The sequence below is a fragment of the Ranitomeya variabilis genome, chromosome 5 (genome assembly GCF_051348905.1).
Source record: "Ranitomeya variabilis isolate aRanVar5 chromosome 5, aRanVar5.hap1, whole genome shotgun sequence".
NCBI lineage: Eukaryota > Metazoa > Chordata > Amphibia > Anura > Dendrobatidae > Ranitomeya > Ranitomeya variabilis.
The window spans coordinates 669,879,675-669,951,763 of NC_135236.1; the positions used below are offsets into that span (position 1 = coordinate 669,879,675).

The 72,089-nt window shown below is 43.3% G+C and overlaps 4 protein-coding genes across 4 annotated transcripts; all 4 read left to right on the forward strand.

The window, feature by feature from the left end:
* The first annotated feature begins 9,721 nt into the window (after positions 1–9,721).
* On the forward strand, positions 9,722–12,518 carry LOC143776905 (E3 ubiquitin/ISG15 ligase TRIM25-like). Its single transcript, XM_077266726.1, has one exon. The coding sequence runs from the start codon at positions 9,813–9,815 to the stop codon at positions 11,526–11,528; it is 1,716 nt and encodes a 571-aa protein (XP_077122841.1). The 5' UTR covers positions 9,722–9,812; the 3' UTR covers positions 11,529–12,518.
* Positions 12,519–16,693: 4,175 nt separating this feature from the next.
* On the forward strand, positions 16,694–19,151 carry LOC143774036 (E3 ubiquitin/ISG15 ligase TRIM25-like). Its single transcript, XM_077261329.1, has one exon. The coding sequence runs from the start codon at positions 16,979–16,981 to the stop codon at positions 18,578–18,580; it is 1,602 nt and encodes a 533-aa protein (XP_077117444.1). The 5' UTR covers positions 16,694–16,978; the 3' UTR covers positions 18,581–19,151.
* A 9,852-nt stretch (positions 19,152–29,003) lies between these two features.
* On the forward strand, positions 29,004–31,108 carry LOC143776907 (E3 ubiquitin/ISG15 ligase TRIM25-like). Its single transcript, XM_077266727.1, has one exon. It carries the CDS (start codon positions 29,170–29,172, stop codon positions 30,775–30,777), a length of 1,608 nt encoding a protein of 535 aa, XP_077122842.1. The 5' UTR covers positions 29,004–29,169; the 3' UTR covers positions 30,778–31,108.
* A 10,391-nt stretch (positions 31,109–41,499) lies between these two features.
* On the forward strand, positions 41,500–43,684 carry LOC143776909 (E3 ubiquitin-protein ligase TRIM7-like). The gene has a single exon (XM_077266736.1). It carries the CDS (start codon positions 41,524–41,526, stop codon positions 43,096–43,098), a length of 1,575 nt encoding a protein of 524 aa, XP_077122851.1. The 5' UTR covers positions 41,500–41,523; the 3' UTR covers positions 43,099–43,684.
* The last annotated feature ends 28,405 nt before the right edge of the window (positions 43,685–72,089 follow it).

The window sequence follows — 72,089 nt, forward strand, 5'->3', positions numbered from 1 at the left end:
GAGCCTATCTAACAAATAAAGTAGCACTCTGTAGCGCTATAGCAATCAAAACATGAAATATATGAAATTTGAATTGCATTTCTGCTCTAGAAAATAGGACAAACTGAAAAGACTTAGCGCATAAATTGGCCAATTCATGTATTCCCAGTAGATAAGGCGATTCTCTTTGCTGGGAATCTAGATAATCCTATCTACCCATATATAAAGTAAGCCTCGGAGAGGATTTACATTAGAGTAGGTTCCCAGCAAAGAGAATCGCCTAAAGGTACCGTCACATTAAGCGACGCTGCAGCGATAGTGACAACGATGCCAATCGCTGCAGCGTCGCTGTTTGATCGCTGGAGAGCTGTCACACAGACCGCTCTCCAGCGACCAACGATGCCGAGGTCCCCGGGTAACCAGGGTAAACATCGGGTTACTAAGCGCAGGGCCGCGCTTAGTAACCCGATGTTTATCCTGGTTACCAGCGTAAAATGTAAAAAAAAAAACAGTACATACTCACCATCTGATGTCCGTCAGGTCCCTTGCCGTATGCTTCCTGCTCTGACTGAGCGCCGCCGTACAGTGAGAGCAGAGCACAGCGGTGACGTCACCGCTGTGCTGTGCTTTCACTTTCACTTTGCGGCGCTCTGTCAGTGTGGGAAGCGGACGCCGGGGGACCTGACGGACATCAGATGGTGAGTATGTACTGCTTGTTTTTTTACATTTTACGCTGGTAACCAGGGTAAGTGCAGCGCCCCAGAGTCCTGGTCGTTGCAGTACTGTGGCTCCGCCACTAAGGGGAGCCACGGTGCGTTCGATGGCACTGAAGGAGTTCCTCCAATCAGGTATCACAGACACCAATATGTTTCACAGCTGGGCCTCCGGGGGGAGCTAAGGGTGCTATTCATTAGGCCACTCCCCACCATAGTGGGTAAACTGGGGGTCAGGCAGGAAGTTAGTAGAGAAAGCTGACTGGATCGAACGAAGCAACACCTAGTGAGAGAGGGTGTTGTGGAGGAAGAGACAGTAGGGTCTCTGCCAGGGGTGGGATCCTGGCAGAGGCTTGGCATTGAAAGAACGTAACGGGACCGTGCCTGCTCAGAATAGCGGCGGTGCCCTAAGAAAGGATTAGAAGCGAGATAGATTGTGCTGAGTGAGAAACGAAATCGAGCAGAAGGAGAATACCAGCAGGGGTTTTGTTGAAAGAGGCAGCACCTTGCTGAGGCGCATTACCGGTGGCCGGAACGCCGAGGGAGTGGAATAATATACAGCTTTAAGCCATACTCCAAACAGCGGCAGGACAGTCAGTCTCAGGCGGGCTGTCTACCACATATCACCTATGAAGTCTTGGGGGGCAATTGCGGGAGAGGGGCGTCTCTAGGGTCCCGGAAGAACTCCAGGCCTACCTGACAAACGGGTGCCGTTCTTACTGTAACATCAGGAAGGGACGGAAGATTAGCAGAAGATCAGTTAATCGAGTTGTGAGGGAACTTAAGAAACAGACACAACAGTTGTGGGGTACTTTCCGTAAGCACAGCAGGGAAGGACTACAACACAAAGCGCTAAGAAGGAAGGCACTGATTTCCACCTGTGAGGAGAACTCTGGAGGTGCCATTGAACCGGCCGGACTTGCGCAGCCTGGTGGACCGGATTCTGGACTGAGGACCGAGAGATCTCCAGTAAAGAGGTAAAGAGACTGCAACCTGGTGTCCTCGTTATTTACCGCGACCTGCACCCCACAACTGCACCGCTATACCACCGTTACTGCACCATCATCATCACTTATTTGCAACGGACGTCCCCCACTGACAGACAGGGCCACGGACCGGGTCTAGCCACCGTGACAACCCCAGGACTGAGATCCCAGAGGCCCGGCTCCGGGTACCCCTCGGCCCTGCGGCGGTGTGGGGGTGCTCCATAAACATCGGGTTACTAAGTGCGGCTCTGCGCTTAGTAACCCGATGTTTACCCTGGTTACCAGTGTAAAATATCGCTGGTATCGTTGCTTTTGCTGTCAAACACGACGATACACGGCGATCGGACGACCAAATAAAGTTCTGAACTTTATTCAGCGACCAGCAACATCACAGCAGGATCCTGATCGCTGCTGCGTGTCAAACTAAACGATATCGCTAGCCAGGACGCTGCAACGTCACGGATCGCTAGCGATATCGTTTAATGTGACGGTACCTTTATATGAGCTAAGTATTCTCAATTTTTCCTATTTTCTAGAGCACTAATGCAATTTAAATTTCTGATATTTCATGTTTTCATGCTATGGCGCTATAGAGTGCAACTTTATTTGTAGGTCTATGTGGAGATGGCTACACTTAGTTTGCACCTGTACACACCTGTTTTCTGTTTGGCAGTGATGGTCAGTCTTTTGTTATTTATCACTGGATCCTATAGCTTTAGCTCCTGCCTGTAATTATAGAGGTTGCAGGTTCAAGTCCCAGGGAAACTCTGGAAAAAAAAAGAAAATAACATTTTTTGTAATTGGTTTGCATTATTTTTAGTATTTTTGTAGGAGCAAAAAAAATGTTTTTTTGTTCACATATAGAAAACATATATATTATATACAGCAGTGTATATCTATGTATCTCTATGTACCTATATAGTCTGCTCAGGGCCGGCTCCAGTTTTATGAGGGCCCCGGGCGAAAGAGTCTCAGTGGGTCCCCCCTTTAACACATACCACGATTCATGATCGCATATAACACAGCCATGTAGTATATAACACAGCCCACATAGTATATAGCACAGCCACGTAGCAGATAACACAGCCATGTAGTATATAACAGCCCACGTAGCATATAACACAGCCACGTAGTATATAGCAGTCTACGTAGCATATAACAGCCCATATAGTATATAGCACAGCCACATATTATATACCACAGCCCACATAGTGTATAGAACAGCGTCAGCCATGTAGTATATAGCACAGCCCACGTAGCATATAACAGCCCATATAATATATAGCACAGCCACATATTATATAACACAGCCCACGTAGTATATAGAACAGCCATGTAGTATATAGCACAGCCCACGTAGCATATAACAGCCCACGTAGTATATAGAACAGCCATGTAGTATATAGCACAGCCCACGTAGCATATAACAGCCCATATAGTATATAGCACAGCCACATATTATATAACACGGCCCATGTAGTTTATAGAACAGCCATGTAGTATATAGCACAGCCCACGTAGCATATAACAGCCCATATAGTATATAGCACAGTCACATAGTATATAACATGGCCCACGTAGTTTATAGAACAGCCATGTAGTATATAGCACAGCCCACGTAGCATATAACAGCCCACGTAGTATATAACACGGCCCACGTAGTATATAGAACAGCCATGTAGTATATAGCACAGCCCACGTAGCATATAGCACAGCCCACGTAGCACATAACAGCCCATGTAGTATATAACACGGCCCACGTAGCATATAGCACAGCCCACGTAGTATATAACATGGCCCAAGTAGTATATAGCACAGCCATGTAGTATATAGAACAGCCGTGTAGTATATAGCACAGACATGTAGTGTACAGCACAGCCCCCCTCCCCCCAAGAATGACCCCATAGTCCAGTACTCACTGTTATAGTTACAAAAAAAACCACTCCTCACCTCTCAACGTTCCCGCACCGCGCTGCTCCCTCCCTGCTCCGGTCTTGGCAGCTGCCGCTGCACTGCCTGGCACATAGCGTGTGCACAATGATGTCATCGCGCACCGACAGTGTCAGAGGCAGAGTGGGGAATGATGGGAGAGGGAGCATCAGGTGATGCTCTCTCCTCCATCATTTGCTTTGAACTTTACCGGCAGATGCCGGTAAAGTTCAAAGCGGCGGCGGGGGAGTTTGCGCTTGCGACAGGCGGACCCCCTGCCTCACAGGGGCCCCATAGCAGCTGTGCAATGTGTTGCTGGCTGAGAGGGCCCCTGGGGGAGCGGGGGCCCTAGGCACTGGCAGCTGCCTGCCCCTAACGCCAGCCCTAAATGGGCCCCCCTGTCTCGCCAGGGCCCCGGCACTTGCCCGGGTACGCCGAGTGCTGACGCCAGCCCTGATTCTGCTTCTAAGTTCACTGCCTGCAATACAGATCAAGATTACTAAATTTTTCTATGCTTATCATTGCAGGCTGTGACTCCTAGATAGAGCTGCTGCCTGTGAACATGGAGTTGTGAGTTTGAGTCCAGGCAGGAGAATAAAGGAATTGTTTATTTAATATATGTTGGTGCAGAGAGATGCAGCCTCGCCTGAGGAGGTGATTACGTCTTCTGAAGGAAGGAATTCTCAGTAGCCCATTGCACTAATCTAAGCCCACTGTTGAAAATACTGGTAGTACCGTATGCCGTATACAGCTCATAGAATCTCACGGCTTTCAGTATCATCTACACTCACCGGCCACTTTATTAGGTACACCATGCTAGTAACGGGTTGGACCCCTTTTGCCTTCAGAACTGCCTCAATTCTTCGTGGCATAGATTCAACAAGGTGCTGGAAGCATTCCTCAGAGATTTTGGTCCATATTGACATGATGGCATCACACAGTTGCCGCAGATTTGTCGGCTGCACATCCCAAAGATGCTCCATACAAGGCAGGATGGATCCATGCTTTCATGTTGTTTACGCAAAATTCTGACCCTACCATCCGAATGTCTCGGCAGAAATCGAGACTCATCAGACCAAGCAACGTTTTTCCAATCTTCTACTGTCCAATTTTGATGAGCTTGTGCAAATTGTAGCCTCAGTTTCCTGTTCTTAGCTGAAAGGAGTGGTACCCGGTGTGGTCTTCTGCTGCTGTAGCCCATCTGCCTCAAAGTTCGACGCACTGTGCGTTCAGAGATGCTCTTAGGCCTACCTTGGTTGTAACGGGTGGCGATTTGAGTCACTGTTGCCTTTCTATCAGCTCGAACCAGTCTGCCCATTCTCCTCTGACCTCTGGCATCAACAAGGCATTTCCGCCCACAGAACTGCCGCTCACTGGATTTTTTTTCTTTTTCGGGCCATTCTCTGTAAACCCTAGAGATGGTTGTGCGTGAAAATCCCAGTAGATCAGCAGTTTCTGAAATACTCAGACCAGCCCTTCTGGCACCAACAACCATGCCACGTTCAAAGGCACTCAAATCACCTTTCTTCCCCATACTGATGCTCGGTTTGAACTGCAGGAGATTGTCTTGACCATGTCTACATGCCTAAATGCACTGAGTTGCCGCCATGTGATTGGCTGATTAGAAATTAAGTGTTAACAAGAAGTTGGACAGGTGTACCTAATAAAGTGGCCAGTGAGTGTATATGCTGATGACACACAGATCTACATCTCTGGACCAGATATCACCACCCTACTAACCAGAATCCCTCAATGTGTCCGCTATTTCATCCTTCTTCTCTGCTATATTTCAAAAACTTAATATGGACAAAACATAATTCATCATCTTTCCCCCATCTCACACAACTCCCCCAATGGACCTATCCATTAAAGTAATCGGCTGCCCACTCTCCCCAGTCCCACAAGCTCACTGCCTTGAGTTAATCCTGGACACTGATCTCTCTTTCAAAGCACATATACAAGCTCTTTCCAATTCCTGCCGACTTCAACTCAAAAACATTTCACTGATCCGTGCATTCCTCAACTAAGAATCTGCAAAAACCCTAGTCCATGCCCTCATCATCTCCCGCCTCGACTACTGCAACCTCCTGCCCTGTGGCCTCCCCTCGAACACTCTCGCACCCCTCCAATCTATTCTAAACTCTGCTGCCCGACTAATCCACATGTCCCCCCGCTATTCTCTGGCCTCTCCCCTCTGTCAATCCCTGCACTGGCTCTCCATTACCCAACGACTCCAGTTCAAAACCCTAACCATGACGTACAAAGCCATCCACAACCTGTCTCCTCCATACATCTGTGACCTCATCTCCCGGTACTTACCTACACGCAACCTCCGATCCTCACAAGATCTCCTTCTCTACTCCCCTCTTATCTCCTCTTCCCACAATCGTATACAAGATTTCTCTCGCGTATCACCCCTACTCTGGAACCCTCTACCACAACATATCAGACTCTCTCCTACCATCGAAACCTTCAAAAAGAAACTGAAGACCCACCTTTTCTGACAAGCCTACAACCTGCAGTAACCACCGCTGAACCAAGCCACTGCACGACCGACTCTACCCTCACATATTGTATCCTCAACCAACCCTTGTAAATTGTGAGCCCTCGCGGGCAGGGTCCTCTCTTCTCCTGTACCAGTCATGACTTGTACTGATTAAGATACCCCTCATGACATAAGTGCCATGGAATAAATGGCGCTATAATGATAAATAATAATAATACCTCTGTTGAAGTGGACCCATTGCCATCTTGTGAAGTAGTGGAAATCATCAAGCTTGTTGCCTCACTTTGAGTAATGTTGTTGAACCAACTTTTGTGTGTAGACCAATCTACCACATCACTATATCCTATCATATTAAAAGAGGCTTACTATCCATTACATCTCTGATTTGAAATCTCATTTATGCGAGCTGATATTCATACGAACAATTGCTGAAACGAAGTCTGTAAAAAATCCAAAAGAGAAGACAGACAAGCATTTACCCACATTATCACCAAAATAATTTCATCTTGAAGAGGTTGTCCATTCTAAAGCGACAAGTCTACAGTCACTCTATGTGACTGCAGACTTGTGAATTATCAGACCACGATGTGGGGATTCGTAGACTCGGCAAAGCATCAGATTGTGACTAGGACCAATGTTATTCTATTACGCCATTCACCTGTCTGATTTTTCCCTCGGACCGAGTCTGTTTGAGGAAAAGAATCGCAGCATGCACGATTTCCGTTCATAAATAAGATGGCACTCAGCCACGCAAGTCACTGAGTCGGTTGAAAAAAAAATCAGACCATCCTCGGTTTTCTCCCGTTTTCACGCACTAACAGAATAGAGTAGATGGAAAAAAATGTTTCTCCATCTTCTACTAATCTGAGAAAATTGGAGCACACTTTTATCATAGTCTCAAAAGAGTTTAACCAGAGTGAGTGCAATTAGCATAATCGGACCAATTTTCTGATTTTCTCAGATGGTCGCGTTACCCTAGCCTAAGATGAGTGAAATAAGAAAAATACAACATACAATGGTGTCATTGCTTTTCCATGCTACTATCCAAAATACAAGTTGGTATATAAAATATGTAGACTAAAACCTCTCCAAGAAATCTACTTGATGTCCAAAACAGATTGTGCATTCCCTTAAAAATCAAAAATATATGGTCAACGGAATTGTAACATAGTAACATAGTTAGTAAGGCCGAAAAAAGACATTTGTCCATCCAGTTCAGCCTATATTCCATCATAATAAATCCCCAGATCTACGTCCTTCTACAGAACCTAATAATTGTATGATACAATATTGTTCTGCTCCAGGAAGACATCCAGGCCTCTCTTGAACCCCTCGACTGAGTTCGCCATCACCACATCCTCAGGCAAGCAATTCCAGATTCTCACTGCCCTAACAGTAAAGAATCCTCTTCTATGTTGGTGGAAAAACCTTCTCTCCTCCAGACGCAAAGAATGCCCCCTTGTGCCCGTCACCTTCCTTGGTATAAACAGATCCTCAGCGAGATATTTGTATTGTCCCCTTATATACTTATACATGGTTATTAGATCGCCCCTCAGTCGTCTTTTTTCTAGACTAAATAATCCTAATTTCGCTAATCTATCTGGGTATTGTAGTTCTCCCATCCCCTTTATTAACTTTGTTGCCCTCCTTTGTACTCTCTCTAGTTCCATTATATCCTTCCTGAGCAGCGGTGCCCAAAACTGGACACAGTACTCCATGTGCGGTCTAACTAGGGATTTGTACAGAGGCAGTATAATGCTCTCATCATGTGTATCCAGACCTCTTTTAATGCACCCCATGATCCTGTTTGCCTTGGCAGCTGCTGCCTGGCACTGGCTGCTCCAGGTAAGTTTATCATTAACTAGGATCCCCAAGTCCTTCTCCCTGTCAGATTTACCCAGTGGTTTCCCGTTCAGTGTGTAATGGTGATATTGATTCCTTCTTCCCATGTGTATAACCTTACATTTATCATTGTTAAACCTCATCTGCCACCTTTCAGCCCAAGTTTCCAACTTATCCAGATCCATCTGTAGCAGAATACTATCTTCTCTTGTATTAACTGCTTTACATAGTTTTGTATCATCTGCAAATATCAATATTTTACTGTGTAAACCTTCTACCAGATCATTAATGAATATGTTGAAGAGAACAGGTCCCAATACCGACCACTGCGGTACCCCACTGGTCACAGCGACCCAGTTAGAGACTATACCATTTATAACCACCCTCTGCTTTCTATCACTAAGCCAGTTACTAACCCATTTACACACATATTCCCCCAGACCAAGCATTCTCATTTTGTGTACCAACCTCTTGTGCGGCACGGTATCAAACGCTTTGGAAAAATCGAGATATACCACGTCCAATGACTCACCGTGGTCCAGCCTATAGCTTACCTCTTCATAAAAACTGATTAGATTGGTTTGACAGGAGCGATTTCTCATAAACCCATGCTGATATGGAGTTAAACAGTTATTCTCATTGAGATAATCCAGAATAACATCCTTCAGAAACCCTTCAAATATTTTACCAACAGTAGAGGTTAGACTTACTGGCCTATAATTTCCAGGTTCACTTTTAGAGCCCTTTTTGAATATTGGCACCACATTTGCTATGCGCCAGTCCTGCGGAACAGACCCCGTCGCTATAGAGTCCCTAAAAATAAGAAATAATGGTTTATCTATTACATTACTTAGTTCTCTTAGTACTCGTGGGTGTATGCCATCCGGACCCGGAGATTTATCTATTTTAATCTTATTTAGCCGGTTTCGCACCTCTTCTTGGGTTAGATTGGTGACCCTTAATATAGGGTTTTCATTGTTTCTTGGGATTTCACCTAGCATTTCATTTTCCACCGTGAATACCGTGGAGAAGAAGGTGTTTAATATGTTAGCCTTTTCCTCGTCATCTACAACCATTCTTTCCTCACTATTTTTTAAAGGGCCTACATTTTCAGTTTTTATTCTTTTACTATTGATATAGTTGAAGAACAGTTTGGGATTAGTTTTACTCTCCTTAGCAATGTGCTTCTCTGTTTCCTTTTTGGCAGCTTTAATTAGTTTTTTAGATAAAGTATTTTTCTCCTTATAGTTTTTTAGAGCTTCAATGGTGCCATCCTGCTTTAGTAGTGCGAATGCTTTCTTTTTACTGTTAATTGCCTGTCTTACTTCTTTGTTTAGCCACATTGGGTTTTTCCTATTTCTAGTCCTTTTATTCCCACAAGGTATAAACCGCTTACAGTGCCTATTTAGGATGTTCTGAAACATTTCCCATTTATTATCTGTATTCTTATTTCTGAGGATATTGTCCCAGTCTACCAGATTAAGGGCATCTCTAAGCTGGTCAAACTTTGCCTTCCTAAAGTTCAGTGTTTTTGTGACTCCCTGACAAGTCCCCCTAGTGAAAGACAGGTGAAACTGTACAATATTGTGGTCGCTATTTCCTAGATGCCCGCCCACCTGCAGATTTGTTATTCTGTCAGGTACTGTGAAATATAAACAAAAAGATTTCCTCATTCTTTACGGACTTGACAACTGTACAATTCATGTTTATGACAGGTAGAATATAACTTATGAATCATTATATAATCTTGATTCATTAAGCTCAACTTTGCCCTGTAGGTGGTAGTGCAAGGCACGCTCTCAGGTTTCTTAGCTCCCAAGACTTTCATCTCCATTGCATTCGATTGCTCCGTCAGCCATGGCGTCTGTTGATTTCAGGAAGGAGCTGGACTGCTCCATTTGTCTGAGCACGTATACAGACCCTGTAATGCTGAGATGTGGACACAACTACTGCCGGGTCTGTATAGATTGTGTACTGGATACACAGGATAAGTCTGGACTTTATTTCTGTCCTCAGTGCAGAGAGCATTTTTATAAACGTCCTACACTGAAAAGAAACATAACTCTAGGTAACATAATTGAGCAACTTCGCACCATTCCAGAAGCACAGAAGGACACTGGAAATTTTTGCACTAACTGTATTCACTCTCCTGTACCTGCTGTTAAATCCTGTCTGCACTGCGAAGTTTTCCTTTGTGAGAACCACCTAAGAGTTCATAGCAAGTCTGAAGAACACGTCTTATCTGATCCCAGCACTTCTCTGGAGAAAAGAAAATGTTCTGTCCATAAGAAGATCCTGGAATATTACTGCACTGAGGACGCTGCTTGTATCTGTGTGTCCTGCAGTCTGGTCGGAGAACATCGGGGACATCGGGTGGAGATGCTGGATGAGGCCTCTGAGAAGAAGAAGATGAAAATGAGAAATGTTCTCCAGAAACTGACAACAAAGAGAAAGGTGTCCGAGGACAAGGTCCAGAATCTGGAGGGGCACTGGAGAAAGGCTCAAGAAAAAGCAGCTGAAGAAGCCGAGAGAGTCACTGCCCTGTGTACAGACATCAGGAGACGGGTGGACGACCTGGAGAAGAAGGTCCTGAGTGAGATCTCCAGGCAGGAAAAGGAAGAGTCACTGTCACTGTCTGCTCTGATCCATCAGCTGGAAATAAAGAAGGACGAGCTGTCCAGGAAGATGAGACACATTGAGGAGCTGTGTAACATGACGGATCCACTGACTGTCTTACAGGAACCAGACACCGGTGACTTGTGTGATCCTGAGGAGGAGGGAGGTGATGAGAACACAGGGGGACATGATAAACAGCTCCATGATGGAGATCTAGCCTGGATTATGGGGACTTTTCATGCAGAACTATCTACTATCATGTCAGACCTACATACTAGCTTGTCAAGACAACCAAAACAAATTAAAGATTTCGATAATGAACAAAATCCACCCGTTTACTCAGAAAGTCTGCCTGTTTTAACATCAAAAAATGGAGACAATCATGGAAAGGTCAGGATTGCTGGAATTAGGGGGATCTACGTGGAGGATCCTGCAGACATATTACTTGATGTAAATACAGCTGCTAATAATATCCATATATCAGATGACCTGAAAATGGCAACCTGGACACAAACAGATGAAGAACGTAAAGAAACCGCAGAGAGATTTCAGGACTATAACCAGGTGATGAGCAGCAGAGGATTCTCCTCGGGGCGACATTACTGGGATGTGGAGGGCAGTGAGGTGGCGGAGTGGATGGTGGGGATGTGTTATCCCAGTATAGACAGGAGAGAAGATCAGTCTCTCGTTGGATATAATAAAAAATCTTGGTGTCTGCAAAAAGAAAATAATTATTCAGTGATACATGACAGTAAGGAAATCAGAATATCAGATGAAATCTCTAATAAGAGAGTCAGGATATGTCTGGATTATGAGGCCGGGCAGTTGTCCTTTTATGAGCTGTGTGACCCCATCAGACACTTACACACCTTCACTGCCACCTTCTCCGAGCCCCTTCATGCTGTATTGTGTGTGGGTAATGGCTCACTAAACATATTGGGCGAGCAGCAACCTTGATAAACCATCATAACGTAGTAAATCTGGTCAAAGACCGGCAACTAAAACTAGAATCTGGCTGGTGGAGCTACAGGTCAACGTTCCTCCATGGTAGCAGTTCATCATCTAACACAGGAATATAGTGATTATATTGTACAGTTTTAGACTGGAGACAATAATGGATTCTGCTAATTTGTAATTTTTTGTATTTGCATGTTTAAGCATCTTTGATAATACACCTTTTTAAGAAAAAGCTGCGCCAAAATGTTGCGACTTTTCAAAGCAATTTACGCCATATTTCTATGAAAAATTGCTTTGATGAATCAACCCTCATGGACTTTACAGTGTCTGACCAGCAGAATCATTTTATAGCTAACAGGTCTATGTAGAGGTGTAGCTTAAATTCTTGTGAGCATTTACTGCTTTTATGTGTCACGTTTGGTCGATGTACATTCAATTTTGATATATGAGAAAAATAATTTGTTTTTCAAATTTCTAAGTAAAATTTGTAATACATAATAAATAACTGATTGGACAATTTGTACAGTGATATATGTTTGACATTTTGGGGAGGAAAATATATGTATATACTGATGGAGTGGGTAGTGTCTATATCTTTGTTCAAGTTGTATTTTATCTAAAAATGACTACAATCTGTTTTATTTATCTTTATATAGTGCCACCATATTCTGCAGCACTTTAGAAATGTGAGTGTGTTTGTGTATTTATAAATTGGATTAATACTCATTAAAAGATAAAAAGAACAAAAAAAGTTGCAAAAAATTGGCATATCTAGGCTAGCTTTACACATTTGTGTGTCATGGTCCCTGATGTACGGACCACCCGTAACTCTTCTGACCTGAACTCAGTAGCTAATGGTCCGCTCATCGTGGGGCATAATTGCAAAGCATCAGACGGATGTCAGATTGGTTTTATACTGTAATTCTTCTTGAAAGTTGTCATGTCTGATATTGGAAACATCCAGTTCTTGCATTAACTGCAGGGCTCCGAATAGTGAATCGTTGTACCAACAACACAGACAAACTAGTCAATTCACATGATAATGTGCTTTAATTGTTCCATAGGGGTTGTTAAAGCGGTTGTCCAGTCCAAACTGATAAGTCTGCAGTCATTCTGTGTGACGGCAAACTTATGAATCCAACAAGTGCACGCATTGTGCGCTGCGGAGATTCGCCGGTTTCAGACCCGGGAACGGAGGGTATGTATGAGTTATACATACCCGGCCAAAAACAAGGCCTCACTCTCCATACACTAGATGGGGAGCGACCTCGGCTAATTACATAGTGTATGAAGAGCGAGTACGCACCCATCGACTGGGAGTATGTATAACTCATACATACCCTCCGTTTCTGGGTTTAAAACCAGCAATTCATAAGTCTGCAATCACACCAAGTGACTGCAGACTTATCGGTTTGGACCGAACAACCCCTTTATCATCAGAAAAGATCAAGAGTTCAACCTCAATGACATATGTGCCCCTCACCAAAAAAAATTATTCTACAATTATAAAATTATCAATACCACTACACAACGACCAAAAATTGCCTCCATACCGGCATTGAACCAAATGTAGTAAACAAAAGACTAGGTCCCCTATTCATGAAATACCTTCATATGTCGCAAAATGGTCTGTCTTCACAGAGGCCATTAACTCTGTTATGACATTGACATACATTTAAGTCATATGTCGTGTCCCTACCTTTGATGGAGACTCGCGTGCCGATCCCACATCTTTCTGGTGGATGATGGCTTCCATTGTCGCGCCTGTGTCATGATCATGGGGCACCGATGGGTTTCCATGAAAGGTGGAGGCCTCCGGAAGACCTCTTTGTTTGTTATGACGATCCTCTTGAGCTGGCATTCATTGGAGATTATGATTTTCACTCTACATAGCAGAGCTAATGCCCTGCTATGTATAGCACAAGCGGTCAGACAATTGCAACTTCCAGTCCCCTAAGGGAACTATTATATACAGTAAAAAGTAAAAAAAAATGTATTTAAAAATATAAAAAATTGTAAAAAAGAAACACAAGTGTTAAATTCACCCCCCTTTTGCCTCATTAAAAATAAAATAATGAAATAAAAAAGGTACATATTTAACATCACTGCATTCGTAAAAGTCCGATCTATCAAAAGTAAATTAACTCGATTGATAAACGGTGTAATAAAAAATAAAATAAAAATGCAAGAACTACCTTTTTTTGGCTTCTGTAGCATTGCAATAAAACGCAATAAGAGGTGGTCAAAACATCATATCTATCTCAAAATGGTATCAGTAAAAACATCAGCTGAGAGCGCAAAATATAAGCACTCACCCAACCCCACATCCCGGAAAATGAAAAATCTCCAATATCTTATTTCACCAATTAAATAAACAAACTATACATGTTTGGTATGGACCCATACTGACTTGGAGAATCATAATACCAGGTCAGTTTTACCATTTACTGAACATGGTAAATAAAATAACCCTCCCAAATATTGTGAAATTGCACTTTTGTTTAGCATTTTCAACGCACTTTTTTCCTGCTTTCTAGTGAATCGCATGATAAAATGAATGGTGTCATTGAAACGTTCAACTCATACCACAATAAATAAGCCCTCATATGGCTATGGGGATGGAAAAATAAAATAAAGTTATGGCTCTTGGAAGAAGGGGATTGAAAAAAGAAATTAAAAAAAATAAAAAAATGAAAATCGCCATGTCATGACAAGGACAATCGCTCTGCTTGTGACTGCAGAAGGAACATGTGCAATGCCAGGAGGAATGTTGTAGTGGTAACCATATCCAAAATATGGCTGGAACCTAAAAATCTGGCAAGTTAATATACAAACGATTATGACAACCTGTAATTAACATATTGTGTGAAACTACCCCCGGAGCATGACTTTACGAGGAGGCACGGGGTTATGAAGAGATGTAACTTCCTGCCTGATGTCTTTCTCTACCTCACCAGAAGAATTGGAGGAAACATGTCTGCAGTGTCAGGGAGTATAATACTTGGGGTTATCACCTCACATCCCAAGTATTGTGACCACATTTACCTCAGACATCATGTACTAGTGTAGTGTCAGCTCTTACATCAAATCAATCAATATATTACCTCAGGAATTCATGTCATCGCTATGTCTCCCAATGTATCTGCTACATCTTACCTCACACATGGCTGATGCTGTTTCCATGAAACCTCAAACAAAACCAAAGAAAAAAAAATGTGCATGTACCCTAATGAAAATAAATAAGTTAAAAAGCAAGTGCATTAAATCATTAGGGCACTTAGTAAACACTGTTTTTGGTCAAAAAAAGCATAAAGCTGTCCCACCACGGCAAGGTGTACCCAATTGGGACAGGAACTACACTCTCTAATGTTAAAACCTACCTAGTGTGAATAGTGGCAGAGAGTCCCAGGGTCCAAACCGGACACCCAGCGTTGGAGGAGCTATATATGAACTGCCAGCTCAGTGAAAAGGGGGCCACTTCCTATTTGTACTGAATACAAAAATACTGAAGAAACATTTTTGTTTTTTCCATGGCCAGTGTGAACATGCCCTTACATCATATGCGTGTTTTCAAGTCATACTCCAGCTCAGTTTTCTCTTTGTTTTTTTCCATGAATCCTCGTAGCTGACATGGTTCATATTTCAGATTACTGAGGTATTTTACAGCTTCTTCATGAGTCCTGGTGTGCTGATAACTGGATGACAGGGAACAAGGGCTCTGTGCGGATGGACGGACGCCTGCCATTACTGAGGAATGACAAGGGCTTTTTTTTACAGGTTTCTGCCATTACTGAGGGAGGACAAGGGCTGTGTACAGGCTTCTGCCATTACTTACTGAGGAAAAGGGCCGTGTACAGGCTTCTGCCATTACTTACTGAGGAAAAGGGATGGTACAGGTTTCTGCTATGACTGAGGGGGAACAAGGGCCGTCTACAGGTTTCTGCCATTACTGAGGGAGGACAAAGGCCGTGTACAAGTTTCTGCCCTTACTGAGGGAGGACAAGGGCCATCTACAGGTTTCTGCTATGACTGAGGGTGGACAAGGGCCATATACAGGTTACTACCAACCCTTACTGAGGAATGATAAGGGCCATACTCAAATTACTACCTGCCTTACTGAGGGAGGACAAGAGCTGCATACAGATTACAACCTGCCATTTCTGAAGGAAGGCTAGGGCTGTGTACAGGTTACTGGCTACCCTAACTAAGGAACAACAAGGGCCACTTACATGTTACTGTGTACAGGTTTCTGCCATTACTTAGGTAGGACAAGAACCATGTACAGGTTACTGGCTGCTCTTACTGAGCGAGAACAACATTTGTGTGATGATGTCTGCCGTTACTAAGTTTTAGGTGTTCTATTGACCTCATGTCACCACTCTCAAAGGCTATTATGATGAGCTATGAGATTTATTTCTTTCTTAGACGCAATGATAACCAGAGATTGCTTTGGAGACCATATGGGCAATGCCGTGAAGAGGCCTTCATGAGGGAATGTCATGCTTCTCATACTCCAAGAATAATGATGTGGGGAGGCATGTATGGTAGCTGGTCTCCTCTAATTTTCATTCCAGGTACACTAACAGCTCGATGTTACATTGATTTGGTCATAGAACCAATGGTATGGCCGTTTCTCCAAAGTGTCTCAAAGAGGTGGCTCGTACTACTGTGAGTATCCGACGTGGGATAAATATTCTACCATTGTTTCCCATTGAGGACATCTGGGACATCATTGGTTGTCAATTACATAGGGATCTGCCAGCAGCACATCTTGATGATTTACATGACCAACTGCATTCCGCATGGCAAATCATTGTTCATTCAAACTAGATATCGACATCAGCAAATTTGTACTATGTACTGTGTGTAAAGCTATTACATTTTAAATTATTTTATATCAATTAATTTGTGATAAAAATACATGTTATTAGGCAGTTCTATCACATTCACTAAACCGTTTTTTTCTCCGATTCCTCTTTTTTGCCTTTTTCCTCATATCCTGTTCCTTTGCTATCAGGTTCCCTCACGCTCAAAGACAATTTATATATAATCTGGTAACTGGTTTGTGCAAATTTACCTGCCCAATCTTAATTATTTTTATAAGATGGCTGAACCATGGAAAACATCCACTTTCTACCATTAGGGTCTGATTTACTCATAGATTATAAGCTTGTTATTCTTGTTCAAATTAGTAAATAATGTGTTCTTCCATAATATCTGACATTGTTTGTACATCTCCTCTGAATTTTAAAGTATGCAGAATATGTTAGCTCTACTTATCCAAACCTGCTATTATTAATTATTATAATTGTGACAAGTTTCCATTAACAGGTTAATGGTAACTGATCTTGTGCTGCTCAGCTCTGCCCTATGGAGCCAGTATAAAACTTGATCTTTTGTTACTGGGTGTGAGAGAATTGTAGGTTCATTTTTCACTTCCTGTGTAAGTCATGGCGTTTGCTGATCCAAGAGATGAGCTGCTCTGCTCCATCTGTCTGAGCACTTATACAGATCCTGTAATGCTGAGATGTGGACAAAACTTCTGCCGGGTCTGTATTGATCGTGTGCTGGATACACAGGACGGGTCTGGAATTTATTCCTGTCCTGACTGCAGAGAAGAGTTTCAGGAGCGGCCGGCACTTATGAGGAACATAGCTCTGTGTAAAATAATCGAGAATTTCCTGTTCACTCAGCCAACAAAGACGGAAACCGGGATCTGCTGCACTTACTGTGTGGACTCTCCTGTACCTGCTGTTAGATCCTGTCTACACTGTGAGGCTTCTCTGTGTGATAAACACCTGAGAGCTCACAGCAAATCACCAGAACACGTCTTATCTGATCCCAGCACTTCTCTGGAGAAAAGGAAATGTTCTGTTCATAGGAAACTTTTAAAATATTATTGCATTAAGGATGACATCTGTATCTGTGTGTCCTGCAGTTTGGCCAGAGAACATCGGGGACACCGGTTGGGGACCCTTGATGAGGCCTCTGAGAAAAAGAAGGAGAAACTGAGAAATTTTCTCCAGAAAATGACCATAAAAAGAGATGAAAGTGAGAAAAGAGTACGGAGTCTGGAGGAGCGCAGAAAAAAAGCTCAAGAAAAAACAGCTGAAGAAGCCGAGAGAGTCACTGTCCTATGTACAGACATCAGGAGACGGGTGGACGACCTGGAGAAGAAGGTCCTGAGTGAGATCTCCAGGCAGGAAAAGGAAGAGTCACTGTCACTGTCTGCTCTGATCCATCAGCTGGAAATAAAGAAGGACGAGCTGTCCAGGAAGATGAGACACATTGAGGAGCTGTGTAACATGACGGATCCACTGACTGTCTTACAGGATCCAGACACCGGTGACTTGTGTGATCCTGAGGAGGAGGGAGGTGATGAGGACACAGGGGGACATGATGAACAGCCCCATGATGGACATGACCTGGATGTGGCTGTGATCTCACACACATTACACACATTATGTGACGTAATATCAGGTATAAGGAGCGGGATCTATGTGGAGGATCCTGCAGACATATTACTAGACGTAAATACAGCTTCTGATAATGTCCTTATATCTGACGACCTGAAAACTGCGACCTGGACACAAGAAAAGCAGAAACGTCCAGAAACAGCAGAGAGATTCCAGGATTATCAGGTTATAAGTAAAAGGGGATATAATGTAGGAAGACATTACTGGGATTTGGAAATCGGTAGAACGGGGGAGTGGAGGGTGGGGATGTGTTATCCCAGTATAGACAGATGGGGAGATCAGTCATACATGGGAAATGATTATAAGTCCTGGAGTTTGAGTAGGTATTATGATAAGTATTTAGTGATGCATAATAGGAGAGGGATTCGGTTACCTGACAAGATCTCCAGTAATAGAGTCAGGATATATCTGGATTATGAGGCCGGGCGGCTGTCTTTTTATGAGCTGTGTGACCCCATCAGACACTTACACACCTTCACTGCCAACTTCACCGAGCCCCTTCATGCTGTATTATATATATGGGACTGTTCTGTAAAGATATTAGGGGGAAGCAGTAGCAGGAAGAAACCATTTTAACATGAGAAATTCGACCATAGACTGGTGACAGAAACCAAGCATTTGATTGTTGAATTCCATGGCCAATGAGGTATTTAGAAGGTGGGATTTAGATAATTCCTAAGTGTCAGTTGTGCCAATGACTAGATCACTTGGGTGAATAATCTGCTGTACGGGTATCTGATGATTATTCGTTGAGTGCCGTTGAATCCTGGTAATGTGTAATTCCTGTGTCTCTAGGTGGATAATCCTGAACATGAGAATTTTTGTAGAGATCTGATGTGCCAGTCATGATCAATACAACATATATTGTTATCTGTTAGTATGTTCATATACTGCTATTTACCATGTCACACTATATACTAATGTAAGCAACACATATACCCTGTATATAACTACTATTGGTTGTGTTTTGGCGGAATATTGATTGTATAATGGTTACTCAGATTTTAGTCAAATGTCTTTCACAATGCAAATTATTTACTGAATTATAAATCTCAGCATGATTTCTGTATACATCTTTGTATTATTATATTCTCTCAATTAAATGTGAAGCTTAAAGAAAGAGTCTCCGCTAATTACTATATTAAAATGGACATGACTTTGGCAAGGAAGAATGTTTACATAGTTGTTGGCTTTTTATGTAGAATCCTAGAGTTTCGTAATTTCTTCCCTCACACAACTCCTTTTCCAATTTCTCAACCTACAAAATCAATGATTCCTATCACTAGTACGACTGACAGGAGAACAAGGCCTTGGTAAATGTTACAGTGGGGCACCTTGTTCTACTTCAAAAAGAGCACTTGATGTTCACTTGTGAGCAGTAAACTGGACTTTTATGGATGGCCACAGAGTAGGTCAATGATGTATGCACCATGCACGACACTGAAATAATTTGCACATGACCTCTTTTCAAGCTGCACCACCTCCATGCCTTGTCCTTGTCCTAGCATCATGGTTTCGACAATGTCTTTCAGATTCTAAAGCTTTTGGTTACTGTCTTTAGATACCCCACAAGAAGTAAGGGAGAGTCTTACTGTGATCAAGGGGGAAGGTAGAATCGGACTACTGAAACCACAGGGAAAGTATAATTGGGCTCCTGTGACCATAGAGAAAGTAGAATAGGACTGCTGACCATACTTTCTAGGGGAATTAGAAAGTAGGATATGTCTGTTGTGACCACTAGGAAAGTTGATCATGGCAAACGTGGAAAAATTTGAGCAGAAACACGTGGAGATGATGTGAGTTTCATGGTGGACATTGAAATTTTGAGGTTTCTCTTTTTGTCAAAAGACACTGGCTGCAGGAATGGTTTCTATGATGGATGACAGAAAACAAAAGAACAGCACAAAGCAGAATTGTTATTTTATAGCAATGCAAGTCATTAAAAAGGTGTTAACCGTGTTCAAAATATAGCAGGCACATAAAATTGCGATAAGTTTACGTCTAAAAACGAATACGTGTACCCAAAAATAATATATTTTACATAAATATAATGACCTGTAATCAGTGTAAATGAACACAATTTGTTATAAACAGTTCATTTTCTTAAGAACCAATAAAGATAAAAAAACCCATCCTTTTAACTCAGTGAAGGCGCATATTGCCTCAGGCTTCCAATTGCCTATATCTGCTCCCTTCTTGGTCAGGTCAGTCAGTGGTTTGGCAATCAAAATTTTTTCAAAAAAATTACGATAGTAGTTTGAAATCCCCCCAAAAATGCTACAAAGCCTTCAGGGACTTAGGTTGCACCCACTCCTTAATAACTTGGACCTTTGAGAGGTCAATTTGGAAACCTTTAAAGGACAAGATATACCCTAAGAAGGTTACTTCTTGAACAAGAAAAATGCTTTTATCAAGTTTAGCAAATAATGAATTGTCTTTGGGTCTTTGGAGTACATGTCGGATGTCTGACTCAATATCAGGCGAATAAATCAAAATGTCATCCATATTGACCACTTATGTCTCTGAATATGTCATTAACAACATTTTGAAAAACACACAGCGCATTACTTAGCCCAAAAGGCATCACAAGATGCTCAATGACCTTCAAGTTTGTTAAATGCCATCTTCCAATCTTCTCCTTCTCATATGGATCAGGTCATATGCAGATCAAGTTTGGTGAACCAATGGCACCTAACAGCTTTTTATAGAGATCAAGGATGAATAGCAGAGCATACTGATTCCTTACAGTAACTGTGTTAATTTCCTGATAGTCATAATATATATTCTTAGGCCACCATCTTTTTTTACCTACAAAAAGAAACCAATGCCTACTGGTGACGTGGACAGTCTGAACCTTTTTGCAGATTGTCAGCTATATAATCTTTCGTGGCCTGATGTTATGAATCAGAGTGATCATAAGATTTCCCCATACGGAGACAGGAGTTTGCTACAACATCAACTGGACAATAATAATCTTGGTGTGGGGTTAATCTTTCGGATTCAGACACAGAAAATACATCAACAAAATGTTCAAATATTGCAGATAAACCACTGAGTATGGCTTTAGACAAAGTCACAGATATAAACATTAATTTGTTCTGAAACTCTGGGCTCCAGCGTACAATGTCTCCTTGGTGCCAATCAATAATTAGGTTATGTTTACATAACCAAGGCTCAATTACAAGGTCACAGATAGGTTTTGCAGAACAAAAAAAGTCATAATTTCAAAATGTACAGTACCAACAAACGGACACCTCCTTAGTGACATACTTCACCAAGCTCTGGGTGAGAGGTGTATCAATAGCAGGGATTATTTTATAGGAAATCATAATTTTAGTAAGGGTAAACCAAGATCTTTTGTCACTTTGGTATTCGTAAAATTTTCTGTGGAACCGCAATCACTAAAGGCCTCAAACCAAACAGATATGTATTTGACATCCAAACTGTCCATAATTGCTACCAAGATTCAGCTTTTGTCTCTTGGTCCCCTGATGGTGATGGGAGTCATCCCAACCTGCATGGGCTCTTCAGTGAAGGTAATAGGTACACAAGTCCTAGCTGGAGGTGTAGAGTCAACATTGCGTTCCTATTTGCATTCGAGCAAACAACTATCAAGACGGATTGCTATAGACAAGGCTGAGTTGAAGGAGTCAGAAGAAGGGGACGGAAATAACATGTCCTTGATTTGGCCAGAGAGTCCAAAACTAATGGGCCTGGTCATTCAATTGCGAGTCAGTGGCCAAGTGCTGAAACTCTGTACAGTACTTCTTAACACTGTGCTACCCCTGATAGGACTGCTGATTTACTTTCTGCATAAGCTAATCTGTCAGAGTCGTCATATAGAAGCCCTAAGGGTATGTGCACAAGTTCAGTTTTTTTCGTGTTTTTTCGCGATAAAAACGCTATAAAAACTCATTAAAAACGCATGCATTATGCATCCTATCATTTAGAATGCATTCTGCAATTTTTGTGCACATGATGCGTTTTTTTAATGCGAAAAAAACGCATCGCGATAAAAAAAGCAGCATGTTCATTAATTTTGCGGGTTTTTTCGCGTTTTTCCCTCTATTCTATGCATTGGGAAAAAACGTATCAAAAACGCTTCAAACACGCGGTAAAAACGAGGTAAAATCGCGGTAAAAACGCATGTGGATTTCTGGCAGAAATGTCCGGTTTTTGTCAGGAAAATTTCTGCCAGAAATCCTGATGTGTGCAAATAGCCTAAGGCCTCAAAAAACATGTTGACTGTGGAGAGCTCTTGAACATCAGAGATAGGGGAAAAGCCTGAGTCAGGGGGTCATCCTGCAGCAGGAAAATGAAGAGCCCCAAACGCTGGCTTTCAGAACCAGACCAGCATGTAGTTGGAGCCTGAAATACAGGCTTCTTAAAGGAAAAAAAAAAATTACGGTCACCTGAAAATCTGTCAAACAGGTTAATCAGAGAAGGTAATTGCTGCAGGGACTTGAGCCTGAGCTGTTTCATGATACTGAAAGATCCTGGATTAAATGGGTCAGGTCTTGCATCTGATCCACAGTCTTGGCGCTAGCCACTACATTTACCATATTCCATAGGTTGTTCTGGCTTTCACCTTTTAACTAACAATTAGAAAAAGTACACTACCAGGTAATGAGGATTAGTATCAACACAAAAGCTAACCAAAAAAACTACGGTAATACCATAAAAAGTCAAAATGTATTCAAAATATTTCCAAAAAATCAAACATTAACAGGCTTTAAAAACAGCAACAACACCCACCAACTGGGATGAAAAGTGGGTCTATTTAACCTAGCCAGACATATGTACAGAAGAGGGTGGGGGCATATATGGGTACTTTCACCCTATTTGTCCCTTCTTGCACCCTACCTGTCAGCAGAGGTTGGCACCCTCTTGGACGCAATATGGCGCCCCCGCTCCTCGATGGCGCATGTTCTTGCCTGAAACGCCATATTGGTAGAGGCGATCGTAAGTGCATGTGCCATAGAGGACTTGTTGAAGGAAACCTCTAGCGGTTGAAAGAGGAGCATGCACAGTGTGGGAGCGCCGAAAGGCTTAGACATGCGCTTCCACTAAATGGCGATGAGATGCCATCCCCATATGCCGAGTGGTTACCCGGGAATAAGGACAAACTAACAGTGATTAAATATAAGTACCCTTCTACCCCTAGAATTATGTGAGGGACACCGCGGATATTTAAAGGCATCTGGGTCATTGTAATCCCTACACCTGCAACCAGGCGCTGCATACATCTCTGATGTGATTCATACACACAGAATTTCCCATATGCCTCCTGAGGAACTACATCATGGGAGGGAAACGCGTCGAGGCGAGACTACTGTTATCATGATATGAATACAGATAAGTTTACCAGTATTCACTGGATTCTTTTCACCATATGTGGACTTTTATCTTTGGTTTTCGGCATGGTGCATAAGGGGCTTGAGGAGGTCACAGGTCCTATCAGAGTTAGTGAATATAAGTGGGCAATCTTCCTCTCCCACCATCTTGGTTATTCATGTGGCAATGACTTGTGCCCCCTCAAATTCACCACATTGCTCATGCTTATGTAGTCGGACCGTGACTGCTCTCCTGGTTTTTCTCTAAACTTAAAATTGTCTGGTTTGAAATAATACCTCGAATGGTCTGGTACAATAGAAGACATGCTGAGTCAATTGAGTGGACACATGGGATGGGTGGTTTCCGCAAAGCCATTTTTTGTCCTCCCCTCTGGGGTGTTGGTTAAGCATAGTCAGTTTAAAGGGAACAATTCTAAAATAATAATCCCATATGGTGCTTATCTTGCAGACATCAGCCTTAATATATTTTTGTTGAAATATTAAAACCAACAAATTTCCAGCGCCAAATAGTAATAGATATAATACTAGAGACGCACCTACAATAAAAAGGCATTTATAGGCTAAATTAGTGCCTGCAGTATTATCACATTGGATAACACGGCATGTGGCACTAAACAAAAAATGTATTATTATAATGTCAGAAAACCGATGCATACACAATTGGCATACTAAGACAGTGGAGTGCTGTATATACAGTAAGTGCCTATAGTGTAAGCCCTAGTGGGTCATGTAACATACAAGGTTTCAAAAAGAGAGAATTCCATGGTTCCCATACAGATGAAGACTTTATTCTAGCGAGGATTGGCATTGTTAGGTCCTGGTAAACAAGAAATGCCTTATTGTGGCTTATCGTAGCTACCAGGTACCAGGAATTGGCCAATGTATGCACTAAACTTTCTCAATTTTTCATATTTCTAGTGCAGTAATGCAATTTCATTTTCATATTTCATGTTTGCAAGTTTTGGCGCTACAGTGTGCTGCCTTATTTATTTGATTGTATATGAGTTGGTGACTCTAGGTTAGCACCTGTTCACACCTAGTCTATGTTTGATGTGATGTCAGTTTTTTTGAAATTTGTATCCATTGGCCTTTTGACTGAGCACTCCCCCTCTTAGCTGCAGGCATTTTTAATCAAAGCAGGACCCTACCCCTCCACAGAGATATAGTCTAAGAGAGGATTCACAGGTTCCCATACAGATGAAGACTTTATTCTAAGCAAGAATTGGCATTGTTAGGTCCTGGTAAATGAGAAATGCCTTATTGTGGCTACCAGGTATGCATGAATTGGCCAATTTATGCATTAAACGTTCTCAATTTTTCATATTTCTAGTGCAATAATGCAATTCAATTTTCATATTTCATGTTTGCAAGTTTTGGCGCTACAGAGTGCTGCCTTATTTATTTGAATGTAACATACAAGGGACCTATACAAATCACTTAAATGATATGATGTCAGAAAACCTGGTTTATTCTGTGGCCCTGGTGCCCCAACGTGCATTTTACACTTGCTTCATCAGGGATCGTGTCTTATGAGGAGCAGATTCAATAAACCGGCAACCAATGGAAAACAGACACCGGAAAATAAAAAACATTACAGGTTTTAGAAAATTATGGCTTTTTTTTTTTACAATTTTTTCACTGCTTAACCCCTGCATGACCTTGGATGTATATGTACATCTAAGGTCGTCTACCCCCCTCTGATGCGGGCTCAGGCGCTGAGCCCGCATCTTTCCCGACACATGACTGCTGATTTGATCATTGCAGATCTCCTATGGACGCTGGCCCGTGGCTAACCCTAACCCTAGCCCTAACCCTAACTTTAGCCCAACTCACTTTAGCCCAACTCTAACCCTAATGGAAAAATGGAAATAAATAAAAAAATTTATTTCATTATTTTTAGCTAACTAAGGGGGTGATAAAGGGGGGATTAATTCACTATTTTTTTATTTTGATCACTGTGATAGGGTCTATCACAGTGATCAAAATGAACAAATAGGAAAAATTTCCTATTGTTGCCTGGGGCCGACCAGCAGATCCAAGGAAGAATGGCAGAGGATCCCCAAATCCAGGTGTGAAAAACTTGTTGCATCATTCCCAAGAAGACTCATGGTTGTACTAGCTCAAAAGGGGCTTCTACTCAATATTGAGCAAAGGGTCTGAAGACTTATGACCATGAGATATTTTTTTCTTTTTTAATACATTTGCAAAAATTTCTACATTTCTGTTTTTTTTCCAGTCAAGATGGGAGTCAGAGTGTACATTAATGAGGAAAAAAATGAACTTTTTTGAATTGACCAAATGGCTGCAATCAATCAGAGTGAACAATTTAAAGGGGTCTGAAATACTTTCCGTACCCACTGTATGTATGAGTGAACAGAACCACCATCACTACATGAATACATCACCTAGCTTAGTACAGCAATCAATTGTAATGTCAAGTCAGGCTCATATACATTTGTATATCATGAACCTACAACTCCCAGTATGTCCTTAACAATGGTAAGGAGATGCCGGGAGTTGTTACCAGTCTTTATAACACTGCGGACCACACAGGAACTACAGTACTGATGAGAAGTAGTCAGTATCATTTCAACAAGAAAACATTTACCAGGTACCTTATATGTAACATCTTCTCTGATTTCACTTGTTTTTTTCTTTTCGTCTCCATCTTGTCTGATGCCATGATGACTTTTCACATCCACATTTATTCTCTCCTTATTCCCTCTTCTCCAGTCTTCTGCAGCACATTCCTACACAGTGCACTTACAAATAAGAGTGTCATTAAAACTCCCTCTGCATAAAACTATCTGCCCATTATAATCCCTAAATAAGCCTCCAATGGTTTATGGCCTCCACACTGTCCACCTTAATGATCTATAACATCCCGCTGTCTGCCGTTATCATATATAGCCACCACATGGTTGTCCCATTTCCATTGCTTTCCCTTACACTCTCTCCACGGTCTTCCCGCCATGCTAACCTTTCTCCACTCTGTGCCCCCATTTTACATTGCTCCCTCTCCATATCCATTCTGTGCTCAATTTTCACACTATGCTCTCATACTGACATTCACTTTGTCCTCTCCAAACTGTACCCCCTCGTCACACTGTACCCTACATAGTATGATGGTCACCACAGCAGCCCAAACAGTATGATATCCAGAACAGCCCTCTAATATACACTATGATGTACACAACAGTCCCCCACGCAGTATAATGTACACCAAAGCCCCTATTGTACATCATGATGTCCACCACAGCACCACCCTTATAAAATATGGTCACCACAGCCCCCTTTACAGCATGATGTCCTCAGTGGCCCCCTATACAGCATAGTCACCACAGTCCCCAATACAGTATGGTCATCACAGCCCCCTTTACAGTATGATATCTCCACAGCCTTCAGTATAATGACCCCAGAATTCCCTATGTAGTATGTTGACAGCACAGTCCCCTATACATTATGATTTCCTCTACAGCCCCCAGTATAATGTCCCCCACATCCCCCATACAATATGACACCCTCTACATAATGTATAGCCCATGTATAATGTCCCCCACAGCTCCCAGTATAATGTGCCCCAGTCTCCCATATAATATGATGTCCCGCTCTTGTAATGCCCCTACAGCCAGACCTTCTAATGTCCCCACTGCCAGACATTCAGACCGCCCTATGCATGTCCCCACAACCAGCCGCTCGAATGTTCTCCACAGCCAGCTTCTTGTATGTCCTCACAGCCAGAAGCTCGTATGTCCCCACAGCCAGCCCCATGTATGTCTCCCACAGCCAGCCCCTTGTATGTCCCCACAGCCAGCTCCACGTATATATGTCCCCACAGCCAAACCCACGTGTATATGTCCCGACATGCCCCCATTCCTTGGCAAACTAATATAAAATAAAAAATAAGCTTATACTCACCTAATGCAGGCTCCCTATCCAGCGTATCTCTGTCTCTTCTATCCTATACAGTAGCGGGTGCAGTAGGTGCGGCGCCCCAGGGTCCTGGTCGTCGCAGTACTGTCATTTTCCTCAAGGGGAGAGTGATATTACGTTTGGAGGCAAAGAAGGATAACTGCATCCAGGTATCACAAACATGCAACACATTTCACACTCCCGGCCACCAGGGGGAGCTTCTGCTTTATTTATTAGGTCACTCCCCACATATATATGTAACTGGTAGTCTGTAGGGAAAGTTAGTTAGTTAGTTAGTTCCAGACAGTAGTCTGATGAGGACGAGGGTCCAGGGAGCTGTGCATGCCCTCAGAGCTGCAGCTCCCAGAAGAAGACATTTTGAAGGAGAACTGTATTGTAGCGAGCGTGAAGGAAGTCCTAACGAAGGAGTAGATATCAGAAGGGGACCAGCCCTGCACAGGCTGCCTCCTTCTGAGGCACAGAATCCCGGTAGCCGGAATACCGAGGGAGTACGGATCTATATGCTTTGCTCCAGAGACCGGCAGGACAGCTAATTGCACGTTACCTGTCTGCACCACACCCAGGAGGCACGGTGACACCTAACAGAGCCGGGTCATCTAAGAGATCATATAAACAGGCTCAAGTCACCACGATAAGGGGACTCTGGACTTGCCTCCAAACCGGCCGGACTCTGCCTGCCCTGTGATCTGGTGCTCTGGACTGTGGATTCCTGAAGTCTTCAGTAAAACAGGTAAAAGACTGCGAACCTGTGTCTTCGTTCTTCACTCACCATCCACCATCTTCCATCCACTTACTGGGAAGCCCTGGGGACATACTTCACCTGTGGGAAGGTATACCATCTAGCTGCCATAACATCACCCCAGTGGACCCCTTAAAGCAGTGTCGGTCACCCGAATACCACAGGTGGTGTCACGAACATAAACTCTATCCCCCTTTAAAGACCTTTCCCACCTTTTTATTGGACCCCTCTGGGCCACGGACCGGGTCAGCCACCGTGACATCCCCCTGTGAAGTATTGGACCCGGTACCGAGTACCCCATTGCCCTAACTGGGGGTGAACCATAGGTGTCCCCTGCAAGCGCCATCTTCACCAGGCCACTGACTGGAAGTGGAATGCTTCTGCTGATGTTCCTGGCGGAGATCATTACAGTTCTTGTGTCAGCAACGCAGCTAACAGCAATTGTATTTGCGTCTGACAGATGCAAATATGATTGCAGGGAGGGAGGGACGGCAGGAGCGCAGGCAGAGAGACGGGCGCGCGGTGTCAGTGACTGACCATTTGTGCCCGTGCCCCGGCTGTTTCTGTGCTAAATGCCTGTGGCCGGAGAAAGGTACAGGGTGGCCTCAGGCATTCAGCACAGACACTGTCATGTCGGGGAGGCAGAAGGTAGCACCCTAGGCGGGTGCTTACCCTGCCTACCCCTCTTCCCTACTCTGGTTCTTTCACATTCCCTATTTTTTCTTCTGATTCTCCTTTTCTACAGTTTTCTTCATAACCTGGCTCATTGATAACAGTATATCCCACACTCCATACAATTAATGTCTGTGCAAAGACAGATACTGGCAGGTGACTGGTACATGAAAGTTACACGTACTACCTTATATATTATAAAACATGCAGGGCCCTCACTTTTTCATTCAAAGTGTTAAATAATGTATTCCTTTATAATGTCTGATATTGTTTTTACATGTATTCTCTAAATTGTAACGTGCTTCGGAATATGTTGGTGCATTATTATAAGTATAACGTGTCCATAAACAAGTCAGGTTGATAGTATCTGATCCTGTGCTGTTCAGCCCTGCCCTACAGATACAATATGAAACCTGACCTTAGATTTCTGAGAAGCAGAGTTTCATTTCTCTCTTCCTCTGTCAGCCATGGCGTCTGCTGATCTGAGAGAAGAGCTGCTCTGCTCCATCTGTCTGAGCACTTATACAGATCCTGTAATGCTGAGATGTGGACACAACTTCTGCCGGGTCTGTGTTGGTCGTGTGCTGGATACACAGGACGAGTCTGGAGTTTATTCCTGTCCTCAATGCAGAGAAGAGTTTCAGGAGCAGCCGGCACTGATGAGGAACTTATATCTTCATAATGTCGCTGAACGTTTCCTGATTACTCAGCAAGAACAAGAGGAGATCACCGGGATCTGCTGCACTTACTGTGTGGACTCTCCGGTACCTGCTGTTAGATCCTGTCTACACTGTGAGGCTTCTCTGTGTGATAAACACCTGAGGGTTCACAGCAAATCACCAGAACACGTCTTATCTGATCCCAGCACTTCTCTGGAGAAAAGGAAATGTTCTGTCCATAAGAAGATCCTGGAATATTACTGCATGGAGGACGCAGCTTGTATCTGTGTGTCCTGCAGTTTGATTGGGAAACATAATGGACATAAAATGGAGTCACTGGATGAGGCTTCTAATAATAAAAAGCAAAAACTGAGAAATGTTTTCCAGAAACTGATCACAAAGCGAGAGGAGACTGAGGAAAGAGTATGGAGTCTGGAGGAGCGCAGGAGAAAAGCTCAAGAAAAAGCAGCTGGAGAAGCCGAGAGAGTCACTGCCCTGTGTACAGACATCAGGAGACGGGTGGACGACCTGGAGAAGAAGGTCCTGAGTGAGATCTCCAGGCAGGAAAAGGAAGAGTCACTGCCACTGTCTGCTCTGATCCATCAGCTGGAAATAAAGAAGGACGAGCTGTCCAGGGAGATGAGACACATTGAGGAGCTGTGTAACATGACGGATCCACTGACTGTCTTACTGGAACCAGACACCGGTGACTTGTGTGATCCTGAGGAGGAGGGAGGTGATGAGGACACAGGAGGACATGATAAACAGCCCCATGATGGAGATGACCTGGATGTGGCTGTGATCTCACACACATTACACACATTATGTGAGGTAATATCAGGTATAAGGAGCGGGATCTATGTGGAGGATCCTGCAGACATATTACTGGATGTAGCCACAGCTAATAATAATGTCCTTATATCAGACGACCTGAAAACTGCAACCTGGACAGAAGAGGAGCAGAAACGTCCAGAAACAGCAGAGAGATTCCAAGATTATCAGGTGATGAGCAGGAGAGGATTTACCTCAGGACGACATTACTGGGATGTGGAGAGCAGGAGATCAGGGTGGTGGAGGGTGGGGATGTGTTATCCCAGTATAGACAGGAGGGGAGGTCAGTCAGAGATTGGAGGAAATAACAAGTCCTGGTGTTTGTGGAGATATAATAATAATCAGTATGTAGTGACACATGACAGTGAAGTGATCCGGTTTCCTGACAAGATCTCCAGTGATCGGTTCAGGATATATCTGGATTATGAGGCCGGGCAGTTGTCCTTTTATGAGCTGTGTGACCCCATCAGACACTTACACACCTTCACTGCCACCTTCTCCGAGCCTCTTCATGCTGCATTATATATATTGGACTGTTCTATAAAAATATTAAGGGGAAGCCGCATCTGGAAGAAACCATTATGATATAAGAAATCCGGCCATAGACAGGTGAACGAAGCTAAACTTATGATTGTTGAATCATTTGGTTAATGGGATGAATTAGAAAATGGTGATACAGAAGATGATCCCTACACTAGATCACATGCGTTTATTATCTGTTGTTCAGGTGTCTGATGATCGTTCTCTACTCTAGATATTTCTGTATATTGGGGAGGATATAATATGGTAAGGCTGGTAATATGTAATCCCTGTATATCATTTTGCATAATTCTGCTGAGTGTCCTGGTTTTTATTCCCAGGTATTAAACACTTTGATTGGATTTGGCCTTTTCTTGTATTAAACCCCTAAAATTCATTATTTCTCTTTTAAGTGTTACATTTTTTACATTTATTTTGTGGTCTAATTAATGACGCATGTTTACAATTTTTTTCCCCTAGTTTATTAGTTATTGGGTTGGTGATGGTGTGGGGGGTTCGGGGGCTTTTGATACGTACCACCTGGGTCTTTTATGCGTATTAGTATAAGAAGCCCCCATACAGTAACCAAAAGCTGCATCACATTTACAGCGCCACTCCAGTATTTTTTTTTATTTCACTGCTGGATCGGTGCTGAAAATCCATGTCCCCTTCCCCCTGTCTGATACTCACCTTCCGGCGTTTTCATCTGTTTTCACCTCTGCTCCGTCTCCTGCAGTTTGTGGCCTGTCCACAGCTCCAGTGTTTCATGGAACGGTGCAGAGGTCACCAATCAATGTAAGTCTATGAGAGCCTCGTTCTCGCCTCTTTCTCGCTCTCATAGTCTTACATTGAGCGCTTGTTACATAGCTTCTACCTTCTGGCCAGTCAGAAGCTGCGCTCACAAGTTTGAGCCACGGCACTGCAGCAGTGCCACAAAATAGTGAATACGCCATAGGATGAGAAAAAAACAAACCCTGGTAGAGTGGGGCTTTAATATAATTTAATAATAAGCAATATATTACTATAAAGTTGATAAAGGCTTGGAATACATGTCTGCAGTCACTTTATGTGACTGTAGACTGCTAAATCATGATCGGGAGCTGCGGGCCCATCATACTGTGTACAGGGGAACTGTGGGGGACATCATTATGTTTGTCCGAGAGCTGCAGGCCCATCATACTGTGCATAAGGGAGCTGCAGGCCCATCATACTGTGCATAAGGGAGCTGCAGGCCCATCATACTGTGCATAAGGGAGCTGCAGGCCCATCATACTGTGCATAAGGGAGCTGCAGGCCCATCATATTGTGTATAAGGGAGCTGCGGGCCCATCATACTGTGTATAAGGGAGCTGCAGGCCCATCATACTGTGCATAAGGGAGCTGCAGGCCCATCATACTGTGCATAAGGGAGCTGTGGGCCCATCATACTGTGTATAAGGGAGCTGCAGGCCTATCATATTGTGTATAAGGGAGCTGCAGGTCCATCATACTGTGTATAAGGGAGCTGCAGGCCCATCATACTGTGTATAAGGGAGCTGCAGGCCCATCATACTGTGCATAAGGGAGCTGCGGGCCCATCATACTGTGTATAAGGGAGCTGCGGGCCCATCATACTGTCTATAGGGGAGCAGCGGGAACATCATGCGGTGTATAGGAGTTATGGGATCATCATACTGTGTATAGCGAAGCTTTGAGCTCACCATACTGTGTATAATGGAGCAGTACATGGGGGAACTTAGGGGACATTATTAAATGTTAAGTGTGCCCACATTAAGCATTATTGTTATAGGGGCACTCAGAGTATTGTGACAATCAAAGTTGCATATGGAGTATTATTACTTCTTGGGCAAAAATGTGGAGGGCACTAGGAAAGGGCATTAATATTTTCCAGGGGGACAATTTTACTCTCTAGAGAGCACAAAGGAGGCATTATTACTATTTAAAGGGCACAGTGGTGGCATTATTTTGTGGGGCGGTAAGAGTAGCCATTAATGTACACACAGCAGGTGCAGTAATAGGGACACATACGGCAGCAGCGGCTCAGTTTTGGGATATCGGCAGGATGAGGAGTTTGTGCAGATTGGGGAAAGATGGGGACAGTGCAGGAAATGTGAGAAGTCAGATGTGTCATTGTTGTATTCTCTGCAGACGAGTCGTGGCTGGAGAAGTCGTCATGTCGGTCTGGGCCAGATGGAAAAGATGGGAAAGTGAACTATTCCATCAGAGAAAACGTCAGCTGTAAGTCACCATCTATAACTGTGCTGTGATCTCTTATATGTTCTGCAGAACTGGTATCTACCACTATACGGTCACAATATGGCGGTAAAATCAATGTTTGTTTTTGTATATAGATTTATTTTCAATAACAGCGCGGTCATATTCTGAGGTTCCACTATATTCACAATTAGAGTGCGCAACCGTAGTTGTAATCAGGGTTAGCTGGTTAGGGGCCCACTCAGATGTTTCGCCCCCCCCTAAGTTGAAACCCTAGCTACGCCTCTGGTCTCATCCAACATTGAATGGACTCATTAGTGATCTGCAGTATGCATTGCAAGATGATGATTGTTGTGACCTCTCATTGTACAGGAAAATATAGTGAGACCTGGCTAAATGAGCTCATGGACAAAATGGATAAGGATCCTGGGGATGAAGTGGTGCAAAATGTAAATGGTGAACAGAGCTGAAACAACACATAAGGTTGGACTGGCCCACGAGAGCGCCAGAGAATCCTCCAGTGGGCCCTAGCTTCTCATTCAGGAAAGCTTATAGTGCAAATGTGGCGCCCTAGGGTCCTGGCTGTCACAGTAGCATTGCTTTCCTCAAGAGGAGAGTGATGTTACGTTTGGAAGTGATGAAGGCTATCTTTTATCAGGTAATCACAATGCACACAACATGTTCACACTCCAGACCAGAAGGGGGAGCTCTAAGCCTGTTTAAGGTGAATTCCCCTATAAGTACATCCTGATCTGGAGGGAAAAAGGTGAGAAAGATTGGAGAGTTCAGGAAGAGAAGAGAGAGCGGACCGACAGAGAGTGTCAGAAAGTCTGAAGGGGCCCTGTAGTCTGAAGTACTACAGCCCCTGTGGAAAGAGACATACAGAAGGAAAGAACATCGTTCAGTGAGCGTGAAGGAGAGCAAAGCACAGAGGAGTGATATATCAGGGGAGACAAGCTGCAAACGAACTATTCTCCCTCTGAAGCGCAGATAACCGGTAGCCGACACACCGAGGCAGTGCCTACCTCTATGGGATAAAGCAGAGACAGGCAGGACAGCTGAACTGCAAGTTACCTGTCCGACTTAATACCCAGGAGACACGGTGACACCTATAGAGCCCAGGGCATGCTAGAGTCCCTATAAATAGACTCAAGTCACCAGTCATACGGGTTATGTCCTATCCTATACGGGGGAAAGAGAAGAACAGTGAGGACCTTATCTGAAGCCATAGGCAGTAAGGGACTACAACACCACCGCACTAAAAGGAAGGCTTTTAACTCCATCTGGTAAAGGGAACTCTGGATTCGCTTCCAAACCGGCCGGACTCTGCCTGCCCTGTGATCTGGTGCCCTGGACTGCGGATGCCTAAAGTCTACAGTAAACCAGGTAAAGAGTCTGCAAACCTGTGTCCTCGTTCTTTACTGCATCATCCACCATCTTCCATCCACACACCGGGAGCCCTGGGGACATACTTCACCTGTGGGAAGGTATACCATCTAGCTGCCATAACATCACCCCAGAGGACCCCTTAAAGCAGCGTCGGTCACCCTGACCGAATACCACAGGTGGCATCACGAACATTGACTTTATTTCCCCTTTAAAGACCTTCCCCTCTTAAATGGGCACCCAGGGCCACGGACCGGGTCGCCGCCGTGACAGGTCCCCTTAAGTACTGGACCCGGTACCGAGTACCCCACAAGCCCTGGCGGGCGACTCACAAACCTGGCACCTGGCTCCACCATCTGGATTTCAACAGTATCTGAGCAATGGAGTGATAACCGATGGGAGCCGAATCCTAACATTGTATATCTTATGGCTATACCACTTGATACAGTGCCTGATAAAAATTTGTCAAGGTCCGAATAAGCACTTTAATGATAATGCATTGGTTTTGTATACATGAAAGGTGGGACCTCAGAATCAAGTCCTCTGGTGGGCCCAATGTTCTTCAGTCTGACACTGACAGCACAGTTTCATTTTCTGTGTAGTTTCCATTATATGGGGTTGTAGTTCTGCTCCTTTTAAACTAAATGTGAGCAAATGTGATTTAAAGTGAACCTGTCACCAGGTTTGGCTGATATGAGATACGGCCATCATCTTTCAGGGCTAATATACAGGATTCTATAATGCTGTATATCTGCCCCCAACCTGACCTGTAAGAGAAGAAAAATAACTTTTATTATACTCATCTGCAGGGCGGTCTGGTCTTGGTCAGGTGCCTCCCATCTTCTTGCGATGCCGTCCTCCTGCTTGCTTCATGTGGATGATGCGTCCCTGCCTCATCCACAAAGTCTCCTCAGCATCGCGGCTCCTGCGCAGGCGTACTTCTCTGTCCTGTTGAGGGCAGAGCAAAATACTGCAGTGCGCAGGTGGCGGGAAAGGTCAAAGAGCATCTGTGAGGAACTAGAAAACTGAGGAAGAGGAGTAAGATGGACATAGAGGAGTCCTGTAAGTAAGAAAAAGGCAGAGAAGTCTGTGTGAGTATCCTCCATCTTATCTCGGAAAGAGAGCACAAACTCCATTTTTGATAAAGACAAAGAGAAAGTATTCTCCATTTTTCTCAGTCAAACAGAGTATTTTCCAGTTATATGAGGTAACAGGGAGATAGAGCATCCTTCCTCCATGTTATTTGAGGTATAAGGGAGAGATTGACCCTTCTCCATTTTATCTGAGGTAACTGAGAGAGAGCCTCCTCCATTTTATCTGAGGTAACTGCGAGACATAGAGCTTCCTCCATTATATCTGAGGTAACAGAGAGATAGAGCCTCCTCCATTATATCTCAGGTAACTGGGAGAGATAAAGCCTCATCCATTATATCTGAAGTAACTGAGAGAGATAAAGCCTCCTCCATTATATCTGAGGTAACAGAGAGATAAAGCCTCCTCCATTATATCTGAGGTAACAGAGAGATAAAGCCTCCTCCACTATATCTGAGGTAACATTGAGATAGAGCCTCCATTTTATCTGAGGTATCAGAGATAGTCTCCTCCATTTTATCTGAGGTAACTGAGAGACATAGAGCCTCCTCCATTATATCTGTTGTAACTGAGAGACATAGAGCTTCCTCCATTATATATTAGGTAACTGAGAAACATAGAGCTTCCTCCATTATATCTGAGGTAACTGAGAGAGATATAATGGAGGCTCTATATGAGGTAGCTGGGAGACATAGAGCCTCCTCCATTATATCTCAGGTAACTGAGAGAGATAAAGACTCCTCCATTATATCTGAAGTAACTGAGAGAGATAAAGCCTCCTCCATTATATGTCAGGTAACAGAGAGATAAAGCCTCCTCCATTATATCTGAGATAACTGAGAGCTAGAGCCTCCTTCATTATATCTCAGGTAACTGAGAGAGATAAAGCCTCCTCCATTATATCTGAGGTAACTGACAGAGAAAGAGTCTCCTCCATTTTATCTGAGGTAACTGACAGAGATAGAGCCTCCTCCATTTTATCTGAGGTGCACTGAAAGACAGAGCCTCCTCCATAATATCTGAGATATACTGACAAAGATAGAGCCTCCTCCATTTTGTGTTGGAGACACTGACCACTGACTTCAGGTAGTGAAGAGACTGTGTTAGGCCCGGGTCACACTTGCATGTGCAACGTATTTCTATGCAGCCGCACGCTCCGGTCCCGAGTTCCGGTGGCAGTGCCGGGTATTGATGCGAGAGACTCGTGCAGAGATCGCAGAGGGGGTGCAGAACTCAGAGCATCGGCTTGTTTTTGTGTATACTGTGGTCAGAGGCGCAGCTAGGGTTTTGGTTCAGGTGGGATGGGGGAGAACTTCTGAGTGTGCCCCTACCCAATTAACCCTGATTACAACTATGGTGGCTCACCCTTAGGCCGGCGTCACACTCAGCGTAGTGAAATACGGTCCGTATTTAACGGCCGTAATACGCATTAATGTTCCTAAAACACCGTTCCGTATTCAATGCGAGGATGCGATTTTTACGGACCTTGTATCCGCGTGTCATCCGTATGGCATCCGTATGGATTCTGTACGGCGATTTTTTTTGCGCAGGCTTGCAAAATGGACAAATCACGGATCCATCGGCTAAAATGTTCCTAAAAACATATATACAATCTATATATAGTGAGACACACATTTATATATTTATATTTAATTCAACGCAAGATAGCATAAAAGCCGGTAATTCAATTGCCGGCTTTTGCTATCTCCTTCACAAACCCGACAGTATATGAGACATGGTTTACATACAGTAAACCATCTCATATCCCTTTTTGTATTACATATTCCTCTTTACTAATGTAACAAGTGTCTGTGTGTAAAATTTGGGGGCTCTAGCTATTAAATTAAAGGGTTAAATCCCGGAAAAAATTGGCGTGGGCTCCCGCGCAATTTTCTCCACCAGAGTGGGAAAGCCAGTGACAGAGGACAGATATTAATAGCCTAGAGAGGGTCCATGGTTATAGGACCCCCCTAGCTAAAAACATCTGCCCCCAGCCACCCCAGAAAAGGCACATCTGGAAGATGCGCCTATTCTGGCACTTAGCCTCTCTCTTCCCACTCCCGTGTAGCGGTGGGATATGGGGTAATGAAGGTTTAATGCCACCTTGCTATTGTAAGGTGAGTGACATTAAGCCAGGTTAATAATGGAGAGGCGTCAATTATGACACCTATCGATTATTAATCCAATAGTATTAAATGGTTAATAAAACACACACACATTATTCAAAAGTATTTTAATGAAATAAAGACACAGGGTGTTTTAATATTTTATTATACTCTCAATCCACCTGAAGACCCTTGTCACCTGAAATAAATGTAAACATAACAAACAACAATATTCCATACCTTCCGTCATTCAGTCTTGTCCCACGCTGTAAATCCATCTGCAATTCCATTCATTCACAAAGTTTTACAGACAGGAGCACAGCTGCATTAGCAGAGCTCCTGGGTGTAAAATGTTTTAACCCCTTCAGATGGATCTACCATATAGTGGTAGATTCCAGTCCTGCAGAACATTTAAGAGATTACAGTACATTTATTCATGGTGACTTACAGCTGACTTTCTTTCTGGTGGAGTAATTCACTGTTCCCATCTTTTCCATCTGGCCCAGACTGACATGATAACTTCTTCCAGCCAAGACACGGCCTCAGAGATTACAACAAAGGCATATATGACTTCTCACATTTCCAGCACTGTTCCTATCTATTCCCAACCTGCACAAACTCCCCATACTGCTGATACCACAATGCTGAGCTGCCGCTGCCATATGTGTTCCTATTACTGCACCTACTGCCCTCCAGATGGTAAAACAAACCTCTAGAATATATTTATGCCCTGTGCAAGTACCCTAGAAAACAGTGCCCACATATTGCTCCTAGAAAGTAATAATACCCTCTGTGTGCCCCTTTGACAGTCACAATAGCCTGAGTTCCCGTCAACAATATGTGCCCACTTAACATTTAATAAAGTCCTGAGTCAGCTTCCCTGTACACAGTATGATGCTCTCCTATACCTAGTGTAATGACCTCCACAATTTATAGTACCCCACACACAGTATACTGACCCTTTAGTACCCCCCAAACAGTTTAATGGCCCCAACACTGTATAATGGGCCCCACACTGTACAAAAAACCCACATTAGCTCCCACACTGTATGATGGCCCCATCACTATATAAAGGACCCCTCGCTGTAATCCCCACAGTATGTGATGGCCCCCCAGATAGTCTTCATATGGTAAATTGATACTCCCCATAGTCCTCCATACAGTATAATGCACTCCCCATAAGCCTCCATACAGTATAATGCAATTCCCATAGGCCTCCATACAGTATAATGCACTCCCCAAAAGCTTCCATACAGTATGATGCACTCCCCAAAAGCTTCCATACAGTATCATGCACTCTCCATAGATCTGAATGCAGTATAATGTACTACCCATAGGCCTCCATACAGTAAATGCACTTCTCAGAGGCCGCCATATAGTATAATGCACTCCCCATAGGCATCCATACAGTATATTGCACTCCTCATAGGCCTCAATACAGCATAATGCACTTCATATAGTCCTCTCAGCATCTGAAATGCCCACTCTGTGTCAGTAGTCCATTTCACCATCGTCCATCGACTTGGTCCCTTGAGGAGATCTGTCAATGGTGCAGCAATCATGGTGAAACTTGGGATAAACCGCTGATAATACCCCACAATTCCAAGAAATGCCCTCACTTGCTTCTTGGAAAGTGGTTGCAGCCACTTCTGTATTGCCTCAATCTTATTTAACTGTGTCGCCTCTCCCGACGATGTAGCCTAAGTACTTGGCCTCTTTCTTCCCGATGGCAAACTTTTTGGGATTTACAGTGAACCCAGCTTTCCTTAACACATCCAGGATTGCCTGTACCTTTGGAAGATGACTACTACAGTCAGGGCTGAAGACGACAATGTTATCAAGGTAGGCTGCCGCATATTTCTTATGTGGAGCCAAGATCCGATCCATCGCCATCTGGAAGGTAGCTGGGGTCCCCTGCAGACCGAAGGGCATTCTGGTGTACTGGAAACACTCATCCGGTGTCGAGAAGGCCATCTTTCCTTGACACTCTGGGACATGGGGATCTGCCCGTACCCCTTTGTCAGGTTGAGGGTTGCGATGTACATCGTGGGCCCAAGTCCCTTAATGAGTTCGTCCACACCGGGCATCGGATACACATCACCACTGGACACCTTATTTAGCCTACGGTAGTTGTTACAAAATCGACACTCGCCATCGGGCTTTGGCACGAGGACAATGGGACTCGAACATCCACTTTTTGTCTCTATCAAACCGAGGTCTGGCATTCTCTTCACCTCCTTTGATATGATCTCCTGACGTGCCTCCTGGATTCTATAGGGCTTGAGGTTCACCCTTTCATATGGCTCTGTTAACACATCCTCTTCCACCACCTGTGCACGCCCTGACAACTCCGAGAATGGGTCACGGTTCCACTGCAGCAGATCTTGACACTGTTGCTACTGGGCTGGTGTTAGAGTCTCCGTGATTGTCACCTTCTCAACTTTGGTTTCGGGACAGGCCCCCAGGCAAGGAGCTTCCAGCAACTCCTGAACTCGCCATGGTTTGAGCAAGATCACATGGTACACCTGGTGCGGCTTCGTTCCTCTATGTGTGTTCCTGGAATGATGCCCGAATTCAAAACACTACGTGTGAGGGGTTGACTCACTCAGCTGCTTTCCAAGGTAGCAGTCAGTATCACACATGATTTTCTTAAATACACACTTCAGCAGTCAGTATCATACATTTTAGGATTAGATTTAAAGGACAGCGGACTGTATCACACATGATAGAATTAGTTACAAAACTCAGCAGACTCTATCACACATGATAGAATTAGATACATGGCTATGTAGAATGTATCACACATGATAGGGTTAGATAAACAGCTCAGTAGACTGTATCACACGATAGAATTAGTTACATGCCTTAGCAGTTTACATCACACAGGATAGGATTTGATATACAGACTGTATCACTCATGAATGGATTAGATACATGGCTCTGGGGCCTGTATCATACATGATTGGATAAGACTGTATCACACATGATAGGATTAGATACACAGCTCAGTAGACTGAATAAACACATGACGTGATTAGATACACGGCTCATTGGCTGTATGACATGATAGGATTAGATACACGGCAATGTAGACTATCACACGACAGAATTAGATTAATATCTTTGCTGACAGTATCACACATGATAGGAATAAATACACAGCTGTGGACTGTATCACACACAAAATGAGAGATACGGACTGTATGACACATAATAGGATTAAGTGTTCCGTGCACAGTTACTGTGATCTGAGAGGAGCAGTCATATCATTGCAGCGTTCAGGTCATTGTCATTACCAATGAGCACTCACAAGGTCTTGGCACCAGAGCTGCGGCGGTGATTTCATCCAATGACCTGTACTCACAGCTGGATAAAGTCACTGCTGCAGCATTGGTGTTTGGACTTCATGAGCGCTGACCTGGTATAGCTGTGATCTGAGTGCCGCATTGACGTGACTGCTCTGCTCAGATCACAGCAATTACAGGTGACAGATGGAAATTGTAATGCAGCGCACAGCACTGAACTAAAATAAAAGTGGCGGCTCAGATTAATAGTTAGAAAAATGTTTAAACTATATTACCAGTTGAGGGACAATTGATGTTATCCAAACTAGACATAAATATAATCATATATGTATTTGGGATTCCTATAAATTATTTGGTCCCAGCTGACACTTTCTAAGAAAAATTCACATAATTTAATTTTATACATTTATAAACATTTTAACAAAAAGTCTAAAATGTAAAAAAGAATTTGTGATATATTCCCTTTAAGAATCTTTACTACAAATAGCAACCCAATTGTTTATAAACAAACATAATGTGAGTGCTTAAAAAATCATCAAATATTATATATGGTTATATCAAATGTCCATTAAGTAGTTAACCCTGACTAACATTGTGCTCCTGAGCCCTGCCCTGTATACATTCAAAAGTATAAATCTGACCTATGGTTTCTGAGTATCCGAGAATTGAAGTTTCAGTTTCTCTCTTCCTACTTCCGGCAGGCGGCAGCCATGGCGTCTGCTGATCTGAGAGAGGAGCTGGACTGCTCCATCTGTCTGAGCACTTATACAGATCCTGTAATGCTGAGATGTGGACACAACTTCTGCCGGATGTGCATAGATCAAGCGCTGGATACACAGGACGAGTCTGGAGTTTATTCCTGTCCTGACTGCAGGGAACAATTTCTGGAAAGGCCGGCACTGATGAGGGACTTTGCGCTGCTAAACATAATGGAGAAATTCCTGTTTACTCCAGCAACAAAGACGCAGCCTGGGATTTTCTGCACTTACTGTGTGGACTCTCCGGTACCTGCTGTTAGATCCTGTCTACACTGTGAGGCTTCTCTGTGTGATAAACATGTAAGGTCTCACAACAAGTCACCAGAACACGTCTTATCTGATCCCAGCACTTCTCTGGAGAAAAGGAAATATTCTGTCCATAAGAAGGTAATGGAATATTACTGCACTGAGGACGCTGCTTGTATCTGTGTGTCCTGCAGTTTGGCCAAAGAACATCGGAGACACCAGGATGAGGCCTCGGAGAAGAAGGAGAAACTGAGAAATGTTCTCCAAAAACTGATCACAAAGAGAAAGGAGACTGAGGAAAGAGTCCGGAGTCTGGAGAAACGCTGGAGAAAAGCTCAAGACAAAGCAGCTGGAGAAACCGAGAGAGTCACTGCCCTGTGTACAGACATCAGGAGACGGGTGGACGACCTGGAGAAGAAGGTCCTGAGTGAGATCTCCAGGCAGGAAAAGGAAGAGTCACTGTCACTGTCTGCTCTGATCCATCAGCTGGAAATAAAGAAGGACGAGCTGTCCAGGAAGATGAGACACATTGAGGAGCTGTGTAACATGATGGATCCACTGACTGTCTTACAGGAACCAGACACCGGTGACTTGTGTGATCCTGAGGAGGAGGGAGGTGATGAGGACACAGGGGGACATGATAAACAGCCCCATGATGGAGATGACCTGGATGTGGCTGTGATCTCACACACATTACACACATTATGTGACGTAATATCAGGTATAAGGAGCGGGATCTATGTGGAGGGTCCTGCAGACATATTACTGGATGTAAACACAGCTTCAAATAATCTCCTTATATCAAACGACCTGAAATCTGCAACCTGGACAGAAACAAAAGAGAAACGTCCAGAAACAGCAGAGAGATTCCAGGATTTTCAGGTGATGAGCAGGAGAGGATTTACCTCAGGACGACATTACTGGGATGTGGAGAGCAGTAGATCAGGAATGTGGATGGTGGGGATGTGTTATCCCAGTATTGATAGGACGGGATATGGATCATATATTGGAAATAATAACAAGTCCTGGGGTTTGTGGCGAAATAATAATCAATATTCAGTGATACATGACAGGAAAGAGATCTATTTACCTGACAATATCTTGAATGATAGAGTCAGGATATGTCTGGATTATGAGGCCAGGCAGTTGTCCTTTTATGAGCTGTGTGACCCCATCAGACACTTACACACCTTCACTGCCACCTTCTCCGAGCCCCTTCATGCTGCATTATGTGTATGGCACTGTTCTATAAAGATACTAGGGGGTGACATGGGTGTATGATCTGCTGCACAAGTATATGATGATTTCTCTCTGGTTGCTTCTATGTACTGGATATTATGTACTCTGAGAATAATGGTCATCTATAATTTCTGTGTAATATTGTAAATAATTCTCCATGTCTTTGCTGCTATTCTCAGGTACTAAACATTTTGATTGGATTTAGTTTATTTTTATTAAGCACACAGACCCCTTTAATAATTTATTATCTACTCAGCGGGCTGTTAATCATCAGCCTAACGAGTAAAATTCTTTTTTTTTCTCCTGGGAGCTTGTTAAGATCATTGTTCTTGGCAGCCCAGGTCCATTGTAAACAAGACATGTGCTGCCGAGAATAATGGCATTCTATGTGCACAGAACAATCATGTTAACGATCGTTCTGTACACATGTAGGTGCAGTCTGCCTTTCTAAACAGGCTATTAATCAACCACTTATGTAACCGATAGGTGGTAGTTTAAACTTCTGCCACCGACCCAACAACCACTCTTTTAATTGACGTTATCTCACCCCCATTTTAATATATATTTATTAGCAAAATTTAAATACTTTCTGCTATCTGCAATAAACCAATAAAACGATAAAATGTGATCAATGTAAATAGCTCAACAGAATTAATATCACAAGTGGTGTCTCCAATTTCAGCACAAAATACCGCATTTACTTACTACTATAGGCTCAGAATTATTCAACCTCTTCATGACAAACTGCTTTAGTGCTTGGTTGAGCATCCCTGGCTGTTGCTATATGGTGCAAACATGATGCATAGACAGAATCCAGCTTTTGTCAGCGATCCTGAGGAATCTTAGCCTATTACTCATGGGTAATGGCCTTCAGTTCACTAAAATTCTTGAGTTTGCATTCAAAGACTTCAGTGAAGGCATCACTGAGTCACTCCCATGTTTCACTGTACGCATCACTGAGCCACCACCATGCTTCAATGTAGGCATCACTTTCTCCCCACCATGCTTCACTCTAGGCATCACAGAGCCCACGCCATTCTTCAGTGTAGACATCACCAAGTCACTGCCATGCTTCACTGTAGGCATCACTGAGTCCCCATCACCCACCATATTTCACTGTAGGCATCACTGAGCCATCGCCATGCTTTGCATCGCCAATTCGCCTCCTTGCTTCACTACAGGCATCACTGAGCCCCCCTCTGTACTTCACTGTAGACATAATTAAGCCTCTGCTGTGCTTCACATCAGGGTTTTGTTTTCAGCGGATGTTTCATTCTTCCATCAGACATACCACTAATAGGAGCAAAAATTCAGGTTCTTTTTTTCATCGCTCACAAAAGTTACCAATACAAGTCATCCACGTGCTATCTGTTTTTCACAGACTGCTTGATAGAAGAAGCCTTTTTTACATCAGATAAATATTGATAAAACACTGACAAAACTCTGATGACTCTGATATAAAACACTGATGAAACTTGGACTGATTTTTCTCGTACTAGAAAAATCATTGACGTCTGAATGATCCCTTATGTGCAAGATAAAACCTCAGTGCCTGCTGCCACCAAATCTTAGGCCAGTCTCACACGTCCAGATAATTCCGGTACCGGAAAAATCGGTACCGGAGTTATTCGTGTCCGTGAGCTCACATGGCACATCAGTGTGGCACACGTGCGGCAGCCATGTGCCGCCCGTGTGCCGACTGAGTACCACACGGACCGTGCAGGAGACTGCGCTACAGTAAGCGCTGTCCCCCCAGCGTGTGGTGCTGAAGCCGCCATTCATTTCTTCTCCCCAGCAGCGTTCGCTGGAGAGAAGGAATGAAAAATCAATGTTTTTTTATTATTTTTGTGTGTAAAATAAAGATCCTTGTCACCTGTAGCCTCCCACCCCCTGTGCGCCCGCCCGCTGGCATTAAAATACTCACCCAACTCCCTCGATACTTCCTCTCAGCGCCGCAGCTTGTCCTGTATGAGCGGTCACGTGGTACCGCTCATTACAGTGATGAATATGCGGCTCCACCCCTATAGGAGGGGGAGCCGCATATTCATCACTGTAATGAGCGGCACCACATGACCGCTCATACAGGACAAGCTGCGGCGCTGAGAGGAATCATCAAGGGAGCTGGGTGAGTATTTTAATGCCAGCGGGCGGGCGCCCAGGGGGTGGGAGGCGGCAGGTGACAAGGATCTTTATTTTACACACAAAAATAATAAAAAAACATTGATTTTTCATTCCTTCTCTCCAGCGAACGCTGCTGGGGAGAAGAAATGAATGGCGGCTTCAGCACCACACGCTGGGGGGACAGCGCTTACTGTAGCGCTGTCTCCTGCACGGTCTGTGTGGTACTCAGTCGGGACACGGACAGCATCCGTGTGCGGTACGCGTTTACACGGACCCATTGACTTTAATGGGTCCGTGCCCTCCCACGAACACTGACATGTCTCCGTGTTTTTCAAACGGACACACGGTCTGTGAAAACACGCTGACATGTGCAGAGACACATTGATTTTAATGTGTCTACGTGAGTCAGTGTCTCCGGTACGTGAGAAAATTGTCACCACACGTACCGGAGCCACTGACGTGTGAAACAGGCCTTACTGTGGGGCTTTTCCTCAAGAATTGGGTGGGAGCCTTTCAGCTAGTTTTTCTGATACGAAGCAGTAGAATAGCTGTATAGGTGCTTGTCTCCTGATAAATATGATATATTTTACTGTAAGGATCCAATAACTTAGAAGCTGTATGTGGCACGCCCGCCAGGGCTGTGGGGTACCCGGGCTGGGTCGGACGGGTCTTCAGGGGGTTGACACGGCAGCAGTGACCCGGTCCGTGGCCCTGGGCATCCAATAAAAGTGAAATTAAGGTGGAAATAAAGTTTATAGGGGATTTGTTCGTGACGCCACCTGTGGTGTTTGGCAATAGGGAAGTGGCCGATGCTGCTGTTCAGGTCCACTGGGGTGGGTGGTGATGCAGCAGAGTTGTTACAGCTCTCCGCGGGTAAAGCTAAGCCTCAGGGCAGTTAAAGTGTTAAAGACAATGATGGTGAATGTTGTAGTGCAGGGCAAGTGACACAGGAAATAATTCTGAGGACACCGCAGGGTGCAGTTTCCACAGTTTTCTCACAGTTCTTATATGAAGTCCTCAGCCGGGTGCTGTGTCGTCTGGGTCTGTGGTCCAGCCAGCTCTCAGGTAATTCGGGGTTCAGTTTCCTGAGACTCCCTTTTTTATGTTCCTTTCCTGGCCGTCTCTCTGCGCTGGCTTTGCCCTCCTGCTTTGCTCCTCACACACAGTGTTTCAAGCCAGCAGCCTTGGATACTGTCGGGCGACGTCCTCCTGGTCCCCTTGATCCTACGTGGCTGCCTTTTCGGCAAATGAGTGTGGATATGGCTGTGGCTCATACAGAAGCCACAGCCCCCCGGTTTTCTAGCTGAGCCTTGTAGTTCCTCCACTAGTCAAAGGGGCCGGTCCCCCCCAACCGCGACCTGGTCCTTCTGCCCGACTACGGTCGGCGTGGATTCGGGCGCCACGGGTGGATTCCTCACTTCCCTGGCCCCTGGGACCCTTCCTCTCAGGAGCTTCTCTGTCCACATCTGCTCTCCTTCACTTCTCTCCTTCAACTCCTCCTAACTGTCTAACTAACTCCTCCCTTTTACCGTCAGTCTCTACACCCACACCCTTTACCTAGTTCCCCCTCCAGCCTGAGATGGGGCCCTCCCTCAAAAGGGTCTGCCCAGATCTCCTGGCCTGGAGTGGTGTTGGATGCTAGTGTAGGTCTCGGGTAGTGCCCCACTCCTTACCCGAGAGCAGAGTACCATACCTCTGGCTGAGGTGCAGTACCTCTGTGGTGACTGGACCCTCAGGGGTGCCACATATGCAAATTACCGTATACTGGAAGTGCAATAGTGATGGTTTAAGGCATTTAGACGGCTTCTGGGTGTGATCAAGCGGACTTTCGTAGGAATTCGATTTGTGGAAAAGTTATTCTCCTTGAATTGAATGTACTTTTTATCCTCTGGGGTCATGATTCTCTATATAAGGCTATATGTACACGATGCCTATTAGACTCCGGCATCCCCTCTGAGTTTTTAATGCATTGAAATTTTTGTGGCTTTTTTTGCGGTAGCAACGCCACTGGCATTTTCTTTTAATTTAACATTATGTATACAATAGTGAGCAGCCTACAAGTGGAAGCTGCCGGAAGAATGGTCACGTCACTTCTTTATGCCACTTCACTGCTTTTGAAGACAGTCTTTTTGACATTGCATATACTATCTATAATATCTACTGCTTAAAATAATAAAGGGAACACTAAAATACCACATCCTAGATATCACTGAATGAAATATTCCAGTTGCAAATCTTTATTCATTACATAATGGAATGTGTTGAGAACAATAAAACATAAAAATGATCAATGTAAATCAAAATTAATATCCCATGGAGGTCTGTATTTGGAATGATACTCAAAGTCAAAGTGGAAAATCAAATTACAGGCTGATCCAACTTCAGTGGAAATACCTCAAGACAAGGAAATGATGCTCAGTAGTGTCAGTTGCCTCCACGTGCCTGTATGATCTGCCTACAATGCCTTGGCATGATCCTGATGAGGCGGCAGATGTTCTCCTGAGGGATCTCCTCCCAGACCTGGATTAAAGCATCAGTCAACTACTGGATAGTCTGTGTTGCAACGTGGCGTTGGTGGATGGAAGAAGACATGATGTCCCAGATGTGCTTGATTGGATTCAGTTCTGGGAAACGGACAGGTCAGTCCATAGTATCAGGGCCGCCATCAGGGTATTACTACCCTTACTGGTGTATAGGGCCCGTGAGCTGGAGGGGCCCGGTGTCAGGGTATTTATAAACAGGAGCTGTGTGTGGAGGGAGCAGTAGGAGGAGCATCATTGTGACAGACAGCTGGGAGAGGCAGCCATTGCTGAGTCACGGGAGGGCGCGACTCCAGCATCCAATCTCCGCTGAGCTCGCACTCCTGCAGTATTATCCCTAGAGTCATCACAGAGCAGCATAGTCCCCTCTGGGTGAGTGCCTGAGCCTGTTCTGCTGGATGGTGTCTTGACAGGCTCCAGTCCACACATGCAGCAGACACATAGTCAGTGAGTCAGCTGTTGTGCTCAGTCACTGCATCAGCCATACTATCAGCACAGGACCCGGCTCACTGAGGATGATGCTATGTCCTTACCCCTGTCTATGTATCAGCTGTACGTCCTGATAAGAGCACAGCACTGTCTGTGCTGGTGACCCTCCAACCCTCACCTCCTGCAAAGAAGGATAAGGCTGGCTGTGCCCAATCTGCCCCCTGACAGGACACAGCAGCCCCCTGACAGGACACAGCAGCCCTCTGACAGGACACAGCAGCCCCCTGACAGGACACAGCAGCCCCCTGACAGGACACAGCAGCCCTCTGACAGGACACAGCAGCCCCCTGACAGGACACAGCAACCCCCTGACAGGACACAGCAGCCCCCTGACAGGACACAGCAGCTGTCTGACAGGACACAGCAGCCCCCTGACAGGACACAGCAGCCCCCTGACAGGACACAGCAGCCCCCTGACAGGACACAGCAGCCGTCTGACAGGACACAGCAGCCCCCTGACAGGACACAGCAGCCCTCTGACAAAACACAGCAGCCCCCTTGACAGGACACAGCAGCCGTCTGACAGGACACAGCAGCCCCCTGACAGGACACAGCAGCCCTCTGACAAAACACAGCAGCCCCCTTGACAGGACACAGCAGCCCCCCTGACAGGACACAGCAGCCCCCTGACAGGACACAGCAGCCCCCTGACAGGACACAGCAGCCCCCTGACAGGACACAGCAGCCCCCTGACAGGACACAGCAGCCCTCTGACAGGACACAGCAGCCCCCTGACAGGACACAGCAGCCCCCTGACAGGACACAGCAGCCCTCTGACAGGACACAGCAGCCCCCTGACAGGACACAGCAGCCCCCTGACAGGACACAGCAGCCCTCTGACAGGACACAGCAGCCCCCTGACAGGACACAGCAACCCCCTGACAGGACACAGCAGCCCCCTGACAGGACACAGCAGCCGTCTGACAGGACACAGCAGCCCCCTGACAGGACACAGCAGCCCCCTGACAGGACACAGCAGCCCCCTGACAGGACACAGCAGCCGTCTGACAGGACACAGCAGCCCCCTGACAGGACACAGCAGCCCTCTGACAAAACACAGCAGCCCCCTTGACAGGACACAGCAGCCCCCTGACAGGACACAGCAGCCCCCTGACAGGACACAGCAGCCCCCTGACAGGACACAGCAGTCCTCTCTCAAAAGGAACACAGGTGCCATTTACTCTCCTTTACTTTACCTTTTCTGCAGGGGGTGAGGGGTCAGCAGGACACTGAGTTCATCGGATTTATAGCTGACAAATAGATTCACCTTCCAGAGATGTGATGGAAACATAAACGCACAATACATTTATTTATGTGTGTACATATATCACAAGTACAGTATATGTAGAAGTATGGGAAAATTCCACAGAATTGCAAAAAAAAAAGTAATTGAGGCTGGACTCCAGCATGAGAGGCTAATTGGAGAAGATCTGCAGGGGGAATAAAGGGTTTTAGTCCTCGCTTGCATGAGAATATAACACGGCCGAGTGTTATGTGATGTTTTATCAGATAACCCTCGGCACAATGTTATACTATGGGGCAGCACAGATCTGTGATTTTTTCCACAGACCGAATTGGTCTGTGGAAAAATAATCTGCAGCACGCTGTGAGTGGCTCTGGAATTCAGATCACACGGACCCATTGAAATCAATGGATCCGTGTGAAACATTGGTCTGCACTCAGATGTCATCTGAGTGCAGTCCGACATCCACGGCCTCAGACAATGGAAAAGATGGAGAGATTAAGTTCTCCGTCTTCTCAATGTGCTCCTATTCTCTCATCCAGGAGAATCAGGTCACACTACGATGACACTCAGATGAGAGTTTGAGCCAATTCTCAGTAGCATAATTGAGCCGATTCTCTCTCACAGAACTGTTTTTTTTATGAATCTGAAATAAAATATGATTTTTATAAGTGGATGTACCTGCTTTAAAAAAAAAAAAAAAAAAAAAAAAAGCTTTCATGCGTACCTCACCACCCACTCATTGTATAGAGGCAGTGCTCACTAACGCCAGGTGATGTATGTGCCACTGTTGCAACAGAGAAACCCCCAATAATGATGACAAAGCATCTCAGACTGGAAAGGAAAGGTGCCATGTATGAACGTGGGGGACAACAAATTATGATGTATTGAGAGTGAGGGAGCACAAGTGATGATTAATTAGGGGTGGGGAGAACAAATGATGCTGTATTGAAGGTGGGGAAGAGCAAAATATGAATTGAGGGTGGGGGACAGCAAATGATGAATTTAAGGTGAGTAGAGCAAATAATGATGAATTGAGGGTGGAGGAGTGCAAATAATAATGAATTGGGTTACGGGGGGGGGGGGAAATAAAAATGAAGTGGGGTTTAGGGTAGAGTAAATGATGTATTGAAGGTGAAGGCAGCAAATGATGCTGTATTAGGGGTGGAGGAGGGGAAATGATTATGAGATTATTGAGATTGGGGGTGGGGAACAGCAAACAATCCTGTATAGAAGGTGGCGGAGGGAAAAGGATGGATTAAGGGGGGGGGGGGTTCCTCTAACTGTGCAGGGCAGCACTTTGTCACTTTTATCTTTATCTGAAATAGTGTAGAAGTTGGAGAAAAAGTGGGGAATGTCCTCTGGAAGTGGTGCTCTAGATAACTGTGTTTTTTTTATATAGAGGCGATTCCTGGCTGGAAGAAGTGATGGCGGTCTGCGCTGGACAAGAAAAAAGGCGAAGATGAAGGAATTCAACTAGAGATGTCACTGGTGAGTCAGTGTATTACCTGTACACTGCCACTATACACTATATACTATGCACAGAGCTCCTGTGTATAATGTCACTGGTGATCACTGTATTACATGTACACTATACACTATATACAGAGTTACTCTGTATAATGTCACTGGTGATCACTGTATTATCTGTACACTATACACTATATACAGAGCTCCTGTGTATAATGTCACTGGTGATCCATGTATTACCTGTACACTGACACCATATACTGTATACTATATACAAAGCTGCTGTGTATAATGTCACTGGTGATCACTGTATTACCTGTACACTGACATTATTTACTGTATACTATGTACAGAGCTCCTGTATATAATAACTCTGGTGATCCCTGTATTACCTGTACACTGATATTATATACAGAGCTGCTGTGTATAATGTCACTGGTGATCACTGTATTACCTTTACACTGACACTATATACCATATACTATGTACAGAACTCCTGTATATAATGTCACTGGTATTCCCTGTATTACCTATACACTGGCACTATATACCGTATACTATGTACAGAGCTCCTGTATATAATGTCACTGGTAATCCCTGTATTACCTGTACACTGGCACTATATACCGTATACTATGTACAGAGCTCCTGTATATAATGTCACTGGTAATCCCTGTATTACCTGTACACTGACAATTTACACTGTATACTATGTACAGAGCTCCTGTGTATAATGACACTTACGGTAATATTAGTATTGTGTTTTTTTTATGAATGATCAGTATTGTAGTATTCGGTCAATATGTGATCTGGTCATTGTGTTGCTGTATTTGTTCTTTGTATGTGCCATTATTTGGTTACTATGTGGTGGTAATATGTGGTCTGCATATGGCATGATGGTATTTGTTCCTTGTATGTGGTGGTATTATGTTGTCTGGTTATGGTGTGGTGATATTTTTTCCTTCTATGTGGTATTATTCGGTCACTATGTGGTGGTAATATGTGATTAGTCATGGGGGGGCGGTTTTAATCCCTTGTATGTGGTATTATTTGGTCACTATGTGGTGGCAATATGTCGTGCGGCCATAGTATGAGAGTATTTGTGGCATTATTGGTCATTAAAAAAAAATATGTGACACATTCCCTTAACCAAAAATAAATAAAATATACATAAAAAGAGTATTGGATATTTTCAAAAAATAGTAATAGGTTAGAGTAGAGTAGGGCCCTTCTAAAAGAATCTACCTTGTCGTGATGGACGGTTAAATTTTTTTGGGCTGAAACAAAAACTGATGTCTATGTATGAGATATGATGTTTGATGGGAACCGTTACTGTGTGATTGGTGAGGATGTGGTGCAAAAGTGGAGTTTTTCCTAGAGTGGACAGTTGGACTGTGGAAGGTTTGAGGGGTGGAGGCAGAGCTGGGGTGAGCTTGGGCGGAGTCTCAAGTGGGCCCAAAATGTTGCCAGTATGGGGCCCTGAAATTCCTGGTGGCAGCCCTGCTTACATTGAAATATGACTTCATACAATCTTCCTGTGATGTACTGTATTACATTACCCTCGCATCTATACTGGTTCCTATCGTTCCGCATTTCATATACCACCAATTTGTAGATTTTATATTTAGGCCACCATTGTTTTTCTAATCTTTTGCCATCTTGTGACTGATTCGGGTATTACATCATAATATATTATGCTTAGTAGCCCTTCCCTCATTTGTGCACGTGTAAAAGACGAGGCTGGCCGGTGGTTACTTCCGTGTCCCTATACACCTCGCTACATTCGTGGGAACTTGTAACTTTGCCCTTTTTGGGCCACAGGTGGTAAGATGGAATGGGGACCTTATCTTCATGAATCAGGGAGACCAACAACCATTTTAAAATGTTAAAAAAAACTTTACTTGAATTCTTGAAAATGGTTCCCAACATTTGATAAACGGCATGCATTTCTTCCACAGAAGACAGAGGTTCATTTCTTGTGTTGCAGAGCTGCAGCGTAACAGAGTATTTCTTCTACCACTATCGATATTGCTCACTATGGTGCAGTACCCCGTGCTCCTTCCTGCTCAGAGTAAGACACTACTTAATCCTCCCGGACCAGTATCGTCGTCATTTGTCCACGCCTTACTAGCTGCCTATGGGAATCACCCCTCCGTCAACTCTGTTTACTACTACTGCAGTTACTCGCAGAAAGTGAAGACCCTTCCTCAGCGTAATAGTCACATGGTCAACGTGTGTCTCTCTGACTTCCCTTCCTGTCTCCGTACTCCAGCCGTGTAGATGGCAATAGGTTACAATGGCTCTGTTCCGAATCTGGTCTTGGTTCGTTCTCTCAGCACACTTCCCACTTGTGGCCTATAGCTCAAATGATGCTCCTTGTTCCTCCAATATCTCAACCATAACTGACTAACACTGGTGGGTCGTTCATGAAGGAACCGAAACAAAGAGCCAGCTCACCGTTGTATACAACGAGAAACGGCACCCTAGTGAGAACCACTAAATTCTCTTTATGGCTGAATTCCGGAGTTCAGGCGGACGTAACCTCGCCCACCCAAAACAAAACCCTGCCCATTCATCAATTTAATAGGCAGGCTGCAAGTAGTGACGGTTTCAGTGGCGTTCATATCTTAAATATTTGTTCACCTGGGATCCATTTAGGATCTACAAGACGTGACAATTTTTGGGAAGCCGAGCCAAGTGAGCGAGATCACCAAAAAGAACCAGACTACCCATCACTACTGACTAACAGGAACAAGCTTCCTGTACACATGCCCAGTAGCTCTGTAACATGGCACGGGGCGGTATCCTTGGTCGAGGTACTTGTCTTTCATATCCCGTCACGCTACATGAAGATGGAGGTCCTGGCTGGGTGGGTGGGCTTCGTCTATGGATTACTATGCCCTCGCAGGCCGCATGATGTCGGTGACTTTGGCAAGATGGAGGTACTGGCTGGGTGTGTGGGCTTCATCTATGGGGTCCTATGCTCTTGCAGGCCGCATGATGCCGGTGACTTTGGCTGACAATGACCGGATATTAAAGGGAACCTATCACCCCGTTTTTTTCGGTATGAGATAAAAATACTGTTAAATAGGGCCTGAGCTGTGCATTACAATAGTGTAGTTTGTGGACCCCGATTCCCCACCTATGCTGCCGAAATACGTTACCAAAGTAGTCATTTTCGCCTGTCAATCAGGCTGGTCAGGTCGGATGGGCGTGGCTTCTTCCCCCAGATATTGCGTAGTTTTCCGTTGGTGGCGTAGTGGTGTGCGCATGTCCAAGGTCCCCAATCCTGCACGGGGGGGTGAAAATAGCAGCGATGTCCGTTATTCCATTGGTGGTCGGTGGGCGCGGCCATCTTCCTTTGGCCGCACGTGCGCAGAAGCGGCGCTCTGCTGGCCGCGGCTTCAGGAAAATGGCCGCGGGATGCCGCGCGTGCGCAGATGGAGATCGCGGCGGCCATTTTCCTGAAGCCGCGGCCAGCAGAGCGCCGCTTCTGCGCACGCGCGGCCAAAGGAAGATGGCCGCGCCCACCGACCACCAATGGAATAACGGACATCGCTGCTATTTTCACCCCCCCGTGCAGGATTGGGGACGTTGGACATGCGCACACCACTACGCCACCAACGGAAAACTACGCAATATCTGGGGGAAGAAGCCACGCCCATCCGACCTGACCAGCCTGATTGACAGGCGAAAATTACTACTTTGGTAACGTATTTCGGCAGCATAGGTGGGGAATCGGGGTCCACAAACTACACTATTGTAATGCACAGCTCAGGCCATATTTAACAGTATTTTTATCTCATACCGAAAAAAACGGGGTGATAGGTTCCCTTTAAACAGTTCAATGAGAGCAGCACTCGAAAACATACTCTCTTTTACTTAACATTAAGTTGGTGGGAAGTATGTACAATAGGTAGCGGGTCATAACTTCACAAATGTTTCGGGAAATCTTCACAGCCTCTACTTCTTCTAGGCATAGAACTTGTACTTGTTTCTGCCTCAAGTTCCTCTGACTTCACCTCAACCCAGCTCAGTTCTACAGTCCCAAAAGTGAGAGTCCTATACTTCAACCCACGGCTCTGCATCCTTTTTCCCTTAGGGGAGTTAGTTTGCCTCTATGATCGTTACTTAGATTCTCTGCTTGCTGACGCCTTGGAATTCCCACCAGGGGCCCTCTCTTCATCTCATGTTCCTTGATCCATTCTGGCCCTTTACCTCTATGAGTTGTAAACTCGGGGCCGTACTGCTAGGCATCCTGTCCCAGGTCTCGTCTCCGGTGCATCACTCTGTCCTTCGATCACTTTCCTTTCTCTGCTTTGGATCTCGCGATCCACTGTCTCGGTCTCCACCCATGTCGTGCGGCTCGGCTCACTTTTCACACCCTAAGTCCACGTCTGGTGCACACTGGGTCCTGTCTGACTCACTACCAGGAAGTCCTCTCTGATCTTGCTACATAGTCCCTCCCTCTCTGGGCTAGTCCCAACTCTTAAGTCTATCCATACCTACTCACTATCTGTTGCTGGGCAGAACTCCACTCGGTCACATAACAATGTAAAACATTCTAATACATCACGCAAATCTAATGTCCCTTCTAACGCTCTATGATCTTCCCAGTCCAAAGAACATAATCGTAATACGTAAAAAATGAAAAATATACTTACACCCATGGCCAAAAGTGTTGGCACCCTTGAAATTGTTCCAGAACATTAAATATTTCTCTCTGAGAGGCCCGCAAGTATTTTAACTATTGCAGTCCCGGACAGGCTTCCTGCACCTTAGTAGCTTTCAAATTAATGTGTATTTCATGCAGCTCCAACCTCCCAATGGACTATGGTAAATGTGGCAAGTATGTTGAGACAATAAATAACTACGATATTATACATGCAGGAAATATTGCAGGTCTAGTTTGCACTTCGTTAAATGCATGTCTTAGAATAAACACTAGGTGGCAGTACAGGAGCAGCTATTAGAATCACATGCACCACACAGCAGATGTGTAGATAACAGCTGTACTACTTGTATACGGCATCTACTCACATGGAAAATCTCACCATCCAAAAGGTTAAATAAAATATATGGTTATATAAAAGTTACGTATTCTAATATAGGATAATGTTTCATTTTTTATATGTTTCCTAAATATCAATTTCTGAATTACATTTTTAAATTCTACATAGGTATACTGCATATTATTATAGTATTATTTTCTTGTACATAGGAGCAGTATTATAGCAGTTATATTCTTGTACATGGGGCAGTATTATAGTAGTTATATTTTTGTACATAGGGGCAGTATTATAGTAGTTATATTCTTGTACATAAGAGCAGTATTATAGTAGTTATATTCTTGTACATAGGGGCAGTATTATAGTAGTTATATTCTTGTACATAGTGGCAGTATTATAGTAGTTATATTCTTGTGCATAGGGGCAGTATTATAGAAGTTATATTCTTGTACATAGGGGGCAGTATTATAATAGTTATATTCTTGTACATAGGGGCAGTATTATAGTAGTTATATTCTTGTACATGGGGGCAGTATTATAGCAGTTATATTCTTGTACATAGGAGCAGTATTGTAGTTATATTCTTGTACATAGGGGGCAGTATTATAATAGTTATATTCTTGTACATGGGGGCAGTATTATAGTAGTTATATTCTTGTACATAGGAGCAGTATTGTAGTTATATTCTTGTACATAGGGGGCAGTATTATAATAGTTATATTCTTGTACATAGGGGCAGTATTATAGTAGTTATATTCTTGTACATAGGGGCAGTATTATAGTAGTTATAGTCTTGTACATAGGAGCAGTATTATAGTAGTTATATTCTTGTACATAGGAGGCAGTATTACAGTAGTTATATTCTTGTACATAGGAGCAGTATTATAGTAGTTATATTCTTGTACATAGGGAGCAGTATTATAGTAGTTATATTCTTGTACATAGGGACAGTATTATAGCAGTTATATTCTTGTACATAGGGGGCAGTATTATAATAGTTATATTCTTGTACATAGGGGGCAGTATTATAGTAGTTATATTCTTGTACATAGGGGGCAGTATTATAATAGTTATATTCTTGTACATAGGAGCAGTATTGTAGTTATATTCTTGTACATAGGGACAGTATTATAGCAGTTATATTCTTGTACATAGGGGGCAGTATTATAATAGTTATATTCTTGTACATAGGGGGCAGTATTATAGTAGTTATATTCTTGTACATAGGGGGCAGTATTATAGTAGTTATATTCTTGTACATAGGAGCAGTATTATAGTAGTTATATTCTTGTACATAGGAGCAGTATTGTAGTTATATTCTTGTACATGGGGAGCAGTATTATAGTAGTTATAGTCTTGTACATAAGAGCAGTAATATAGTAGTTATATTCTTGTACATAGAGGCAGTATTATAGTAGCTATATTCTTGTACATAGGGGCAGTATTATAGTAGTTATATTCTTGTACATAGGGGCAGTATTATAGTAGTTATATTCTTGTATATAGGCGCAGTATTATAGTAGTTATATTCTTGTACATAGGGGCAGTATTATAGTAGTTATATTCTTGTACATAGGGGCAGTATTATAGTAGTTATATTCTTGTACATAGGGGGCAGTATTATAATAGTTATATTCTTGTACATAGGGGGCAGTATTGTAGTTATATTCTTGTACATAGGAGCAGTATTATAGCAGTTATATTCTTGTACATAGGCGGCAGTATTATAATAGTTATATGCAGCGCCCCAGAGTCCTGGTCGTTGCAGTGCTGTGGCTCCGCCACTATGGGGAGCTATGGTACGTCTGATGGCACTGAAGGAGTTCGTCTGACCAGGTATCACAGACACCAATACATTTCACAGCCGGGCCTCCGGGGGGAGCTAAGGGTTCTATTCACTAGGCCACTCCCCACCATAGTGGGTAAACTGGGGGTCAGGCAGGAAGTTAGATCGGAAGCTGACTGGGTTGGAACCAGGCAACACCTTGTGGCAGAGGGTGTTGTGGGGGAAGATACAGTAGGGTCTCTGTCAGGGGTGGGATCCTGACAGAGGCTTGGCAACTTGAACGAACGTAACGGGACCGTGCCTGCTCAGGATAGCGGCGGTGCCCAAGAAAGGATCAGAAGCGAGATATATTGTGCTGAGTGAGAAACGAGATCAAGCAATAGGAGAATTCCAGTAGGGGTCGTGCTGTAAGACCAAAGCAACATCCTACTGAGGCGCATAACCGGTGGCCGGAACGCCGAGGGAGTATTATAATATCCAGCTTCAAGCAATACTCTAAACAGCGGCAGGACAGTCAGTCTAAGGCGGGCTGTCTAACTCAAATCACCTATGCAGTCTTGGGGGGCAACTTGTGGAGAGGGGCGACTCTAGGGTCCCGGAAGAGCTCCGAGCCTACCCGTCAAACGGGTGCCGTCCCAACCAGAACATCAGGGAGGGACGGAGGATTAGCAGAACATCATCTAATCGAGTTGTGAGGGAACTTAAGAAACAGACACAACAGTTGTGGGGTACTTTCCGTAAGCACAGCAGGGAAGGACCACAACACATAGCGCTAGGGGGAAGGCGCAGATTTCCACCTGTGAAGAGAACTCTGGAGGTGCCATTGGACCGGCCGGACTTGCGCAGCCTGGTGAACCGTATTCCGGACTGAGGACCCAGAGATCTTCAGTAAAGAGGTAAAGAGACTGCAACCTGGTGTCCTCGTTATTTACCGCGACCTGCACCCTACAACTGCACCGCTACACCACCACTTATTGCACCGGAAGTCCCCCACTGACAGACAGGGCCACGGACCGGGTCTAGCCACCGTGACAACCCCAGGATTGAGACCCAGAGGCCCGGCTCCGGGTACCCCTCGGCCCTGCGGCGGTGTGGGGGCGCTCCATATATTCTTGTACATAGGGGGCAGTATTGTAGTTATATTCTTGTACATAGGAGCAGTATTGTAGTTATATTCTTGTACATGGGGAGCAGTATTATAGTAGTTATAGTCTTGTACATAAGAGCAGTAATATAGTAGTTATATTCTTGTACATAGAGGCAGTATTATAGTAGCTATATTCTTGTACATAGGGGCAGTATTATAGTAGTTATATTCTTGTACATAGGGGCAGTATTATAGTAGTTATATTCTTGTACATAGGGGCAGTATTATAGTAGTTATATTCTTGTACATAGGAGCAGTATTATAGTAGTTTTATTCTTGTACATAGGGGCAGTATTATAGTAGTTATAGTCTTAAACATAGGAGCAGTATTATAGCAGTTATACTCTCGTACATAGGAGCAGTATTATAGTAGTTATATTCTTGTACATAGGGGCAGTATTACAGTAGTTATATTCTTGTACATAGGAGCAGTATTATAGTAGTTATATTTTTGTACATAGGGGCAGTATTATAGCAGTTATATTCTTGTACATAGGAGCAGTATTATAGTAGTTATATTCTTGTACATATGGACAGTATTATAGTAGTTATATTCTTGTACATAGGGGCAGTATTATAGTAGTTATATTCTTGTACATAGGAGCAGTATTATAGTAGTTATATTCTTGTACATATGGATGGTATTATAGTAGTTATATTCTTGTACATAGGGGCAGTATTATAGTAGTTATATTCTTGTACATAGGAGCAGTATTATAGTAGTTATATTCTTGTACATAGGGGCAGTATTATAGGAGTTATATTCTTGTACATAGGAGGCAGTATTATAGTAGTTATATTCTTGTACATAGGAGCAGTATTATAGTAGTTATATTCTTGTACATATGGACGGTATTATAGTAGTTATATTCTTGTACATAGGGGCAGTATTATAGTAGTTATATTCTTGTACATAGGAGCAGTATTATAGTAGTTATATTCTTGTACATAGGGGCAGTATTATAGCAGTTATATTCTTGTACATAGGGGGCAGTATTATAATAGTTATATTCTTGTACATAGGGGGCAGTATTGTAGTTATATTCTTGTACATAGGAGCAGTATTATAGTAGTTATATTCTTGTACATGGGGAGCAGTATTATAGTAGTTATAGTCTTGTACATAAGAGCAGTAATATAGTAGTTATATTCTTGTACATAGAGGCAGTATTATAGTAGCTATATTCTTGTACATAGGGGCAGTATTATAGTAGTTATATTCTTGTATATAGGCGCAGTATTATAGTAGTTATATTCTTGTACATAGGGGCAGTATTATAGTAGTTATATTCTTGTACATAGGAGCAGTATTATAGTAGTTTTATTCTTGTACATAGGGGCAGTATTATAGTAGTTATAGTCTTAAACATAGGAGCAGTATTATAGCAGTTATACTCTCGTACATAGGAGCAGTATTATAGTAGTTATATTCTTGTACATAGGGGCAGTATTACAGTAGTTATATTCTTGCACATAGGGGCAGTATTATAGTATGATATTCTTGTACATAGGAGCAGTATTATAGTAGTTATATTCTTGTACATAGGGGCAGTATTATAGTAGTTATATTCTTGTACATAGGGGCAGTATTATAGTAGTTATATTCTTGTACATAGGGGCAGTATTATAGTATGATATTCTTGTACATAGGAGCAGTATTATAGTAGTTATATTCTTGTACATAGGAGCAGTATTATAGTAGTTATATTCTTGTACATAGGGGCAGTTTTATAGCATTTATAGTCATAATAAACTTGCTCCATGTAGAAAGAATTATAATATCTTAAATGCACATTGTTAAAATCACCTATTTTCTTTATTTCCTTTGAAAGTCTTTAAGGATTGAATATCTTCTTCTAAAGATAGGACAGCTGAAAGTGTGTCTGACTTTTGTTATCTCTTTGAATCAGCTGCTGGAAGGAGCCAAGGCGCACCTTTGTTATTTACCCTGTGTCATCTACCTGGTCATTGTCTAACAGTGGTGCTGTGTGTTTCAGTCTTGTCACATTCATTTCAAATTGACAATTTTGCAAAACCATGAACCTTCATTACTATGTAGACTTGTGCATGCGCATGGCACAGAAACATTGAACATGAGCGCCACGTTCATTTTTCGACAGAAGATCAGCAGGAATGTTAAGAGTCAACTCCCTCTTATTCTGTACTCATGCCCTGTCCTAATGAAAGGACAGCAGGACATTTTTCATTTTTTTGCCCTGTTAGGACACAAAAGCATGCAGTCTTCTAACAGGTGTACCCAAACGGCAAACCTGGCAGATGGCATTGGAATCCTGTCTGCCGTCACAACCTATAGGCACCTTGGGATCACGTTTTGAGTGACAGTTCATCTGTCAAAACATATAGATACTATGATTCCTATTGACCATTTCATTTAAGGAGTTAAATAGTTGGAATCAGAATATCTGTAATAATCATAATCCATGGGGGGATCTGATAGGAAGTTTTCAGTTTCCCTGTAGCGCCACCAGAGGGGAAACGAAGAATTACACAATTCACTTTGAAATCTATAGTAAAAATAATGCATACTGCTCTCACAGTTACAGTGGTCTTTTAATTCTGTCCTGCAGTGATAACGTTCGGTCTACCATGAGATGACCGCTGCAGCCAATCCCTGGTTTTAGTGGTCATATAGTGAGTGTGTTATTATGATTCTCAGTCACCTAAGGACAGTCAAAATGTAATTTTTACTGAACAGGAGTGGCAGGCGATTTATCAGGTGAGTGTTGGTACATTTGTCTAGCATTCATAAATTTTTAAAGATTTTTTAAAAATGTCCATTTTAGGAAGATCATAAAAATATTTCTAAAGACACCACTAGAGGGAGCTCAGTATATACGTATGTATACAGCATCAGATAAACTTACCCTCGGAGCTCGGCCCACAGTATTCTCCGTGGGTTCTGGCTTCCTTTTCCAACCAGATCTGCCTCTAATAGCAGCGACTGGAGCTAGCTCCGATCGCTTCATTTTAACCACTTAAGTGCCACTGTTGTTATCTGAAGCTGTATTTTGGGGGGTAATCCCAGTGTGGTGTCAGTTTTTCTGATACCAAAAAGGAAAAGGTAAAGTAAAAGTAAGTAAAATAAAAAAAAAAGTTAAGCAGAAAAAAAAAAAAGCAAATAGACTTTCCATCACCCCCCAAAAAAGTGTTTCAATCACCTTTTCCTTTTCCATATCCGAAAATGGAAAAAAAAAATAATAAAAATAGTAAAAAAGCATATTTGGTATCATAAAGAAAAAAAATAACAAAATACCAGAATTTACATTCCTCTGTCTCTGAATTTCCCCTTAATAAAAAATACAATAAAAACTATTCAAAACGTTGTATATATCTAAACATGGCGCAAATAACAACATCAGCTCGAAGCACAAAAAGAATGAAAATAAAAAAGTTATGCGTTTCTGAAAATGGAGACACAGAACTTTTTTTTAACTACTATAATATATATATATATATATATATATATATATATATATATATATATATATATATATATATATATATATATAAAAAGTAGATTAGTTTTGTATCGTTGTTATCCGGCACAATGAATATAATAAAAAATAATAAACAATTAAATAAAAGTAAAACTAAAGCCACAAAATTTCAGAATTGGCTTTTTTCACCATTTCACATGTTTTGGATTTTTTTTTTCAGTACATTCTATTATAAAATGTCATTCAAAATTTCAACTCGCCCCTGAAAAAAATATGAGCCCTCCTATGGATATACCAACCGTACAAAAGAAAAATTATGGCTAGTAGGGGTAGAAAAAAACAAGAGTGCAAAAATGAAAATTTTTGGTCGCGATGTATTACATTTTACAGAGTTCATCTACAGGTGACAAAAAGGACTTCTATTATACAGGTGCTAGGAAACTTCTCAGTTCTACCTGCTGCACAATACCCTGCCCCTGCTTGCTACACATTGACTTGAGTTACGTAATTCCTATATTAAAGAAATCAAGAAAAACAGGTGAAAGTGGGAAATAGGGGCAAGAAGGAGTGCAATCTTTTTGTCCGACTACTCATCTCAGAAACATAGTTCCCGGCTGACTTTCAGTTATTCAATACAAAAAGTGAATTTCCTATATTATATAGAGTCATTACACACAGAGTGATCTATTTTAAGTGTTTATTTCTGTTAATGTTGATGATTATGGCTTACAGCCCATGAAAACCCCAAAGTAATTATCTCAGTAAATTAGAATACTTTATAACACCAGCTTGAAAAATGATTGTAAAATTCAAAATGATGTCCTACTAAAATGTATGTTCAGTAAATGCACTCAATACTGGGTCGGGGCTCCTTTTGCATCGATTACTGCATCAATGCAGCGTGGCATGGAAGCGATCAGCCTGTGGCGCTGCTGAGAGGTTATGGAAGCCCAGGTTGCTTTGATAGCAGCCTTCAGCTCGTCTGCATTGTTGGGTCTGGTGTCTCATCTTCCTCTTGACAATACCCCATAGATTCTCTATGGGGTTAAGGTCAAACGAGTTTGCTGGCCAATCAAGCTCAGTGATTCTGTTGTGTGTACACCAGGTATTGGTACTTTTGACAGTGTGGACAGGTGCCAAGTCCTGCTGGAGAATTACATTTCCATCTCCAAAAAGCTTGTCGGCAGAGGGAAGCATGAAGTGCTCTAAAATGTCCTGGTAGACGGCTGCGCTGACTTTGGTCTTGATAAAACACAGTGGACCTACACCAGCAGATGACATGGCTCCCCAAACCATCACTGATTGTGGAAACTTCACACTAGACCTCCAGCACCTTGGATTGTGGCCTCCCCACTCTTCCCCCAGACTCTGGGACCATGATTTCCAAATGAAATGCAAAATTTACTTTCATCTGAAAACAACACCTTGGACCACTGACAACAGTCCAGTTCTTCTTCTCCTTGGCCCAGGTAAGATGTTTCTGGCGTTGTCTATTGGTCATGAGTGGCGTTACACAAGGAATGTGACACTTGTAGCCCATATCCTGGACACGTCTGTGTGTGGTGGATCTTGAAGCAATGACTCCAGTAGCAGTCCACTCCTTGTGAATCTCAACCACATTTTTGAATGTCCTTTTCTTAACAATCCTTTCCAGGCTGCCGTTATCCCGGTTGCTTGTGCACCTTTTTCTACCACACTTTTTCCTTCCACTCAACTTTCTATTAATATGCTTGGATACAGCACTCTGTGAACAGCCAGCTTCTTTAGCAATGACCTTTTGTGGCTTACCCTCCTTGTGGAGTGTGTCAGTGACTGCCTTCTGGACATCTGTCAAGTCAGCAGTCTTCCCCATGATTGTGGAGCTACTGAAACAGACTAAGGAACCTTTATAAACGCTTAGGAAGCCTTTGCAGGTGTTTTTTGTTAATGTTTCTATTTTACTGAGATAATGACTTTTGGGTTTTCATTGGCTGTAAGCCATAATCATCAACATTAACAGAAATAAACACTTGAAATAGATCACTCTGTTTGTAATGACTATATAACATATTAGTTTCACTTTTTGTATTGAAGAATTGAAACAAATTAACTTTTTGATGATATTATAATTTTGTGAGGAGCACCTGCACGTTTAAAAATTTTTGGAGAACGTTTTTTCGCGATCTTTATTAAAAAAAAAAAAATCATTATTAAAGTTCCAATTCTCATCAACACCATCGGGGCTATTTTAGACTCTCTGTCTTGTCGGGAAGAGTTTTCAGGGACCTCCTTATCATCAGAGGCAGAATTACAATGACAGGTAACACCTCTGTACACAGCTGATAACACAGGACCCACCATTCACAATAGGTGATGTCACAGCTCACCTTCTCCTCCTGTACAATGACTGATAACACCTCTATATACAGTAGATAACACAGAATCCACCATTTACAATAGGTGATGTCACAGCTCACCTCCTCCTGTACAATGACAGATAACACCTCTATATACAGTAGATAACACAGGATCCCCCATTCACAATAGGTGATGTCACAGCTCACCTCCTCCTCCTGTACAATGACTGATAACACCTCTATATACAGTAGATAACACAGGATCCCCCATTCACAATAGGTGATGTCACAGCTCACCTCCTCCTCCTGTACAATGACTGCTAACACCTCTATACACAGTAGATAACACAGGATCCCCCATTCACAATAGGTGATGTCACAGCTCACCTCCTCCTCCTGTACAATGACTGATAACACCTCTATATACAGTAGATAACACAGTATCCCCCATTCACAATAGGTGATGTCACAGCTCACCTCCTCCTGTACAATGACTGATAACACCTCTATATACAGTAGATAACACAGGATCCACCATTCACAATAGGTGATGTCACAGCTCACCTCCTCCTCCTCCTGTACAATGACTGATAACACCTCTATATACAGTAGATAACACAGGATCCACCATTCACAATAGGTGATGTCACAGCTCACCGCCTCCTCCTGTAATGACTGATAACACCTCTATATACAGTAGATAACACAGGATCCACCAATGAAAGTAGGTGATGTCACAGCTCACCTTCTCCCCCTCCTGTACAATGACTGATATCACCTCTATATACAGTAGATAACACAGGATCCACCATTCTCAATAGGTGATGTCACAGCTCACCTCCTCCTCCTGTACAATGACTGATAACACCTCAATATACAGTAAATAATACGGGATCCACCATTCACAATAGGTGATGTCACATCTCACCTCCTCCTCCTGCACAATGACTGCTAACACCTCTATACACAGTAGATAACACAGGATCCCCCATTCACAATAGGTGATGTCACAGCTCACCTCCTCCTCCTGTACAATGACTGATAACACCTCTATATACAGTAGATAACACAGTATCCTCCATTCACAATAGGTGATGTCACAGCTCACCTCCTCCTCCTGTACAATGACTGATAACACCTCTATATACAGTAGATAACACAGGATCCACCATTCACAATAGGTGATATCACAGCTCACCTCCTTCTGTACAATGACTAATAACACCTTTATATACAGCAGATAACACAGGATCCACCATTCACAATTGGTGATGTCACAGCTCACCTCCTCCTCCTCCTGTACAATGACTGATAACACCTCTATACACAGTAGATAACACAGGATCCATCATTCACAATAGGTGATGCCACAGCTCACCTCCTCTTCCTTCTGTACAAGACTGATAACACCTCTATATACAGTAGATAACACAGGATCCACCATTCACAATAGGTGATGTCACAGCTCACCTCCTCCTCCTATACAATGACTGATAACACCTCTATATACAGTAGGTAACACAGGATCCACCATTCACAATAGGTAATGTCACAGATCACCTCCTCCTCCTGTACAATGACTGAAAACACCTCTTTATACAGTACATAACACAGGATGCACCATTCACCATAGGTGATGTCACAGCTCACCTCCTCCTCCTCCTGTACAATGACTGATATCACCTCTATATACAATAGATAACACAGGATCCACCATTCACAATAGATGATGTCACAGCTCACCTCCTCCTCCTGTACAATGACTGATAACACCTCTATATACAGCAGATAACACAGGATCCACCATTCACAATAGATGATATCACAACTCACCTCCTCCTCCTGTACAATGACTGATAACACCTCTATATACAGTAGATAACACAGGATCCACCATTCACAATAGGTGATGTCACAGCTCACATCCTCCTCCTCCTGTACAATGACTGATAACACCTCTATATACAGTAGATAACACAGGATCCACCATTCACAATAGGTGATGTCACAGCTCACCTCCTCCTCCTCCTGTACAATGACTGATAAAACCCCTATATACAGTAGATAACACAGGATCCACCATTCACAATAGGTGATGTCACAGCTCACCTCCTCCTCCTGTACAATGACTGATAACACCTCTATATACAGTTGATAATGCAGGATCCACCATTCACAATAGATGATGTCACAGCTCACCTCCTACTCCTGTACAATGACTGATAACACCTCTATATACAGTAGATAACACAGGATCCACCATTCTCAATAGGTGATGTCACAGCTCACCTCCTCCTCCTGTACAATGACTGATAACACCTCAATATACAGTAAATAACACTGGATCCACCATTCACAATAGGTGATGTCACATCTCACCTCCTCCTCCTGTACAATGACTGCTAACACCTCTATACACAGTAGATAACACAGGATCCCCCATTCACAATAGGTGATGTCACAGCTCACCTCCTCCTCCTGTACAATGACTGATAACACCTCTATATACAGTAGATAACACAGTATCCTCCATTCACAATAGGTGATGTCACAGCTCACCTCCTCCTCCTGTACAATGACTGATAACACCTCTATATACAGTAGATAACACAGGATCCACCATTCACAATAGGTGATATCACAGCTCACCTCCTTCTGTACAATGACTGATAACACCTTTATATACAGCAGATAACACAGGATCCACCATTCACAATTGGTGATGTCACAGCTCACCTCCTCCTCCTCCTGTACAATGACTGATAACACCTCTATATACAATAGATAACACAGGATCCACCATTCACAATAGATGATGTCACAGCTCACCTCCTCCTCCTGTACAATGACTGATAACACCTCTATATACAGCAGATAACACAGGATCCACCATTCACAATAGATGATATCACAACTCACCTCCTCCTCCTGTACAATGACTGATAACACCTCTATATACAGTAGATAACACAGGATCCACCATTCACAATAGGTGATGTCACAGCTCACATCCTCCTCCTCCTGTACAATGACTGATAACACCTCTATATACAGTAGATAACACAGGATCCACCATTCACAATAGGTGATGTCACAGCTCACCTCCTCCTCCTCCTGTACAATGACTGATAAAACCCCTATATACAGTAGATAACACAGGATCCACCATTCACAATAGGTGATGTCACAGCTCACCTCCTCCTCCTGTACAATGACTGATAACACCTCTATATACAGTAGATAACACAGGATCCACCATTCACAATAGGTGATATCACAGCTCACCTCCTCCTCCTGTACAATGACTGATAACACCTCTATATACAGTAGAAAACACAGGATCCACCATTCACAATAGGTGATGTCACAGCTCACCTCCTCCTCCTGTACAATAACTGATAACACCTCTATATACAGTAGATAACACAGGATCCACCATTCACAATAGGTGATGTCACAGCTCACCTCCTCCTCCTGTACAATGACTGATAACACCTCTATAGACAGTAGATAACACAGGATCCACAATTCACAATAGGTGATGTCACAGCTCACCTCCTCCTCTGTACAATGACTGATAGCACCTCTATATACAGTAGATAACACAGGATCCACCATTCACAATAGGTGATATCACAGCTCACCTCCTCCTCCTGTACAATGACTGATAACACCTCTATATACAGTAGATAACACAGGATCCACAATTCACAATAGGTGATATCACAGCTCACCTCCTCCTCCTGTACAATGACTGATAACACCTCTATATACAGTAGATAACACAGGATCCACCATTCACAATAGGCGATGTCACAGCTCACCTCCTCTGTTGTGAACTCTATTTTTAGGCTCCCTCTAGTGGTCACAAGCGGTACTGTGTAGTGTTGTCTTCTGCAGGTTGGCTGCATCAGCTGGTTCGTTATCCTTGGTTCGTTTCCTATTTAACTCACCTGGATACTCAGTTCCTTGCCTGCTATCAATGTATTCAGTGCTCTTCAGATTCCTTGTGATTACCTTGCTCCCAGCCTCTCCAAGACAAGCTAAGTTTTTGTCCGTTCATTTTTTGATTATCAGCATTCATCATGTTTCTTGTCCAGTTTGCTAAGATGTGATCTCTTCGCTTGCTGGTTGCTCTAGGGGACTGAGTTTCTCCCCCCACACCGTTAGTTGGTGCGGGGGTTCTTGAAATCTCAGTGTGGATATTTTGTTAGGGTTTTTTACTGACCGCACAGACCCCTTACTATTTTCTGCTATCTAGTATTAGTGGGCCTCATTTGCTGAATCTGTTTTCACCCCTGTGTATGTGCCTTCCTCTTACCTCACCGTTATTATTTATTGGGGGCTTCTATATCTTTGGGGATTATTTCTCTGGAGGCAAGAGAGGTCTTTCTTTCTCTCTAGGGGTAGTTAGTTCCTCAGGCTGGCTCGAGACGTCTAGGATTTTTTAGGCACGTTCACCGGCTACTTCTAGTGTGTTTGGATAGGTTCAGATTTGCGGTTAGTCCAGTTTGCCACCTCCCTAGAGCTTGTCCTATGTTTGTTACTTAGCTGGAGTAATTCGTGATCCTCAACCACTAAGGATCATAACCTCCTCCTGTACAATGACTGATATCACCTCTATATACAGTAGATAACACAGGATCCACCATTCACAATAGATGATGTCACAGCTCACCTCCTCCTCTGTACAATAACTGATAACACCTCTATATACAGTAGATAACACAGGATCCACCATTCACAATAGGTGATATCACAGCTCACCTCCTCCTCCTGTACAATGACTGATAACACCTCTATATACAGTAGATAACACAGGATCCACCATTCACAATAGGTGATGTCACAGCTCACCTCCTCCTCCTGTACAGTGACTGATAACACCTCTATATACAGTAGATAACACAGCATCCACCATTCACAATAGGTGATGTCACAGCTCACCTCCTCCTCCTGTACAATGACTGATAACACCTCTATATACAGTAGATAACACAGGATCCACCATTCACAATAGGCGATGTCACAGCTCACCTCCTCCTCCTGTACAATGACTGATATCACCTCTATATACAGTAGATAACACAGGATCCACCATTCACAATAGATGATGTCACAGCTCACCTCCTCCTCCTGTACAATAACTGATAACACCTCTATATACAGTAGATAACACAGGATCCACCATTCACAGGAAGTGATGTCACAGCTCACCTCCTCCTCCTGTACAATAACTGATAACACCTCTATATACAGTAGATAACACAGGATCCACCATTCACAATAGGTGATGTCACAGCTCACCTCCTCCTCCTGTACAATGACTGATAAAACCTGTATAGACAGTAGATAACACAGGATCCACCATTCACAATAGGTGATGTCACAGCTCACCTCCTCCTCTGTAAAATGACTGATAACACCTCTATATACAGTAGATAACACAGGATCCACCATTCACAATAGGTGATATCACAGCTCACCTCCTCCTGTACAATGACTGATAACACCTCTATATACAGTAGATAACACAGGATCCACCATTCACAATAGGTGATGTCACAGCTCACCTCCTCCTCCTGTACAATGACTGATAACACCTCTATATACAGTAGATAACACAGGATCCACCATTCACAATAGGTGATATCACAGCTCACCTCCTCCTCCTGTACAATGACTGATAACACCTCTATATACAGTAGATAACACAGGATCCACCATTCACAATAGGCGATGTCACAGCTCACCTCCTCCTCCTGTACAATGACTGATATCACCTCTATATACAGTAGATAACACAGGATCCACCATTCACAATAGATGATGTCACAGCTCACCTCCTCCTCTGTACAATAACTGATAACACCTCTATATACAGTAGATAACACAGGATCCACCATTCACAATAGGTGATATCACAGCTCACCTCCTCCTCCTGTACAATGACTGATAACACCTCTATATACAGTAGATAACACAGGATCCACCATTCACAATAGGTGATGTCACAGCTCACCTCCTCCTCCTGTACAATGACAGATAACACGTCTATATACAGTAGATAACACAGGATCCACCATTCACAATAGGTGATGTCACAGCTCACCTCCTCCTCCTCCTGTACAATGACAGATAACACGTCTATATACAGTAGATAACACAGGATCCACCATTCACAATAGGTGATGTCACAGCTCACCTCCTCCTCCTGTACAATGACTGATAACACCTCTATATACAGTAGATAACACAGGATCCACCATTCACAATAGGTGATATCACAGCTCACCTCCTCCTCTGTACAATGACTGATAACACGTCTATATACAGTAGATAACACAGGATCCACCATTCACAATAGGTGATGTCACAGCTCACCTCCTCCTCCTGTACAATGACTGATAACACCTCTATATACAGTAGATAACACAGGATCCACCATTCACAATAGGTGATGTCACAGCTCACCTCCTCCTCCTGTACAATGACTGATAACACCTCTATATACAGTAGATAACACAGGATCCACCATTCACAATAGGTGATATCACAGCTCACCTCCTCCTCTGTACAATGACTGATAACACGTCTATATACAGTAGATAACACAGGATCCACCATTCACAATAGGTGATGTCACAGCTCACCTCCTCCTCCTGTACAATGACTGATAACACGTCTATATACAGTAGATAACACAGGATCCACCATTCACAATAGGTGATGTCACAGCTCACCTCCTCCTCCTGTACAATGACTGATAACCCCTCTATATACAGTAGATAACACAGGATCCACCATTCACAATAGGTGATGTCACAGCTCACCACCTCCTCCTTCTCTACAATGACGGAAAACAATTTTCGCAACAGTGACTTTTTGTTAAAAATAGGCACGAAAATGATGAATTTTTGCTTAAAATTCATGAACTATGTGAATTGTTGAGTAATAAAATAGAGGCAAATAATAATGAAGAAAATAATAATTCAGGCCCTAAGAGTCTAACAAGGTAGTGTGAAAACTTCGAGACAGGAACAGGTGTTATTGAAAAAAAATGTCAGTTTTTCTTATTGCTAAATAAATATTATTATTAAAAAAAACACGAGTTGTTTCTTTTTTTAATTTTTAAACACAAAAGCCCAAATTAAACAATTTTTTGATGATGGCTTCTCTGTAAAGCGGAAAAGTGCAAGTCTAAGGGGGAGTTGAATACTTCTGAAAAGTCCGCGTTGTTTGCAATGCTAATATGCTTATTTTTAGGGGTTGAATACTTACACGAGCCTTATGTCTATGTATAGAATGTTCCAAAGGTCGGAAGGTGGCGCAGGACTGGGCTCTGGGAGAGAGAGGGTTAATGGCTAATGAAGTGGGTGTGAGTATTGTGGGCAGTAAGTGGTCAGTGCAGCCTCAAAAATGAACAGAAAAAAT

Coding starts and splice junctions, on each gene's coding strand:
- LOC143776905 (XM_077266726.1), top strand. CDS start 9,813: ATGGCGTCTGTTGATTTCAGGAAGGAGCTGGACTGCTCCATTTGTCTG.
- LOC143774036 (XM_077261329.1), top strand. CDS start 16,979: ATGGCGTTTGCTGATCCAAGAGATGAGCTGCTCTGCTCCATCTGTCTG.
- LOC143776907 (XM_077266727.1), top strand. CDS start 29,170: ATGGCGTCTGCTGATCTGAGAGAAGAGCTGCTCTGCTCCATCTGTCTG.
- LOC143776909 (XM_077266736.1), top strand. CDS start 41,524: ATGGCGTCTGCTGATCTGAGAGAGGAGCTGGACTGCTCCATCTGTCTG.